Source organism: Hordeum vulgare, chromosome 2H (assembly GCF_904849725.1).
Source record: "Hordeum vulgare subsp. vulgare chromosome 2H, MorexV3_pseudomolecules_assembly, whole genome shotgun sequence".
Classification (NCBI taxonomy): Eukaryota; Viridiplantae; Streptophyta; class Magnoliopsida; order Poales; family Poaceae; genus Hordeum; species Hordeum vulgare.
This window is the reverse complement of record NC_058519.1, coordinates 325103517-325175605: the sequence shown is the minus strand read 5'-3', so window position 1 is coordinate 325175605 and position 72089 is coordinate 325103517. Positions and strand designations below refer to the sequence as shown.

Sequence of the window (72089 nt, the reverse complement as noted above, 5' to 3'; positions counted from 1 at the left end):
GCCCAAATGACCATGTGCAGCACCGAAAAGAAAACAAAGACAAAAATAAAATGAGGCTGGAATGGGATTCAATCCCAGGCCCTCTTGGTTGCAAGCTGACAATGCTAGCCAACTCGGCTATGCTTGCTCGTGTGGTAAGCCTAACATAGGAGCCCATAAATACTAACTATCACGAGTCTTCTACTCCAAAACGAATGCAAGCAGCGACAGATGGCAACAGAAATGGCGGTTGTTGACCTGCTACGCGAGGAAATCGGTCGGGGATGCGGGGAAGGATTGGGAAGGCTGGATCCGAGCGGGGACGGTTAGGGACGGATGGATCCGGCCCTCGGAGCACTGGATCCAACTGTTGCTATCCATGGCCGCTACTGCTACACCTGCAGGTGTTCCATGGCTCTGCGTACCTGCAGGGAAGAGAGGGGCACAGAGAGGAAGATTAGAGAGATGGGGAGGAAACAAAGAGAGGAGGAAAAAGGCAGGCTTGAGGGGTGACCTAGGTTAGCGGCGGTGCCTGTCCGTCGGTGAAGCTCGCCAGCACGGCTGCCAGTGGCTCACGACGCGGTCTCGGGCTCGCGGGAGCTCGCGAGCAGCGGCTCCTGGGGAGCACGGGGCATGGGAACCCATGCACGCTCGTGCGCTCCGGTCAGGTTGGCTAGCCGGGGAAGGCCTACTCGCACAGCATGCGGGCGCGCGGCGGACGCGGGGAGCTGCGGGCGACGGATGCGTCCGGCGGCTCGGCTCGCGTGGAGGACCAGGTCGAGGCGCGGGGAGTTCTGGATCGAACGTCTTGCGGGGTTGGCTACAGATTGAATCTAGGGATCCCGAGGTGGGAGATGCTGTGGTGCCCGATGGGAAAAAATTAGGTCGGGTGGCGGCGGCTCGATGGGACAAAGTGCCTAAATTTTAGGGTTTGACTGATTGCACTAGGGATAGTCTATTTATAGCTTGTGGGTTAGGTTTGAGGGGTATCTGGACCCTCTGATTTAGATTGGACGGTCGGGAAAATAGGTTAGGAGAGTCCAATGGACAAACAGACGATGATTTGGGGTGTAACGGGTTTGATCCAGACCCAACGGTTACGACCGTGTGTTTCGGGTACCGGAAGGTTTACGGACTAGGCTGCGCGTACGGTCGGTGCACTGTGCAGAGGGGCTAGGCGGAGATGAGAGGGAAACGGCAACCCGACGACAAAGTTTCACGATGTCGCGGGCGCGTGCATGTGTGGTTGGTCTCAAAACGATCAATGTCAAAATGGAGAGAACCGACAACTAATAACGGATGCAGTTTTAAAAACTGGCGGCAACGGAATGCCGATGCAATGCACATGATGCGATGATGAGTGTGGCAAAAAAATATTACCCCGGTGACAACGGAATAAAAGGGAATCTTCTGGAGCGTCGGTCTCGGGCTGTCACAGTAGGAGAGATTGATTTTGTGGAAAGAAACTTGGGAAGGCTAGAGAATAAGTTTGAAATGGTTGGATTGGAATCTCCTGATCTCAACACATGAGTAGGTGGCTCTCTCTCGGAAAAATGGATCTGGCAAGTGGGTGTGTGTTCTTAGTACTTCCTCTATGAATGAGAAGAGGTGGAGGGGTAGAGTTGTACTAAATGTGGCAACTTCTGAATTCTCGGCGAGACCGATATATGAATATCGGTGGTACCGATACGATGACCTAGAGCAGGTTCCAAATCTCGGTGAGACTCATTCCAATATCAGAAATTCCTATTCTTGGAATTTTCTCAACAAAAATTTGGTCACAAGCTTTCGGTGGCACCGATGTGAAGCTTGGTCGTACCGAGAGATTAGGGTTTGGCAAAGGGTCTCTCACTCGGAAAATTGGTAGGCCCGAGTGGAAAAGTTGGTGGCACAGATTTTGCTGGTTTAGCTTGGTACAGAGATATTGGTGGGAGAATGAGTTAATATTTTTGGTGGCTATCTCTAAGCACTTGAGCAACCAATTCATCATAATACCTCACCCACTTTTAATAGTATTGGCTTTCCTGTGGACTCAAAAAGTGATTTCTCACAAATGTAAAATGTAGAGTCCTCTTGATTGAAGCTTGAGCCAATCCTATTCCTTTCCCTGCATCAAGGGGTTTCTCCTCACAATCCTGTGGCCAATGCATCTTTGAACTTTCCTGAAATATACTTGGATAAGATCATTAGTTCAATGATACATGTGTTGTGATTAGTTACCAAAACCACCTTATGGAGCAATTGTGCTTTCAATCTCCCCCTTTTTGGTAATTGATGACAACATATAGATTAAAGCTTTGGCAAAATATATAATCAATGATTGGCATCAATGCTTTGAGAAGTATGTGAAAAGCAAGAGCTCCCCATAAATTTGTGCATTATTTAAATTTCCGTTTAAATGCAAATGTATAATCGATTAGGATCATGGGTCACTCTTCCATGTCACATGCCACTTGGTGGTGCGCATAAAAGATATGAATGAATAGTAATGCACATAACACCAAAAAAATAAGCGAATGATCATCATGTGGATAGCTCAAAGGTATAACGTAGTAGCATCAACAATCAAAGTGTATGATCAAACACGAAAGATTAAGTCATCGAAAAGACCCAAAAAATGAAAAAGCAAAAGAGATCAAATAAAATGCAAAACTCTCTCTCTCTCTCTCTCTCTATCTCTCAGCCCTAATTGATCTATACACTTCTTCTCCTTTGGCAACAAGTTACCAAAAAGTTCGAAGCTCTAGAACTAAACGTCTCTCTGGGCTCGATCTCCTCCGATGGCAGATGATGTAGTGGACAAAAGAGCGTCGGTGAAGGCTTCTGTGGATGTCCTTGGAGCTCGAGGTGTAGTCACTGGAGGTGCAGGAGCTGAAGCTCAAGGTGCTGAAGCTTGAGCTGATGAAGTTGGTCTTGCTTCCGGAACTGGCAAAGCTGTTGGCCTAGTGTGGGTCGTGAACTAAATAGTCGTGCGAAAAGGCGACTCTTCATCATCACTGCTGGAATGGGGAAACTGCACAGAATCAACTTCATGCTGGAGCTGCTGAACAGTGGTAGTCAACTCCGTCACCTTAAAATCCAGGTCAAGGAATTTTGTTTCCACAATCCTCTCAAGGCTCTTCTGGTTCAGCAAGATCTCTGAAATTTTATTCTCCATCCCTTGGATGGTGCTGACAAGAAAAGACATCAGCTCCTCTGTGGTACTGACCTATGGAGCTGGTGCTGGAGCATCTCTAGTGGCCTCTGCCTCTGCTGCCTCTACTGCTTCCATCCCTTGGATGGTGCTGAAGCTGAGCTGGGATGGCTGGGGTCCATCAGAACTTCGTTATCCTTAAAATCTGGCTGAAGTGGCAGGTGCGAACAGGCAAGTTGTTATGCATGATTGCCAATCTTGGCATTGATGAGCATCTGAATATAAGGTGCATATCCACAAGATCTCTTCTGATCAGCAGTAGTTCTCCTGATAGTCTCTACTATCAAGTCCATCACTCAGAACTGGGTGTGGGTGTCTAGATGGTGCAGCATGTTAATGGAATAACCTCTGATCATCTTATCATCTCCTGACTTAGGCATCAGGGTGCACCTCATAATGGTGTACGTAGTAGGTATTCCTGCTTGCAGAAAATAGACAGAGCCAAACTTATGTGTCTTCACATATTTATGGGGCACTGGATTGTACATGTTTGACATGGAGTTATGATTCATCTTGGGCAAATGATAGTGACCCACTCATCCAGGGTAGACTCATACCAGTGACTTTCTGTCATTCAAACTATACTTCCATCAGGATAAAAATGAGCAGTTGAATAGAATTGCATGATCATCTCATCACTCCGGGCATCATCTCTCTGCAAACAAAATCTTCAATATCAACTAGCCTGAAAATTTCCATCACATGAGGAAAATAGTTCTCATTTGCCTTGATATATTCCCAATCAACATATCGCATGTCACTGACTGCAGGACTCTTGTCAAGAAACACTGTCTCATAGAAATCTTGTTCTTCCTTAGTGTAAAAACGAGGATCAACAACAGTTCTTCTCCTGAGAGCATATGGATCTTGAGACCTCCACAGCCTCAAACCTTGATCCCTTCTCTTCTTTATATCCTTCTTAATAGGATGAGCAGCATTGTGCAATGGCATATGAGATCTCAGTTTCATTAGCAATGGTGGTTCTCCTTCTTCCTCTGCAGCAAACTCTCTGGATGCAGAGCCTTTGTTCTTCTCTGTTGCAGGAATGTCCTTGGTAGTCCTCTTGGGAGCTACTGACTTCTTAGGAGGTGAAGTCTTGGGTGCATACTTCTTTGGCATATCATCAACCATAAGCTTCTTCTTCTTAGCAAGAGGGGCACAGCTGGAATCTCTTCCTCCTCATCAGCAGCAGCTTCTATTGGGTCCTCATACATAGAAGTTGGCCTTCCAACAACATGCACTACTCTTTTGCTCGCTCTTTTCCGACCTGGCTTCTTAGCAAGCCTGGAAGAAGGGGCTCCAAGAGATACTCTCTGAGTGGCCTCTGGAGCTGTGACATCAGCAGGTCATGCACGCTCCTTCCTCACAGTCTTCTTGACTGCGTACTTCTCTTTCTGCTTCTGAGGAGAAATCTCCTCTATGATACAAATCAGCATCTTCTTCATCCGAATTTAGCTTCTTCCTAGACCTGGTAGCTGCCTTGGGCAAGCCATCAGAGCTAGGTGTTCCTGGGTTAGAAGTTGTCCTCTATGGACTAGTGCATGTATCCATGTCAGCACTGGGCTCACTGAAGTTGTTCTGACTATCCTCAGATCCTGACATACTAACAAACATCCAAGCACACAAGCACACCTTGTGAAAAGATTTAGAAGAGCTGGAAAAGATGAGCATCACAAAATTTAGAAGTTTTGCAAAGATTTGAACTCTGAAAAAAATAGGTTTAACATTCAGCAAAAAGGGATTTTGGTTCCACCGAGACTGACATTCTCCTACATAGAAACTTGGCAACCCTTTTCTGTTTCACCAAGAATGTTCTCAGTAGCCCTAAAAAAAAGCGGTAAGACCAACTTTTCTGAATCGGTGACACCGAGATTCGGTTTTCCGGACAGCTAACCCTAAGTTCTCCATAGTTCTCTAATCTATCGATATCTTCTTGATAGAGTTTTGCAATCATGGACAGAATTCATCAAATCCTATTTGCGCATGAATCGGAGATGGGAGCGCAAAGAGGGGTCGGATCCATACCCTAGCTTGGTGATGGGTCTGGTACGATGATGACAACGGTGAAGATTTCCGTCGACGGCGAAGATTCCGGTGGCGAGGGCGCACGGGAGAGTCAAGGCAACGTCCTGAGGACTAGGGCTCGACAGCGAGGAGGTGTGGGAGGCAAGGTTTTAAGATATATTTCAAACGTCGGGTTCCACAGATTATATACCCGCTGGCTGTCGTGACACCGATTTGGAATTTTCGGTGCCACCTAGTTCCATAACTATCAGACAGTGAAACTCGGTGAGGCTGAAGAGAACAAATCGATGGTACCGAGATAAGCAAACCTGATCAACCCTAGGCTTCGGTGGGGCTAAGTTTTTGAGGTTGGTCACGCCGAGTTGCTTTTGGGAGGTTTTGGAAGTCAGTCCTTGTCGAGACGGATCTCCAAGTGCTCCTCACACAGAGTGTCCCTAAATTGCTTGCTCAAATTTTGTGATGTAGCATGAATAGAATTTGAGAAGAGAAAGCATAAATAGCTAGAGAGTACTTAGGCATTCTTGTATATCCAATTGGCCAAATAAAATAGAAAGCCAAATAACAACAATTGGATATCCTTGAATGAGCAAAAGATGCATACCAACATGCTTACACAAAAATATGTCAAATAAAACTTGGTGAATATGCACAAACACTCTAGTATCTACCAAGCACTTTGGCAATGATGAAGTCATATATATATGAGTATATTGACCTAGGAGCCAATAAAGAATACTTGATCATAGGTCATAATCATCATTTATGCACAAGTGGGGTTACCACTTTTACATAAAGCTTTCAATGTGTTCACATCTTTAAGAGATGCTTATACTCAAGTCTTAGAGTAAATCTCCCCCTTGATGTGACATCCCCCCTAAGAGGGATAAACTAACCTCGAGTTTTGTCGTAGAAGACTTCAAGTAAGTGTAGTAGTGGTGGATGCTCATTGTTGATGAAGATCATCTTGAGTTGGGAGCAATCCTCGTTGTTTCTTCCTCTTCTCACCTACATGGGTTAGTCCCAAAGCACTAGGAACATATGCAAGGATATATATGGACATAGAATGAAATTCATGTGATATGATGTCCAAAGATAGATTAATTACCTTGTCCCTTGCTTACCTATGAGGTAATGTGTGACTCCAATAACTAACGCATATGGTTGGAGTTGATTGCCTCTAGTTCTTGCCAAAATGAATAAGAGTGAATTTCATTGGCGGAGTCACCTCTTAAGAACTCTTCTAGTTCTTCATCTTGGGGACCCACATCAACTTGATGGGGATCCTTGGAGTTGTGGTAGAACTAGATGAAGTGTTGCTATAAGTGTCCTTGAGAATCCACTTGACCTCGGCTTGGGGTTCTTCCTCAAATGAGTAAATCTCCTCCCAAAGCTTAATCTTTCCCTTGTGGTCCTATGGTAAAAGGTCATCTTGAGAGATTGTTCCCTTGGGGAGAGTAGGATCATAATTCTCCTTTTGAGGAACAAACTTCGGGATGGGATATTGACCTTCTTACCATTCAACTCCATTGGCATTGAAGTAGCCAACACCTTGCTTCTTCTGATGTCCTCCTTGCTTGCGCATAATTTCCTCAAATTGCTTAATTCCATCAAGACTCTTGAAGGAACGTCTCTCTATAATTCCTTTCAATAAGTCATTTTCTTGCTCAAATGTAACTTGGATAAGAGAATCATTAGTGGAATCAAGAGAGATACTATTAACAACATAATTTGATTTAACTTTAGCATTGTTGTTACTAGATGAATAAACTTTCTTGCCTTTGTTACTAGTGTTCTCATGTTTAACTTGTGGAACAAAAGTGGATAAGAGTAATTGTTTGGCTAGATAAGAGGAACTATTCTTTTGAAGATCATCATTGATTTCTTTTAGAAACTCATGCTCTTGCTCTAAATTTAGCTTCTCGAAGCGTAGCTTCTCATGACTTCTTGCAAGCTCTCCATGATCTTCTAGAGTAGTTTTATGAGCTAACTTAAGAGTGTTTAATTCTTTAGTTAGTCGTTCAATCTCTATCTTATCATAATCATTCGACTTCTCTTGACTAGCATGATTATTATCAAGTTAATTCTCAATGTTATCACTAGTCTTATCAAGGAACAATTAATCCTCTCCTAAAAAGTCATCCTCATCACTATCAAATTCAAAAAAAACTCAAGGTGTGATACCTTGGGGCCTTTTGCCATGAAGCGGTTTCCCATTCCTTCATTTGGTGAATCAAATAAGTCATAGGAGTTGGAGTAAACTAGTGCAAGACCAGCAACACCTTCATCTTGACTATAGTCGGAATTGGAGTGGTAGCTTCTCTCAGATTGGTAGTCGGACTCGGAGCCGAAAACCCATTCACCAACGTGAGCTTCATGTCTTCTTCTTGAGCTGCTCTTTGTGTAGTTGTCCTTCTTCTCCAATTCCTTGCCTCGCCGGGAGTGTCTTTGTTCATAACGATCTTCTTTACTCCTTCTCTCTCTACGAGTTGACTCATCTCTTGAGATTCTTCTTCTAGGTGACTCTTCTCTTTGTTTGTGGGGAGCCGAGCCCTCATTGGAATAATGTCGCAGTTTTCCACAATTGTAGCAGTTTATGTCACGACTAGATGAACGCTTCTCATCATATATTGAGCTTGAGCTTTTCTCTTTGCCTCTACTTTTGTTTAACTTGTTGAATTTTCTAACCATGAGGTTGATCTCTTCATTGGTAACAAGGTTGTCATCTGAAGTAGCGGGAGCATCACTTGAAGTTTTGTAAGTACAGCTTGACTTGTTGTGCAACTCATCATTGTCCTTGAGTGACATTTCTTGAGCAACAATCCTTCCAATGACTTCAGTTGGCTTGATATCCTTGTAGTTTGGCATCATTTGGATCAATGTGCACACGGTGTCGTATCTTCCATCCAAGGGTCTAAGTATCTTCTTGATGATGAATTTGTCGGTCATCTCTTTGCTTCCTAAGTAGGGAATCTCATTTGTACATCTCAGTGACTCCTTCACCATCCTTCATCTTGAACTTGTCAAGTTGACTTTGAAGCACATCCAACTTAGATTCCCTTATACAATCAGTACCTTCGTGCATATAAATCAACGTATCCCAAATTTCCTTTGCATTCTCAAGGTGGTTGATTTTTTTGAATTCTTCGGGGCACAAGCATTTGAACAGGATGTCACAGACTTGAGCATCGTATTGCAACATCTTCAATTCTTCTGTTGTCGCATCACGATCCGGTTCTCTTCCTTCTCCGAAGAAATCACCTTGCACACCAACACGAACAACAGCCCAAATGGCAGGATTATGACCAAAAATATGCATTTTCATCTTATGCTTCCAACTAGCAAAGTTTGCACCATAAAAATATGGACCTCTATGATGATAATTTCCCTCACTAGACACCATACTACCCTAGGTTGTGAAACCCATGCAATGGAGACCAAGGCTCTAATACCACTTGTAGGATCTAAAGTATGTCTAGAGGGGGGTACTTGACAAAATAAAAACTTAGCTTTCTCCCAATTTTAGTTGTGGGCCAACTTTAGCAATTATGCTAGTCAAGTTCACCCTACACATGCATATCGAAGAGTATAGCAGTGGAAAGTAAAGACATGCAAATGTAATGTAGAGGGTACGGAAAGTAGATCAAACGCGAAGGTTGACACAGCGATTTTTTGTGTGGTTCCGATAGGTGGTGCTATCGTACGTCCACGTTAGTGGAGACTTCAACCCATGGAGGGTAACGGATGTGAGAGTCCACGGAGGGCTCCACCCACAAGGGCTCCACGAAGAAGTGGCCATGTCTATTCCACCATGGCTTACGTCCACACAGGACTAGCCTCACTCACGGTAGATCTTCATGGAGTAGGCGATCTCCTTGCCCTTACAAACTTCTTGGTTCAACCCCACAACACGAAGTAGGAGGATCCCAAGCGACACCTAACCAATCTAGTAGGCACCACCCTCCAAAAGGTAATAGATGTGGTAGAACGATTAACTACATGCTCTTGTGCTTCAAAAGATAGTCTCCTCAACACTCAGTCACTCTCTCACATATTTGGCATGGGTAGGAGAGATTAATTTTGTGGAAAGCAACTTGGAGATGCTAGAGATCAAGTTTCAAATGGTTGTATTGGAATCTCTTGATCTCAACACATGAGTAGGTGGATCTCTCTCAGAAAAATAAATTTGGCAAGTGGGTGGGTGTTCTGAGTGCTTCCTCTACGAATGAGAGGAGGTGGAGGGGTATATATAGGCATCCCCCAAAATCCAATCATTACAACATTATTGCCCAACTCGGTGACATCAAAATGAATCTCGATGGAACCGAGTTGCACTAAATGTGCCAACTTATGAATTCTCGGCGAGACCGATATATGAATCTCGGTGGTACCAATACAATGACCTAGAGCGTTTTCCAAATCTCGATGAGACCAATTCCAATCTCGGAAACTCCGATTCTTGGAATTTTCTCAACAGAAAGATGTTCACAAGCTTTTGGTGGCACCGGTGTGAAACTTGGTGGTAGTGAGAGATTAGGTTTTGGCAAAGAACTTGTCACTCGGAAAATCCATAGGGACGAGTGGAAAAGTTGGTGGCACCAATTTTGCTGGTTTGGCTTGGGACAGATATATTTGTGGGAGAATGAGTGAACATTTTTGGTGGCTATATCTAAGCACTTGAGCAACCAATTCATCATAATACTTCACCCCCTTTTAATAGTATTGGCTTTCCTATGGACTCAAAAAGTGATTTGTCATAAATGTAAAATGTAGAGTCCTCTTGCTTGAAGCTTGAGTCAATCCTATTCCTTTCCTTGCATCAAGGGGTTTCTCCTCGCAATCCTTTGGCCAATGCATCTTTGAACTATTCTGAAATATACTTGGATAAGATAATTTGTTCAATGATACATATGTTGTGATTAATTACCAAAACCACCTTAGGGAGCAATTGTGCATTCACAAAGGATCCTTTCCATGGAGGCGCCATCTTGTGAGGCTTTTGTTGGTCCAGTTGGAGGACTAGGTCACCTTCCTGGAAGGATCGCCCTCTGACTTGCTTATCATGGCAGTGCCTCAGATCGTGCTGATACATCATAGATCGGATGAAGGGTAGCTCTCTCTCATCTTCCACGAGATCCAAGATGTCCTGGCGTGTTGCCTCCGCTTCAGCTTCATTGTATTGTTCCACTCAGGGTGAATTGTGATGTAAGTCACTCGGCAAAACGGCTTCAGATCCGTACACCATGAAGAAAGGGGTACGTTTGGTGGAGCGGTTCGGGTTCATTCGCATGCCCCACAGAATGGACGACAACTCTTCGACCCTGGCTCGTGTGGCGTACTTTAGATCTCTCATCAGTCGGGGCTTTAATCCTTGTAACATCAGACCATTTGCCCGCTTTACCAGTCCATTCGACTGTGGGTGAGCCACGAAGGCATATTTAACTCGAGTGCCCTTGGAGTAGCAGAACTCGCGGAATTCCTCCGACTAGAAGTTGTACCCATTGTAGGCGATGATATCGTGTGGAACACCGAATCTGAAGGTAATTTGTCGAATGAAGCTGATGGCAGTCGCTGAGTCCATGCTTTTGATGGGCTTCGTTTCGACCCACTTCATGAACTTGTCCACTGCCACTAACAGGTGGGTAAATCCACTCGATCTGGTCCGCACAGGGCCGACCATGTCGTGGGGCAAACGGCCAGGTGAGTGGAATGGTCTTCAATGCGGATGCAGGCTTGTGCAATTGATTCTTATAGAACTGGCATCTAACACATAGCTCCACCAAGTCTCTTGCCGACTCATTGGCTCGGGGTCAATAAAAACCCGCTCGGAAGGATTTGGCAACCAACGTTCGAGAGGACACGTGGTGGCCACAAGTTCCCAAGTGAATATCATGTAAGATAGTCTCTTGCCAACTCATTGGCTCGGGGCAAATAAAAACCCGCTCAGAAAGATTTGACAACCAACGCTCAAGAGGACGCGTGGTGGCCACAAGTTTCCAAATAAATATCGTGTAAGATTTATAGTCTTTCTTGTGGAGAAATGCATTTCCGGCTCACTCATGTAGCACTTTTCTTGTACAACTTGTCTCTCATCACTTCAAAAGCTTTAGACCGTCGGACAATACAGCAGGCGGACGATACAGCGGGCTTCCTCCTCATCTTCCATGCCTAATCCCTCCTCCTGCTAGCTCCCAATCCCCTACCTGAACGATTACCAAACAGGTTGTCGGAAGTAGACGACTCGTGGAAGGATTAGATGCCCTACCTGGTCCCAGTCCACAAGGATAACTCCCCTGAAACTTAGCCTGGGCGTTCGGGTATTTTGGTTATTTCATTTCGGCTAGTTCGGCTTATGGGTAATTCAGGTACTAAAAAATGAGAACCGATTTTTTTCTCCAAATGAAGTACCCGAACCCAAATTACCCAAAATTTCGGTTCGGGTAATTCGAGTACCCAAAAAACCCAAAATATTCGGAGCACACATCAAATTTTGGTATGAATAATTTGGGTGGTGTGGGTATTTTGGATAGCCTAGCTATTTTAGTTTTTATAGGTAACATGTGAGTATAATAATAGTATGAATAATGTTAGGAAGTATTAGTATTAGTCTAGGAGTCCTTATTAGTCTATTAGTATTAGTCAAGGAGTCCTTATTAGTCTATGTTTACTTTCCTTGCACCTCAAGTCATGTGTAATATATATATGCCCCTTGGGCCTTCAATAATGATAAGTTGCTTTCCTAACATGGTATTAGAGCCTTAGGGGTTTTTTTCGCACGCGCAACTCGTGTTCCGATCTTCTCCACGCACCCGCTGTTCGTCTAGCTGCTGCTCCCGATCTCCTTCTGCTCTAGTAGTTGTTCCCATCGCAGGATCTCGTCTCTGCTCTCCCTCTAGGCCCATCTCCCGCAACTCCCATGACCCACCCACCTCTGGCCGGATCTCCTCTGCTCCCGGTCCCAGATTCTGGTCACGCACCCGCACCTGCTCCCAGCCGTCGCCGAGCAGCAGCTCGAGCAGCTCCAGACCGTCCAAGCTTCCGCAGAAAAGAAGGACGTGCAGGCACCGCCCATTGTCGGCGACATCGTGTTGTACAGGGCCTCGGGCGGCAGCAGCTCACTTCCAGTTCATTGGCTTTATGCGCATTCACATGCATGGCATCCGTCTCTGGGATGTTCTTTCTGGCGAGGTCTGCTGTCCGTCACGTCTGGTTCCTCCTGTGGCTCCCACTCCGCCGATCCCTCTCGGTCTTCCTGCGGATGCTCCTCAGACTACGAAGGATGCAGCTAAGGTTGCTGATGAGGCTGCTATCCGTGCTTATGATGCGAAGGTCTTGGCTTATGAGGAGGCTCTTCAGGTGTATCATGGTGCTCTGTCCGCTTACACCCAGTGGCTTGATGATGATGCTTGTGTTGCAGCTGTTCTCACTACTAGTGTTCTGCCTCAGTTTGCCTCTGAGTTTTTGGGCCTTCCTACTTTCTTTGAGATGTGGACTCGCCTTCGTCAGCGCTATGCACCCTCTGGCGATGCCTTATACCTCTCTGTGGTTCGTCAGGAGCATGCTCTTCAGCAGGGTGACTCTACTATTGATGACTTCTATGCACAGAGTTCTGCTATCTAGCGCCAGCTCGATTCTCTCCGCACTGCTGGTTGTCGTACTTGCCCCTGTTGCCAGGTTGTCCAGACCAACTTGGAGTTTCATCGCGTCTACGAGTTCCTGTCTCGGCTCCGTAAGGAGTTTGAGCCTCGGCGTGCTCAGTTGTTTTCTTGTGGCCGTATTTCTCTCATGGAGGCGCTTTCTCATATTCGTGCTAAGGAGACTCGCTTACGTGGTGCTGGTTTGCTGGAGGTTCCCTCGGTGCTCGCTGCTCGGGCTACTTCTACGCCCCCTGTTGCACCGACCCCTTCTCACTCGAGTGCTCCGCCGCTCTTGCGCACTCCTTCTGGAGGCTCGGGTCGCCCCCGTCCACATTGTGGCTACTGCAACAATGATGGTCATATTGAGTCCCACTGCTACACGAAGAAGAAACACTTGCGCGAGGCGCAATCATCATCTACAGAGACTTCGTCATCTACCTCGACAGCTTGAGCCATCGCTTTGAGTGAGCAGGATATTCTGCGACTTAAGCGTCTGCTCGCTGCTTCTGGTTCTTCCTCGACGGGTACTGCTGGTATTGTGACTCAGGCTTCCCGCACTGAGCAACCACCTTCTACATAGTCAGGACCGTCTCACGCACACTCTGGTTGGAATTGGCCTTCACCGCCATGATATTATTTTTTCTCTTCCGCTGCCATCATCCCTAATCTAGTGTGTGTTTTCTAGTTTTCTTTGTTTTCCGCTGCGTCCACCAAATCCGTTGATATTTTGTGTTTTCTCATGCCATGTGAGTCCACCATACCTTAGTCCGTCAGCCTTTCTTTGGTCCTGATCCTTTCTATGCAACTTTTGTGGCCTATTTGCCCTTGTTGTTTTCTATAGGATTTTCTGAACTTCTTTTGCATTGTCGATCTACGTCCATCGTGCCTTATCCGCCGAGCTTCTTTCGTCGAGGGTTGTCGTGGACTATGATTTTCTGCACAATGCTTTATTCTCTTGATGTGCCATCTTCTTTTGACAAACCATCTTCTCTTGATACTTATGTTGTATCTTCAAGTGATGCGGTGTCTTCCTCTGATGTGCCATCTCTTCGGTGTCTTCCTCTGATGTGTCATCTTCTTTTGACAACCCATCTTCTCTTGATACTTATCTTGTATCTTCAAATGATGCGGTGTGATGCGGTGTCTACCTCTGATGTGCCATCTCTTCGTTCTCTCCTTCGACGACTCGACAAGTTTTGAAGACTCTTCATGCTATGACGACACTCTCAAGACACGGATTTGGATTATCATTGTTTTTTAGTATTACACTTCTTCAAATGCAATGCTATTGCATACGCTTTGCATTTGAGAGGGGGGTTAGGAAGTATTAGTATTAGTATTAGTCTAGGAGTCCTTATTAGTCTATTAGTATTAGTCTAGGAGTCCTTATTAGTCTATATTTACTTTCCTTGCACCTCAAGTCATGTGTAATATATATATGCCCCTTGAACCTTCAATAATGATAAGTTGCTTTCCTAACAAATAATTTGGCTAGTAAGAATAATTCGGATAGTATGGGTATTTCAGATTTTGCAGACTGGAACCCGAACCCGAATAGCCAGAGAATGGGAATGAGAACCGAACCCGAACCTAATGCCCGAATTACCCGACAATTTGGATAATTCGGTTCGGGTTGTGGTACCCCAGGCTTACCTGAAACGCTATAAAATTCAACCTTCCCCAAGCATAAGGTCCGCTAACACAGTATTTCTGCTATTGATCAAGCGAAAGGCTTAATTCTAGGGAACTATCTAAGGTTGGTGTCTCACTTCACGGCGTGTTCCAGAGGGAGAGTATCACTTTACATGTACCACTTCATACAAGCAAACCAAACAAATACAGAGTAATAAAAAATCATAGATTGAGCGATTTCCATACTAATCCTAGATAATACATGAGTTTTACATCAGGCTAGGAACTGCAGCACATTATTATTGTTGCGGTTGAGTTCTCAGGTCCGTCTAAACACAAGGAGAGCACACGAATAAATTGCAAACACTACAGCAGTGTCTCGTTTTGGTCAAAACAGCACCGCTAGGGATTCATGCCTCTCATGGTACGTTCATCACCTGGATGGACTGCAGCATGTCAGAGAGAGCGATCACCAGGTCACCGGACTTGATCATGCCTCTCGCCTTGAGCAGGGAGAAGGTGCGGTTCAGGTTGCTCTCCATGTCATCTGAGAAAGTGAGGCGGAAGGGGATGAGGCCCCATTGGAGGTTCAGTCGTCTCCTCACGGACGTCGAGTTTGTGAAGGCGAAGATTGGGCAGTCAGGGCGGCACCGTGAAAGCAAGGAAGCCATGTGGACACCCTTCGTATAGACGAAAACGGCATCTACTTCCAACTTGTTAGCTGCAAGTCAAATTGGTTAGATATAACCCAAGCAAGTGAAAGGGCCAATTGAGAAATATTTCCAGGACATAAAGTGAGAGCAATATTTACCCATTTTAGCAGCAGAAATGCAGATCTCTTCTGATATTTTGTCAGAGAAAGAAGACGAAACGTCCTCAAGTTCTAGTGGCTCATGGTGCTTCTCCTCCCTCCACCATCTTTCAATCCTTAAGCTAACATTACTGAGGACACTGAGCGCCTTATCTGGATATCTGCCCATTGCCGATTCGCCAGAAAGCATTAAAGCATCCGCACGTTGGTGGACTGCTTCAGAAACATCAGCAACTTCAGCCCTGGTGGGTATAGGATACTCAATCATCGATTCAAGAAGCTGGGAAGCAACAATGACTGGCTTGTTTAGCTGCCTGCACAGTTTAACTATCTTTTGTTGTATTGAAGGGACCTGCTCCAAGGGAATTTGTGCTCCCAAGTCCCCTCTGGCTACCATGGCACCATCCGATGCACGGATGATCTCCTCCAAGTTTGTCAAAGAGTCGATGCTCTCGATCTTTGCAATAACCGCTATATCACTGATCATAGACAACGAAATAATAATGATCAGGATGGAACAATTTGAGTCAAACAAAACTAATGTTTCAGAAACACAGCATTGGCTCATTTCTATTCATAAATCATAATGCAGATTTAATCTATGTTCACCTTTTCAGAAAGTAAGGCATATAGATCAATTTCAGAAAGACTACAAAATACCAACAGAGTGACGGCTATTTTCTTCTGCCATTCAGCTTCATGCAATTCTTTACCATGCCCATTCATTTAGCCACAAACAAAATACACACGAAGTGTGTAGAAGTTATGAGTTAAGGGTTTCAAATTTAAACAAAGATTCATGCAGCACCAACAGTATGGAACATAAGAAACCTAGCTAATCTTCAAGAAAAGAAAATCTGTCACTTGCTAATCTTCACATGTGAAAGCTCAAATATTCCTGTAGGCATGGTTCACTTAATTGTCCTCCAGAATCAATAATGAAAAAGTGGACAAAGCTGGCTATACACAGCTGGTTCCCGGATTTGGTGAAAGGGGCTGAGCTGCAGCAAGTTGTAGCTGTCTGCACCATTCAGATGATCCATCTGGATGTACCATAAGTCTGCAACTGCAACATAACATTTTTTGTAATTCCTTCTCTGTTGTGAAAAGGTCACCAAAGGTTGCTTATTTGCCCTATTATCTCTACTAACTACCAAGAATCAGTGCATTAGGGTGACTCAACCCAACCCTTCTGCTGAACTATCACTCTATCAGAATCATAACAGAACTTAAACTAGGGCTTGGGGGGGCTAGCTCTAAAAAACAGACCAGCATGCAGTAACCGAACCATTGAGGCCGTTGGTTTAGGTTTCCATCAGTCAGACAACCGGTTCACTGGTTCATTCTGGTTATTTAGGCTTTACAAGGTAAGTTTTTGTATTAGTATACTAAAAGAGGTCAAATAAAATAATTTTCTTTCATTTAACAACAACGTAGGCTAGCTGGGTTGATTGCTGAGCTTAGGCTACAGCCTGTTTGTCGAGCTACCTGGGTTCAATTCCTCCCGGCACAAATTTTTTTCTGCTTCATGCAAAGGCATTCTCTCATGATCCGGTTCAACCGCTCGGTTTTACTCCTGGTTTACCCCGAAAACTGGCCGGTTCGCCCGTTTCGCTCCGGTCCGATGGCGGAGCGGTCCACACAGTGCTTAAGAAACCATGAGCGACACCGGTTCCAGTTTTTCCCGGTGCGACCGCCGGTCCGGTCTGATTTTTCTAACTATACCTGGGGCTATAAGAGTTGCTAAAGCTCTAGAAATAGTAGTCAAGCATATTGTATTGTGAAGTATACAGATCGTTGAGAAAATAAAATTTAATTCAATCGAACTAACTAAATGTCTGCGTTACCATGGACTGAAAAACATAAAGATGCATATTATGTGCTAAATCTCTTGAAACAAAAGATAGTGAATTATTTACATATGAATGAGATGCCTGTATGTTGCGGCCGAATACGGGTTTGCTACATCTACAGCATATCGCATGCAACTGCCGGCGTAGTGGCAATGGGCATGCTTAGTCAGTAGCATCACTTACAGACACACTTATCTTTTCAAGTGAGACACGCAAGCAATCTTAGCATTACCCAAGGAGGCTCTGACTAGAGAAAAGATATGATCAACCTTACTCATTAGGTCTTGGGCCTGCTTCTGGTTCCATCAAGCCCTGTGTACAACGTGTCTGATCTACTAACCAGCCTTCAGACACTGGAGTCTAAGCATAGCTGCTTCCATTACCCTCTTCACAACATGGGGCAGACCAAAGAGCCGATTGGAGAGTCGAAAATGTCAATGTACAAATCAAGTTATCCGGTAGCACGGTGAGGATATAGTGTGGTTCGGTGATGAGGGCAGCACACAATGACGGAGCCATTGCTGCTGAGATTGGAGCAGAAGCACCAGGGCAGAAGGGCGCCTCTGACCGGTAAGAACAGATGATGATGTGGGAAGGAAAACTGGATCTCGAACACTCATTTAAGTTAAGGGGATATAATAGACACTGTTTTTTGCGAAATTAATAAACACTGTTACGCTTGAGGATTAGAAGCTAAGAGGTTAAGAGATGCGTGCACATCGGTAGTCGAGGAACCAACTTTAGCTTACTCCCTCCATTTTATATTTTAAGAAGTATTTGTAACCAGCGTGAAGAACTGAAGATTAAGGTGAGCCAAAGCAAGAGTGTATTGAGTAGAAAAACTTATGTAGCCTTGCACCGAGGGTATTGCATCAGTGAATTAATTTCCAATATGCAGCGACGAATGGATGTATTTCAGCTTTCCTAGGAGACTTGGATGACTGGAAGCTCTCCATCTCTCTTGCGGTGGATGGAAGGAGAAAAGTAACATAGGGGTAGAGCAGGAAGATGAGACGTGATTGCAGCTTTGGTACCTGCATACGCCTTATAAAGTAAGGTAAGAAACTATACGCCCTAGGGTGGCAATCTTTTCCGGTAACCCGCGCACATGTTCCTAGTTTTCTCCCTGCAGGCATCATCGTGGGTGCAAAGTCACGCCCAAAAAGTAAGCGGGCAAGAGCATAGGTAACCTCTACCAGTGCCGGGTCCACCCGTTTACAAAACAAAACCCTGTCTAATTCGATGGAATCAATTGTTGTGTGTGGACCTTCTTTGGAACTGAGGTACCATCAACATCTGAACTTGGCAGCTCCATGTGCTACTGACCTATGGGAGTCAGGCACACAAGCATACCCATGGGTGTCAGGCAATACCTGGCGGCGGGTATGGGCAAGGTTGTGTGCCTGTCGTGAGTGGTCTCATGGGCGCGAAAATGTGTGGCGGGAACAGCATGGGTGACTCTTAAACGGAGTCATCATGCCCGATTGCCATCCATAGAGGAAATACAGAAGTCGATATGTGAACAGCAGTGTAGGAGAACTAGAAAGGGTTAGTGCTGCTATTTTTTCTCAAACACGCAAGAGAGCTGTGTAACATTTCATTAGGAAGAAATATGTACAACCAAGGGAGAAAACCCCCTCAAGCCCAACATGCTTGACTCACCCTCAGAACACCCCCGTTGAAAGATAAAAAAACAGTTGCCTGGCCTCACATAAAAAGGCTTAGGGGGGTGAGTGTATGTGTGTGTGTTAATGATATTGTACATGGGATGTTGGGAGCCGTGGGACCAAAAAAATATGGTACTTGTCTGCGTGACTGACATGTGAACCTTGTACTGCTAAGGCATTAGTTTGCATGTGTGTATGTTAGCTGAGCTCAGATATCCATGTCAATATTATTTCAACCAATGGATGTGTAAGGCAGTACCATGGCTCCATGGACAGAAGGATGGCAAAGAACGCATCAAACGGCATTAAACAAGTCTTTTCAACTAGTCAAGAACTCAAGAGAAATATTACCTGCCACGACTCCTTGCTGCTATGTAGCTCTTTAGATGGTTAATAACCTCAGCTGACTTAACAAATGAAACTGCAATAAAATCTACACCTTCAGCAATTCCAAAGTCTATGTCAAGCCAATCCTGCAAAAGACATCACACAAAAAAGAGGGGTTATTATAAATAACTACCAAATCCCCTTTTCAGCAAAAACAACCCACCCAGGTAGCAATCTAAGAAACAGATGACAGATTATTCCAAGAAATCCTTCAGTGTTACAATGCAATCTAAGAAACAGATGACAGATTATTCCAGGAAATCCTCCAGTATTACAATGCAGTGATATGGAGTAAATAGGACATTTCCAATTCAAAAGATTTCATGATTCGGACAACAAAAGGAAATGCTGACGATCCAAGGTGTTCACACAGAATACTAAATTCATAGCAACAGCTTATCAAGATAGTAAAGTCACCTTAGATGTAATTGTCGGAAGCATGGCATTCTTCGCGCGGACAACACTGCCATCCCGCCAGAATGTAAGATTGGCACGTGGCAACAGCAAACCAGGATCTGTGCAACGGCACTTCACATCTGGTCCTAGTTTCTCAACGACCTCAAAACGAGCCATTCCACCATCCACAAGAAGATCATCACCAACTCTCACATCTGCATAGGAATTAGAAATACATTAAAGCAGCGAAAAAAACTATACAGAGGGTAATGATGAGGTATACTAACCTTCAGCGAAGCCTTCGTAGTTCACATGAACAGTTAGTTCTGGGAGAGGTACCTCAAAAGATCTAACGCTGAATATCCAGATTTCTCCATCCTGTGAAATCCACCAAAATAGAGTGTGACCAAACTTATAATGGTACCAAGGCAACTCTCTCAAAAAGATAGCAAATAAAATTCCTAGTAATGACCCAAGGCTCAAATAGAAATTGCACAGTAAATGATATAGCTGAACATATCAGGGACTCTCATTAAACATGAGGACAGATGAGTTGGGTAGTTGGCTACCCATCAATCTGCACGTCTAGCTCTTGGTATATGGTATTTTCACAAAGAGGATGTCAGAATCTCATTTTTCAGAGTAGTGTCAATTACTTACGGCTATTGATTAAACTTTAGTCTGAATTTTTTACAGATTATATTCATAACATGTACTATGAAATAGACCATATCATGCCACCACTAGTTACCATCAAAATTTCAACTGTTTTATATGGAAAACTAGTAGATAATGCGCACGTTGCCTAGGGATGGCAGGCTGAAAACATGGATAATTAGGTTGATGACGTGAATAATTGTGAGAATTAATTTTGATGTGATGGCAAATGATTTGGCAGTCATGCATGATCTGTTGACGTGAAAGGGTTGCATGCATGGGAAAAATAGTTTGGGATGGTAGATTAATGACATGGAGGACATGCATGGTTTGTTGATGTGGAAGCTCTGCATGCTTAGAGAAAATAGTTAGTGGGTTGCAACTATTTAAGAATAGAAGATAAGATTAAATTTGTAAAGTAAGTAACCCAGCTTTCATAAAAGGCTGCATTAGCATGAAAATGCATATCCTTAATTTTTATTATGGTTACACTAGTCTTTTCTTCATTGTAGAACCTGGCGACTGCATGCCAGAATTCCTTTCTACTGTGAATTACTTCGTTTTATTGAATTTTTCTTACCATTATATTTCCATTGACAATGGTGATCCACGAAGTTCAGACTAACACTAATCACGCAGATTTTGCTAAGCCTGCCTACAAAGAGGGGAGAAGGTTCAAGAAATTTGTGGGTTTCAAGTATACAAGTTTTTCCTGGGTTTTGCCAGGTTTTCCCTAATGAACTGGGCAACTCTTTTCTTCTACCATCGATTGCCCTGCCCTTTCATGGATTCTCCGAAAATATATATACAAGTTTTCAAAACCCGGTCTCAAGCATTATTAACTTCCAAGTATTTAAAGAAACAATAACAAAATCTTATAAGAAAAGAAAACTCATGCCCAAATCCTATGATAAGCCCAACTGTGTCACATAGTCATGTTGGAGTCATTGGGAGTTCAACCCAAACGGCCAAAAAGTGACTACAGATTAGATTAAAAAAATCATACTAAACTCCTAGCAACTACATCTGCTTTATTTGTTTCAAGAACTGCTAAAAGCAAGACCTGAAGGATGCTTCATACAATTATTCAAGTGTTGAACCTGTTAGGAAAGCAACTTATCTGTATTGAAGGCCCAAGGGGCATATATATATTACACATGACTTGAGGTGCAAGGAAGGTAAACATAGACTAATAAGGACTCCTAGACTAATACTAATAGACTAATAAGGACTCCTAGACTAATACTAATACTTCCTAACACCCCCCCCCCCCCCCCCCCCCCCCTCAAATGCAAAGCGTATGCAATAGCATTGCATTTGAAGAAGTGTAATACTAAAAAACAATGATAATCCAAATCCGCGTCTTGAGAGTGTCGTCGTAGCATGAAGAGTCTTCAACACTTGTCGAGTCGCCGAAGGAGAGAACGAAGAGATGACACATCAGAGGTAGACACCGCATCACTTGAAGATACAAGATAAGTATCAAGAGAAGATGGGTTGTCAAAAGAAGAGGGCACATCAAGAGAATAAAGCATTGCGCGGAAAATCATAGTCCACGATAACCGTCGGCGGAAGAAGCTCGGCGGTTAAGGCACGACGAACGTAGATCGACAATGCAAAAGAAGTCCAGAAAATCCTATAGAAAACAACAAGGGCAAGTAGGCCATAAAAGTTGCATAGAAAGGATCAGGACCGGAGAAAGGCTAACGGACTAAGGTATGGTGGACTCGCATGGCATGAGAAAACACAAAATATCAACGGATTTGGTGGACGCAACGAAAAAATATAGAAAGCTAGAAGCATAGACTAAACTCAAGACTAGATGCAATAGCAGTGTAAAAAAATATTCAGAGACCAAAACAGAGTAGCGGCAGAGCAAAGCAGGCTAGCAGGAGCTGTTTGGGCCAGCAGCAGGGTACGAGAGCAGCGCCCTGGGGATCGATCCGCAGCTTGGCCAGGGCCTTGGCCTTCCTGCGCACCTTGTTGGCCTCCGCACCGGCCTTGGCGACCTTGCGCACGTAAGAGCCGTGGACGAGCCGAAACAGCAGCTCGGGGAAGTCCTTGAGGTAGCCGAACTCGGCGAGCGTGGCGACGTTGCACGCGAGCGTCTTGGGGTCCAGGCGGCCGCGAGCAGGGAGGGCACGCGCTCGGCCGGCGTGTCGGGCACCACCTGGAAGAAGAAGTCGAGGCAAGGGTTGCCCGAGTTGGCGTATGTGGCGGAGCAGTTCTCCGTAAGCGACCTCCACGGCGTGAGCGCCGCCTTCATCTCCGCGGCCGACGGCGCGTTGAAGGCCGCGCCGAGGAGGTCGAGGAACGGGTGAGACGCGTCGGTGTCGTCACCGGCGGCCGCGCCCGCCGCGGGGGACGGCGCGCGGCGCGGATGAGGAGAGGGCCGAGGAGGAGGCATGGCGCCGCAGCGGGGGTTTCTGTCTCCGTCGCCATGGCTGCTGCTGCGCGGGGGACGGGCGCGCGGCGCGGATGAGGGGAGGGCCGAGGCTGGAGGCAACGACGGCTGGAGGCGGAGAAGAGCCCAAGACGAGCCGCCCCTGCTCAGATCGAGCAGCAGAATGAGCCGCCCCTGCTCAGATTGAGAGGAGATCAAGCAGGACGAGGCGGCGGCGGAAGATTGAGACGAGACAGGCGCTGGCACGAGGAGGAGCCACTGCCTGACAGGAACAGGAAAAAAATTGGATCGTGAGGACGAGTAGCAGCGTTCGGAGACCTAAACCTAGGCTCTAATACCATGTTAGGAAAGCAACTTATCTGTATTGAAGGCCCAAGGGGCATATATATATATATATTACACATGACTTGAGGTGCAAGGAAGGTAAACATAGACTAATAAGGACTCCTAGACTAATACTAATAGACTAATAAGGACTCCTAGACTAATACTAATACTTCCTAACAGAACCCAGTACCAAACATATGACAAAGATACGCAAAAACAAATATCTGAAACGAGATAATCTCTACTCCTATAAAAAGCTCACTTGGTGATGATGGTGTGCCTGCCATCTAGAAATTTTGACCATAGGATCGGCATCTAACGTACCCGAAGCGATCTCGGACGCTCTCGAAAAGGCACCCGCCACTCTCTTTCTTCCAGACCGATCCATCCCATCCACATCCACCATCCTCCAACCAGCCATTGAACTTCGATCTGACACGACGGCCGCTGCCGGCGCCGTCCGCCCCCAATGCCTCGGATGCCTCCCCTCTACCGTGGGATCCCACCACCACAACCACGATCTCCCCTCTTCAACCTCCTTTCCCGTCTCTGACGCCGCCAACAAGTAGGCTGCCAACGTCGTCGATTCCTCGATGCCTCCCATGCCTCCTCTACCGCAGCAGTCTGCCACCCACCATCACCGCACCTCCCCCTCCTCCTCACCGTCTCCTCTAGACCCCCTTCCCCAGCTCCTCCGATGCCACCCGCTTCAAGTGCATCGACGGTTGTGCGCTGCTAATCCTCAGCGACGGTGCCCCCACATACTACCGATTCCCCTCGTCATCGACTATACCCGCCACCCCGATGATCTCCCGCCCCCGCCATCCCCACATCCGCCGTCGGCTGCGAGTGTAGAGGCACCGACTTTGCACTGCCGTGTCCTTGCTCCTTCGTCCTAGCTTGGTCAACATCGACAACCTAGACAGGGTCACGCCGAGCTGCGAACTAGCAGCGAGGAGGCTCCTCTGGCGCTCGCGGCAACGGCAGCATACATGGTGAGTCGGCTCCTCTGGCGCTCGCGGCAACAGCCTCATACACAGCGTTTGACGGTGCTCACTATCACTGCCGACCTGCAGCGTCTGCTCAGAAGCTAGCACCATCGCGCTCGCTCGCAGGCACCATTGGTGGCGTCGACGCGTGCATCCAGGAGACCGAAAGTCCTGGCCGCGTGCGCTGCAGGTGGAGAGACATAGGCCGGTGTTCGGCGGCGTCGAGATGGGCAGTAGTACACGACGCCGCAGACGGTGCCCAGTGTGCTCGCTCGTGTTGTGCGCGCACTCGCCCATAAAGTTAGACATTAGATTTTCTCAAGTTCAGATAGGCATCAGCTGCTACGCGTGCACTCGCCCATAGTTCAAAATCAGATAGACATTCAGATGTATCTTGAGCCCGAAAGATTGGCATTCAGACGTTGATTTGTTCAGATAGACATTAGCGTGGCAAGTTCGGTTTATCTTGAGCGTGAAAGATTGACATTCAAAAGTCCGATTTGTTCATTTTATCTGAACTATGGCAAGTTGTTTTGGTCACCGTTGATTGTATCAGTTCGCACCACCAAGGCCAACAGTCACTGAAGTTCGTTGGTTTCTGGTTGTATGCAGTTCGGCTACCCGACATATCAGGACATGGCGCCCACCCTAGACATGGTCATCGGCGTCAAGGACTCCGAGCGTGCGGTCAGACGAGAGTGGTCGGCGACAGAAGTTCTGAGACACGCTTGGGGAAACAACTATGGTGGGCGGAGAACTAACTTTTTTGGTGCCCTATTATAGGGCAGCTGTTGGTGCCACACAAAATCAGTTTTGGTGCCCATTTTTTTCTCTAACACCCTCTTTTTGTGTTGTAAAATAGGACACCCATTGGAGATGCTCTTAGCATGATCGATCAAAATGCAGTATTAGCCCTTTCTATGAGCTAACATCATTACCTTCTCTGGCCAAACTGCAGGATGCACGAAGAGATGGGGTAGAGATCAGGCAGGGGAATAGGGTCTATGAAAAGGAAGAAAACTTTCAGGCAGGATATGTTCTCCCTGATGTTTGGATCATTTTCTTTTCTTCTTCTTTTTTTGAAAAGGAGGGTGTACCTCCGTCCTCTGCATCTGGGCGATGCATGCAGCCATTAAATGTTTGGATCATGGTTTGGATTGTCCTACAGATTTGATTCGTTTTTATCATACCAATAAGTTTGTTACTTTGTTCATCATGTTGTGCATACATGAAGGATGTCGGGCCGCTCAGATGCCTTCTTGAGCATGCCGTCATCCTCTCTTCATCTAGCCAACATCGATGACGTCTTGGTGTTGAGGAAAAAGTATTTCATCGCACATGTGGATGCTACTTGATTCCCTGGATTCTGGATCACCTTGGGGAGAAGTAGGTGAGGGCTTTGCAAAGATGCAGATTAATTGGGCATGATAACCCTTTGCTTATTCCCCTCTTTATTTGATCCTAGGCATTAGAAGAATTTCCTTTTGTCTGGCATTAGAAGCATTTCATTTTAGGTCGGTACGCCTGCTCTACACCATTTAAAATCCTAATAGGAGTACGCCTCTAGCTAGCTTCGACATGTTTCTCTTTTAGTAAATGTAGCAACAATACATAATGTCACTTATGTCCTGGCATGTAAACACGAGAAGAAACTCAGGCACACCCTACTGGATTAAGACTAGTGACCCATGTTCATCTAATCAATTTACACTCTTTTGTATCGACATTTTTTAACATCATATTGGATTTATTGTTCACCACAAAAGTAATAATATAGGATCTATGATTGTGTGGTAAAATAGAGTACGCCAATCCATAGGCTAAGGTAAAGTAATGTTGTTTTATTCACAGGGACGCATGTGTTTCATCACTCATCATCAATTATATGGGGTTTTCATACTTACATGCTACTGTATTCGTTTGAAATTACATTGGGAGAACAAGTCTTCTCCAAGGTGAAGATGGAGGAGAAAATGTTAAGCTTGGACGAAAAGATTTATCATTTGGAAACATTATGTTTGATTGTTCTCGTTGTATACATATCAACAATATAACATCACTTGATCAATGTCACATGATTTTTTACTGTTTTGTAGTAACATAGACTCCTCACTATAAACAATGTTTCATCTGCGCTCCGATCTTTGTGATTTTGTAGCGTAGCACAGGCATCTTACTAGTTGCTATAAAGTCCCTTGTTTCAGCTATTTTACTGGCCCTGCATTCAAGAAATTAAATTAAAAATTCTACCAGCATTTTTACAATGGGATATCTCTATTATTGAAGGGAAGTTGGTGTTTGTAGGTCATTAGTTTTCGTTCCAACCTCCCTCATTCAGCTGGGCCTTGCCCACGCTCCAAAAGCCCAACAAAGCCACTGAAATACCCCGTCCACTTGGGACTTCGCTCGTATATTTCAGCAAAAAAATTGGTGGCCGCTTACATTTCGGCTTTGAAAAAAGGGATGGACTATCCAGCGGCGCCGCACCTTGGCCCTCCCGTGCGGCGGCTGCTGTACACATGCATTGCAAATCTATGATCCATTAGTATTACTAAGTTAAGTATTGTCATCACTTAAAAAAAAAAGCTAAGTATTGCCATAATGCGGCTAGTCCCCTCTCTCTTCTATGCATGCATGGGATGAAGAGGGTGTTTGGATCACTAGAGACTAGAGACTAGAGACTAGTAGTCACCTTTAGTCAGTAAACCTCCAAACACCCCTGACTAATGGGTGACTAAAACTAGTTTAGTCCCTAGTCACCCCACCCCCAACTTTTACTGACTAAAGTCTCTTCTCTAATTAATTGGCGGGCCCATCCTGTTGCGGGCTCATCCTCCCATGCGGGCACGCCAATGGAAGGGAGATAAATGAGGAGATAAATGGAAGGAAGAGAGAATAATTTAATACTGAGACATTTAATGCTGACTAGTAGTAGTCACCTTCCAAACAGGGCCTGACTACAAACTTCTAGTCTGACTACTACTAGTCACATGACTAGAGAGTATCCAAACACCCTCGAAGTCAACAAAGATTCTCATTAATGTTTGGAATTCAAAAAGTTTTATCTACAAAACCATTAATTCAATCGATGATCCGCTTTCACCATTGACTTTCTCGCGATGAGTTCTTCGAAACTAGATCCCATGTCGACATGTTTCGTCACTATTTTTTTCCATTCATACTTGCCACATTTTTTGACCCACTTGCCATATTATTAGGCCCTGTTTGGTTTTAAATAAGTCACCAACTTATAAGTTGAAAAGTGCAAAAAGTGACTTATTTTGCCAAACAAATCCAACTTATAAGTCACCCCAACTTATAAGTCATAAGTTGCTCCACCCCAACTTAAAACTTATAAGTCACCCACTTTTGCATGAAAAGGTGACTTATAAGTCAGATGACAACCAAACAGGCGTGACTTATAAGTCACTGGTTTTAAGTCACCTGACTTATAAGTCAGGTGACTTATTGAAACCAAACAGGACCTTAATCACTTACTTGCCTGAGAAAAATAACTTGATTGACACTTTTTAATATTGTTTCGTACAAAGCCTTGTAGCAGTTTTAATTATACATGATATAAAAGAATATCATGGGTTGTGTTTGCCAATTTAAATATGCCAACTAGTCATGTTTACATACAACTTCGTCAGAAAACTATTTTGTGTGCTTGTTAGTTTAACTATGCCGAGTTGTCATATTTAGAAACGATGATCAAAAAGATTTCTTGTGGTCGCCGGTTTTAAATATGTTGAGTTGTCATATTTTTGCCCGTAATCGCCTAAAAAAAGTTGTTGGTGCTTGTCATTTTGATTATGTCGAGATATAATATTTATACGCAATTTTAAAAATTTGGCGATTAAGTTATTTTTTATCAGACAAGTAAGTACTTACTAATATGACAAGTAAGTGCAACAAATGTGGTAAGTACAAGCAAAAAAGAAAGTTGTCAAAACATGTCAAGATGGGATCTAGTTTTAAAGATCTCGTCGAAACAAAGTCAACGACGAAAACGGATCATTGATCGAATTAATCGTTTAAGAGATAAAAGTTTTTGAATTTCGATCATTTAGAATAAATGTGATGACATCATGTATGCATGCATGCATGACCCGCCGCACGGGATGTTGAGAATGCGGCGCTTTTGGATAGATTTTCCCTTGAAAAAACAGCCCGCATTGTAGGTCATTTGGACTTCGCTCGTGCATTGCGAGGATTCTTGTTGAACAAAGTACTCTTCCTCAGTTCTCTTGTCCTAGTGCTCATGTACAAAATGGTGTGGTTGAACACAAGCACCACCACCTTCTTGAGACGGCGCATGCAATGATGATTGTTGCCTCTCTTCCAACTCACTTTTGGGCTGAAGCTATTTTCACTTCCACCTATCTCATCAACATCCAGCCATCTGCTGCTCTACAGAGTGGTATTCCTTTCGAGCTTCTTTTTGATTGTTCCCCTGATTATCCGACGCTTCGTTTGTTTGGTTGTGTTTGCTATGTTCTTCCTCCACGTGAACGCACCAAATTGACCGCTCAGTCACTTGAGTGTGTATTTCTAGGATACAGTGAGCATAAGGGTTATCGGTGTTGGGATTATGTCGGTCGACGGGTTCGTATTTCCCGAGATGTGACCTTTGGTAGTCTCGTCCTTTCTGTTAAGCTTTATGCACTAGCCAACGCAACCAAAAGTCCAAACTGATGGAAAGGGCTAGTGCAATCCACACATACTGTAACACCTCCTCTCACGTGTGACGGGGAAGACAAGTCAACACGTGCAACCGGAAGAGAGTGACGGCGCACGAAACTCATGCATGACTCAAGAGGCCTCTACGTGGACACAAAGGGGGTACCAGCTATTTTAAAATTAAATTGCGAAAGCCAGGACTTGAACTCAAGACCTTAGCTCTGATATCATGTTAAGCTTCATGCACTAGCCAACGCAACGAAAAGTCCAAACTGATGGAAAGGGCTAGTGCAATCCACATATAATGTAACACTTTCTACCCACCTTCATCCTCCTCGACCTTTTCTGTGAAGGACATAACTTTTCTCACATTTCCTGATACACCTCCCTCTGTGTACCATATTCCTACCCCTCCTTCCCCCGTGGTTGAAGACATGGCGTCGTCCTCTCCCACAGTTTCTTCTTCTTCCTTGTCGGATGACTCTACACCTTCATCCCTGATGCATTCCCCGTCTCCACCTTTATCAACGATGACTTCTCCATCAACACCGATGTCTTCCCCATCTCCACCTCCAGTGATTCCTACTCGCCCCTCTTTTCTTTTCCATTACACTCGTCGTCCACGTGTAGTGGATGCGTCCACTGATGCACCATCTACTTCTGGTGTGTCGTCTTCCTCTTCTCAACCGGCTTATGGTCTTCGGGCTCAGCCTTGCCCTCAACTTGCTCACTATTCTCCTTCCCGATGTGGTCTTTCGGCTGTACTTGAGCCTAACTCTTATCATGATGTTGTTCATCCTGAATGGCAGTTTGCGATGGCAGAGGAGATTGCCAAACTTGAGAGCAACGACATGTGGGATCTAGTTTCTCTTCCTCCTCGTATGCGCCCCATCACTTGTATGTGGGTCTATAAGACTGAGACTCATTCTAATGGTTCTCTTGAGCGTTATAAAGCTCGCCCTGTGGCTCCAGCAGGAGCATGGTCATGATTATGATGAGACTTTTGCTCCTTTGGCCCATATGACCACTATCCGCACACTTCTCGTCGTGGCCTCTGTTCGCCACCGATTCGTGTCTCGTCTTAATGTTAAGAATGCCTTTCTTAATGGTGAGTTGCGGGAGGAGGTTTATATGCAGCCACCACCTGGGTATTCAGTTCCTGATGGCATGGTGTATCGTCTCCGTCGCTCTCTCAATGGCCTTAAGCAAGCTCCCCACGCTTGGTTTGAGTGTTCTGCCTCTGTAGTGACTGCAGCTGGTTTTTCACCCAGTGCTCATGATCTCGCGTTGTTTGTCCACATTTTTGCTCGTGGTCGCACCCTTCTTTTATATGTTGATGACATGATCATCACTGGCGACGATTTTGAGTACATTGCCTTTGTCAAGGCACGTCTCCATGAGCAGTTCCTTATGTCTGATCTTGGTCCTCTTCGTTATTACCTTGATTGAGGTTTCCTCCGCCTCTAATGGCTTTTTTATTTCCAAAGAAAAGTATATACATGATCTTTTTGCTCGTACGGCTCTTAGTGATGAATGCACTTTTGAGACTCCTATGGAGCTCAATGTTCACCTTCGTGCTTCTGATGATGAGCCCTTGTCTGATCTGACACGTTATTGTCATCTTGTTGGGAGTCTTGTCTATCTTGTTGTCACTCGTCCAGATATCACCTATCATGTCCATATTTTGAGTCAGTTTGTTTCTGCTCCCACTTCAGTTCACTATAGTCACCTTCGTGTTCTACGATATCTTCGTGGCACGATCTCCCATCGTTACTTTTTTTTCCCGTTAGAGCTCGTTACAGCTCCAAGCCTATCCAAATGCTACGTGGGCTAGTGATCCTTCAGATCGTCATTCACTTTTTGCTTATTATGTTCTCCTTGGTGGTTCTCTCATTGCTTGGAAGATGAAGAAACAGATTGTAGTTTTCCGTTCGAGTGTAGAGGCCGAGTTGCGAGCTATGGCTCTTCTGACGGCATAGGTGAGTTGGTTACGGTGGTTACTAGAGGATTTTGGTGTTTCTCTTACTGCTACCACCCTCTTGTCCGATAGTACAAGTGTTATTAGTATTGCATGGGACCCCGTGAAGCATGAGCTTACCAAGCATATTGGTGTTGATGCTTATTTTGTACGCGCCGATGTGCAGGATCATGTTGTTGCTCTTCGGTATGTGCTCTCCGAGTTACAGCTAGCGGACTTTTTCACGAAGGCACGGACTAGAGCGCAACATGGATCTCACCTCTCCAATTTTAGTGTTGTGGATCCATCATGAATTTGAGGGGGGGGGGGGTTAGAGTTATATTGATGATGGCCTTTGGCCTTTTGTATTCTAGCCTTTTGGCATTCTCTTGTGCTTGTATATATGATGGCTTTAGCCTCCAGATAATACTAAGTTGCTTTCATAACAGAATTAACAGATGTGACAAGTGTATGAGGCAACCAAATCGATGTACCGTGTCATGTGCGTTGCGTGTGTGTTTTCGCTTTCGGCAAACCAATCCAGCAGCTACTTTAGGATAGCCACAGCCTTGCTGCATACATAAGCCAGCCTCCAATACTTCAAGTAGGAATCGATCAAGGTAGTTGTACGTGTGCACAACTCGCCGGAGGCAGCCAACTTCTGTACCGACATACCTCGGCAAAGTCCCTAACGTGTTCGATAAGAATTCCTCGAATTTTTCTATTATATTAGTTGGAGGATGGAGAATTTTTGTTCAACAGCTTCGATCACAAGGCGCGAACAATGCTCCGCTACCCAATTCCTCGGCCAAACCAACCCTGACTCATGACAGCTAGTGTTTGCTCCATAGTGAAGCACATGTTGTCTTATGTTCATGAGAATTTGTAAGGAACATGTCAAGACATGGTTGGTACTGTTAGGAATACGCAACTTTTATTCCCATGAGGCCATAGGCCGGTATATATACATGTACAGGTGGTGGACTATATGCAGGAAACCCCTTATATATTGGGATAAATACAGAAGGGTACATGACTTATATTATAACTCTAACACCCCCCCCCCCCTCAAACTCATGGTGGATGAACAACACTGAGTTTGTAGAGATAAAAGCCATGTTGTGCTCTAGTCTGGGCCTTCGTCAGGAAATCCGCCAACTGTAACTCGGAAGGCACATACTGAAGAGCAATAACCTGATCCTGCACAGCAGCGCGCACATAGAAAGCATCAACGCCAATATGCTTGGTGAGCTCATGCTTCACAGGGTCGCGCGTAATGCTAATAGCACTTGTACTGTCAGATAAGAGCAGAGTCGGTGTAGTGACAGAAACACCAAAATCCTGAAGTAACCACCGTAACCAAAGTCACCTCTGCCGTCAAAAGAGCCATCGCTCGCAACTCAGCCTCTGCACTCGAACGGGAAACTGCAATCTGTTTCTTCGTCTTCCAGGCAATGAGAGAACCACCAAGAAAAACACAGTAAGCAGAAAGTGAACGACGATCTGAAAGATTACTAGCCCACGTAGCATCTGAATAGGCCTGAAGTTGTAAAGAACTGAAGCGAGGAAAGAATAGACAGTGAGAGATCGTGCCCCGAATATATCAGAGAACACAGAGGAGATGACTATAGTGAACCGATGTGGAAGCAGAGACGAACTGACTCAGAATATGAACCGGATAAGAAATATCCGGACGAGTGACAGCTAGGTAAACAAGACTACCAACAAAATGACGATAACGCGTCGGGTCAGGCAGGGGATCACCATCAGTAGCACAGAGGTGAACATTGAGCTCCATAGGAGTCTCAACAATGCGCTCATCAGTAAGAGCAGCACGAGCAAGAAGATCCTGGATATACTTTTCCTGGGATATAAAGAAGCCATCAGAGGTAGAAGAAACTTCAATCCCAAGAAAGTAGCAAAGAGGTCCAAGATCAGACATAAGGAACTGCTCACTAAGACGGGCCTTAACAAAGGCAATATACTCGGGGTCATCCCTAGTGATGACCATGTCATCAACATAGAGAAGAAGAAGAGTCCGACCACGAGGAGAAAGGTGAATAAACAATGCTAGATCATGAACACTGGGTGAAAAACCAGCGCAGTCACCACAGAGGCAAAACGCTCAAACCAGACACAGGGGGCTTGCTTAAGGCCATAGAGAGAGCGACGAAGACAACATACCATGCCATCAGGAACAGAATACCCAGGTGGTGGCTGCATGTACACCTCCTCACGCAGCTCACCATTAAGAAAAGCATTCTTAACATCAAGCTAAGAGATAGACCAGTGGCGTGTAGAGGCCACGGCAAGAAGTGTACGAACAGTGGTCATATGAGCCACAAGAGCAAAAGTCTCGTCATAATCACGACCATGCTCCTGCTGAAAACCACGAGCCACAAGACGAGCTTTGTGACGCTCAAGAGAACCATCGGAGCGAGTCTTAACCTTGTAGACCCACTTACAAGTGATAGGACGGACTCCGGGAGGAAGGCAAACAAGATCCCACGTACCAGTGCGTTCAAGAGCAGCCATCTCCTCTGCCATTCAGGATAAACAACAACTTGATGATAAGTAGTCGGCTCAAGAACAGCAGCACCAGCGGTGGAAAATCCAAAGCAATCAACAGGCGGACAAGGACGAGAACGCAAACCATAAGTAGGCTGAGACGAGGATGACAACACATCCACAGAGGCATCCACAGAACGTGAACGACGAGTGTAACACTGAGGAAAAGATGGAACAATGGAAGGAGGAATCGACAAGGTAGAATCGGGGAGTGGCGACGAAGAAGTCACCGGAGAGGAAGGTGTAGAATCTGGTGACATGCTAGACGAGGAGACCGTGGAAGATGGTGGCGACAAATCGACTGGAGGTGGAGAAGCAGAGGGAGCGGAACGAATAGGCAAAGGCTCGACGGGTGTGATAGGTGTGTCAGGAAAAGTGAGAAAAGAGATATCCTCCACTGAAAAGGTCGAGGAAGATGGGCATGGGTAGAAGGGACGAGACTCATCAAAAGTCACATCCCGAGAGATACGCATCCGACGACCGATAGGATCCCAACAACGTTAGCCCTTATGCTCATCACTATTGCCTAAGAAGACACACTCAACAGACTGAGCGGTCAGTTTAGTGCGTTCACAGGGGGCAAGAAGAACATAGCAAACACAACCAAACAAGCGAAGCATCAAATAATCGGGAGAACGATCAAAAAGACGCTCGAAAGGAACACCACCCTATAGAGCAGCGGAAGGCTGGAGATTGATGAGATAGGTGGAGGTGGAGACTGCCTCAGCCCAAAAATAAGGCGGGAGAGAGGCAGCAATCATCAATGCACGAGCCGTCTCAAGAAGATGACGATGCTTGCGCTCAGCCACGCCATTCTGAGCGTGAGCACCAGGACAAGAGAATTGAGAGAGAGTCCCTTGCTCAGCAAGAACACCACGCAACATCTTAGAGATATACTCGCCAGCGGAGTCAGCACGGAACACACGAATGGGAGAAGAGAAGTGAGTATGAACCATGGCGGCAAAACGCTTATAAATGGACAACACCTCACTACGAGAAGTCATGAAATAAAGCCATGTGTAACGAGAGAAATCATCTATGAAAATAATATAGTATTTATGACCCCCTTTCGAAGCGAAGGGAGCCGGACCCCATACATCGGAATGAACTAAATCAAAAGGACGCTTAGACACTGACTCACTATGTGGATATGGTAACTGAATCTGCTTGCCAAGAAGACAACCCTGACACTCTAAAGAGGCATCTCCTGAGACAGACCCCAGAAGACCTCGACGAACTAACGACAACAAACGAGAACCACACAGATGACCAAGTCGATGATGCCACTGCTGGAAGGAACCAGTAGCCAAGGCGACCAAAGCGGAAGAACTGGCGATAGAGTGGGCAGCGGAAGGAACATGAAGCCAGTCCAACTTCCAAAGACCCTCAGAATCACGGCGGCGAGGACCAGCCCCAACCAGAGTGTGCGTGCGACGGTACTGGACAGAACAAGAGTCAAGGTCAAGGATGACACGACAACCAGAATCAGCAAGTTGACCAGCGGAAAACAGATTCATGGTAAGTCGAGGAACATGAGCAACATCAGGAACAGAATAAGGAATGGTAAGAGTGCCTCTACTAACGACAGCAAGGGGAGTACCATCAGCGGTGAGGACATGAACAGGAGAATCAAGAAATCGAAGAGAGGACAGAGTGGAAGAATTAGAAGTCATATGAAAGGAAGCTCCAGAGTCCAGAACCCATGGGGATGTACCTGACTGTGTAGAAGGTGGTTGCTCAGTGCGGGGAGCCTCAGTCACAGAACCAGCAGTACCCGTCGAGGAAGAACCTGAAGCACCGAGCAGACGCTTAAGTCTCAGAATATCCTGCTCAGTCAAAGCGATGGCTGAAGCTGTCGAGGTAGATGACGAAGTCACTGTAGATGATGATCGCGCCTTGCGCAAGTGTTTCTTCTTCGTGTAGCAGTGGGACTCAATATGACCATCATTGTTACAGTAGCCACAATGTGAACGGGGGCGACCTGAACCTCCAAAAGGAATGGGCAAGAGCGGCGGAGCACTCGAGCGAGAAGGAGTCGGTGCCGCAGGTGGCGTAGAAAGAGTCCGAGCAGCGAGCACCGAGGGAACCTCCAGCAAACCAGCAGCACGTAAGTGAGTCTCCTCAGCACGAATCTCAAAAAGCGCCTCCATGAGAGAAATACGGCCACGAGCAAACAACTGAGCACGCCGGGGCTCAAACTCCTTACGGAGCCGAGACAGGAACTTGTAGACGCGATGAAACTCCAAGTCGGCCTGGACAGCCTGGCAACAGGGGCAAGTACGACAACCAGCACTGCGGAGAGAATCAAGCTGGCGCCAGATAGCAGAACTCTGTGCATAGAAGTCATCAACAGTAGAGTCACCCTGCTGAATAGCATGCTCCTGACGGACCACAGAGAGGTATAAGGCATCACCAGAGGGCTCATAGCGCTGGCGAAGGCGGGTCCACATCTCAAATATAGTAGGAAGGCCCAGAAACTCAGAAGCAAACTAAGGCAGAACACTAGCAGTGAGAACAGCGGCAGCACGAGCACCATCATCAAGCCACTAGGTGTAAACGGACATAGCACCATGATACACCTGAAGAGCCTCCTCATAAGCCAAGACCTTCTCATCATAAGCACTCACAGCGGCCTCATCAGCAACCTTAGCCGCATCCTTTGCGGCCTGAGGAGCATCCGCAGGAAGAGCCGGTGGGGTCGGCGGAGTGGGAGCCACGGGAGGAACCGGACATGGCGGACAGCAGACCTCGCCAGAAAGAAAACCCCATAGGCGGATGCCACGCATGTGAATGCGCATGAAGCCAATGAACTCGGTGTAGTTAGTGCCATCAAAGATCACCGGACAACTAGGAACAGCAACGTAGCCGGATGCAGCAGACTTTTTTTTTTGAGATCACGTCGAGACAGGAGAATCCGACAAAATCAGCAGCGGGGGGGCGACGAGATCGGGAGCTGGTGGCGACGGGAGCTAGCAGGCAGTAGTTTTATAGAACCGGCGGAGATCCAGGTGCTGTGAGCCGAGCCGGATCGGGATTTGATCCAGCGGCGCTTGGACAGCCTGGTTCGATTCCGGATCGGGATTTGATCCAGCGGCGCCTGGACAGCCTGGTGCGATTCCGGATCGGGAACGAATCCAGCAGGACAGTTGACCGAATTGGATCAGGATCGGGACGGTTGACGTCGCGGGACAGGGAGCGGTGGCATCCATATGAGGTCGAGGCAGGTGGAGTCGGCATGCGGCGACCGAAACCGAGCGGGAGCTGGACGCCAAGATCGAGGCAGGCGGCGACTGCAGGGAGACGAGATTGGATCGAAGCACGAGTTGCGCGTGCGAAAAAGACCTAATGCTCTAATACCATGTTAGGAATAAGCAACTTGTATTCCCATGAGGCCATAGGCCGGTATATATACATGTACAGGTGGTGGACTATATGCAGGAAACCCATTATATATTGGGATAAATACAAAAGGGTACATGACTTATATTATAACTCTAACAGGTACTAGAAGGGTTGGGTGCATTTCGCTGCGCCGTTGGTGTTATTGGGTTACCTAAAAAAATTACTCACTCTATTTCAAAATACAAGGTGTATTACTTTTTTGAAAAGTCAAACATTTTAAGTTTGATTAAACTTGTAGAGAAATATATCAAAATCCATAACTTCATATCGGTATAAATAAATTCATCATGAAATGAATTTCCACACTTTCTTTGTTTATTTTTTGTTTAATATTGTGGATGTCGATATTCTTTGCTTTGAACTTGGTCAAAGTTAAAGAAATTTGACTTTCCAAAACTTAATGCCCCTTATATTTTGGAACTGGTGGAATACTTAGTTTGGCAGGTGGGCGAGATGGAGTGTATTTTATTTTTATTCATAATGCAGTAATTTGATGTGCCTTTCGCGATGTGGTTTTGTGTTATCAGCTAACCAACATATATTTATGTGGGGGAAATTTCTGTGTCAGTGGCTGGGTGTACTACATTTGTGCTACAGTACCATATGATGGCGTTTCTTTTTTCTAGGTGGTGAGAGGGGTGTGCGGGAAAGATATGTTTTTATAGGCCAAGTGTTGCTGATTGATTTGAAAAATCGTTGGCCAGGTCCAAATCGTGAACCAAATTCAAAATTGAATACCTCAATTGTATGAAAGAGTTGTAAAATTCGGGAACATAGAGAATTGAAAGAATTGAATGGTAGAGCTCCTTGAGAAATTGGTGACCCGGTCAAAATCGAATGACCCGATCTAAATTGAAGATCTCAATTAATTATGAGGCCTTAAAAATTAGGAAGCATAGTGTATAGTATAAAAGAACTGAATGAGAAAGCTTTCAAAAATTATTAACCCGGACAAAATCCGATGACCCAATTCTAATGGGAGACCTCAATTGAATATGGACTCTTATAAACTAGGGAGTATAGTGTTATAGAGGATTGCACCACTAGAATATATACATGCCTCTTAGCCTGGTTCTTGGGCTCTATGGGTTGTGTTCTTTTATTAGTTGGAGGGTCAAGGATATCTTTTCTCCTAACTACAACCTACGGGCATATTTGTTAGTTACATACCAAACTGGTGTCTTGAGCTCAAACCTAGATCTACCCTTTCACTGTGTTCAAAACAATCTTACAAATTCCATGGCCTAATCTTTACGTACTAATAAAGCAAATATTGCTTCTGCCATACGTCATTCAAATTGCCCCTAAAGTTGGCTAAAATTACCCGCCAATGCCACATATAAGTAACAAAAAACGTTTAAAACAGAAAAATCACCGGACTGGGCCGGCCCATGTAGGCGTCTCCTATATTACGCTCTGGGCCTTTGAAAAATGCAGCACACCTGTTTGGGCCCGGCCCATGCGTGGGCGTCTGTTTTTTTAGTTTAGTTTTGAATTTTTCTTTTCCGTTTCATTTCGTTTTTCTACTTAAAATAATTTAAACTTCAAATAACTTTTTTCAATTTTAAGAAACTGAGAATTTCGAAATAAAATATTTAGAAAAACATAATAGTTTTGAGAATTCAAAAACTACTCAGGAGTTTTGAAAAATGTTTGCATATGCAAAAAATGTTTAAATTTTGAGAAAATGTCCATAAAATAAAAAAGTCAATTAATCAAAAGTCCGTGTAAAAATCTTAAAACAGTTCGTGCCTCTGTTTTTAGTCTCGTTTTTTATTTTCATTTTTCTGTTCCATTTTTTAATTTAAATAATTTAGAACTATGAAAAATTTATGTAATTTATAAAACTTAGAATTTTGAAATAAAATTTTGAAGAAAACATAAAATGTTTGTGAATTCAAAAAATGCTCGAGATTTTTGTAAAAATATTCGCATATTCAGAAAAATGTTCATAATTTTGAGAACAATGTTGGTGAAAATAATAAAATTCCATGATTTTGAAGAAAAAAAATTAGGTATAATTTTTTGAGTGAAATTGAAAAAGATGTTTGCTAATTCAAAAAATGTTCATGCATTTCAAGAAATGTGCTAAAATTTTAAAGATATAATATGTCCAGCACCATTGGAGATTATAATTGTTTATCCCGTTGCAACGCACGGGCCCTTTTGCTAGTCTTTCTCTAATCTAATAATAAAGCATGGACCGTTTCTGGTCGTCCGTCACGTCATTTTGCAAATAAATCCCTCAGTTTTCAGTAAATTAACTGGTAGTACACAAAGTCACACACGAACCATTTTTTTGCATTTTCTCAGAAAATCCCCCAACGTTTTAGGTAATCAACATGCCGTCCATATTTAAGTCATTCGAACCGTTTTTTCCGTTTTAACAAAAAAACTTGACGTTTTGGTTATTTAGTCCGCAGTTTATGTAAAACAAAATTATCCATGTCTTTTAAACCGTAACTCCGATTTCAACATTTTGTATATGAAATTTGATTAGAAAAATGTGTCAAATCTAAAGATGATGTTATTTTTAGCTGTTAAATATTTCTAAAATATTTTTTTGGTGCAAATTTAATCTACAGTGCACAATTCATTTTTCTTTCGTACCGGCGGCATTCGAATTGCGAATAAACACCCATTAAAACCAGATTGAGAGAAAAAAACATTGAGAACCACGCATGCACACCTATGAAAAACCTCGCTTAAAAAAAACATATTTCTGATTTTATTCCAAGCGAGTGTGCGCACAAGAGAGACCTTAGGACTGACCACATTCAAACGCGTTTTCGTTTGTGAGCATTTGTGAGGAGGGTACTACAAACTATCTACCATGCTCACGAATTGCATCTCAGATCGAAATCTAAATCGAATTTGAGGGGATACAGGAATTCCACCCAACCTCCCGCACCAGTATCTCCTCCCCTGTCCGAGTATCGGCATAGTCGTTCAAATCCTAGCCAAAACAACACAGAGAGCTAACAACGTTGTATATAACGATACACCCCTTAGCAGGCCTAGTTTGGGCTTGCAAGCCACTAGGGGAGATTCTTGGGCCTAGTGGACCTTGGCCTTCTCTGCACTTCCTCTCCCGCCTTGCTCCTGTCTTCAACATTAGTGTCTTCAGTGGTTTCATCATCGTCTCGCCGGCTCTTGTCTTGTGCAACATCATCAGGTCGTCACGCCGGCTCTTGTCTTGTGCAACATCATCAGGAGTGTTGACATACCCCCTCCGATGAGAAACGACTTGCCCCCAAGCTGTGGAACGAGGAAATTGCTGACGAAGTGACTCCAGGTCTTCCCAAGTAGCTTCTGCTGGAGATGACCCACTCCATTGGATCAAACCTTGAGCTATAGTGTGTTTGCCATGCTGTCGAACACGTTGTTGTAGAACGCGGACAGGTACCTGAAGATGGTTATCGAAGGCAGGTAATTCAGTCTGCACGGTACAGCTGGGTAGGATCACCTTTTTGAGCTGAGATACATGGAAAATGGATGTATCCTGCTATGAAGAGAGAGCTCCAGTTTGTATGCTACTTCTCCTATCTTACCAATGATCTTATAGGGACCAAAAAACTTGAATGCCAATTTATGCTTAGCTCTGTGAACAATCGAAGATTGAACGTAAGGTTGCAGCTTGAGAAACACTTGTTCACCCACTCAAAGGACCGTTCAAATCTGTTCTTATCAGCCAAATGTTTCATTCTTTGTTGAGCACGTAGCAAATGCTGCCTGACAGAAGCTGTCACAACTTCTCCGTCAGATAACCAGTGTTGGATGTCAGTAGGCACAACAGTATCACTAGCAGCAATGCCAAAGTATGTGGGAGTATGTCCATAAAGTACTTCAAAAGGTGAATTCCACACAGCTGAATGCCAATTGGTATTGTACCAAAATTCACACATGGACAGCCATTTGCTCCATTTGGAAGGATGAGAAATGATAAAACTCCTGAGGTAGTACTCAATTTGCTGATTCACTCTTTCTGTTTGTCCATCAGTAGCAAGATGATATGCAGAACTCATATTCAACTGTGTACCAGTTCTGTGAGTGAGAGTTTGCCAAAAAGTGCTAGTGAACATAGAATCACTGTCAGAAACTATGTATTCAGGCATACCATGCAGTTTATAAACATTATCCAAAAACACTTCAGCCACTTTATGAGCAGTGAAGGGGTGTTGTAAAGGCATAAAGTGACCATACTTAGTGAACTTATCAATGACCACAAAAATGCAATCAAACTGGCAAGAGGGAGGTAATCCAGTGATAAAATCCATGGTGACAGTTTCCCATGCTTTATGTGGTACTGATAGTCGAGATAAGAGACTAGGATACTTAACTCTCTCAGGTTTAGCTTGCTGACAGACCAAGCAAGATTGCACTTTATCTTTGAGGAACTTCTTCATCCATGTCCATCTGAAGAGAGAATGGATTCTGTGGTATGTCACAGGAAACCCAAAATGGCCCCCAAGAGGACTGTCATGAAAGGCAGAGAAAATCTTGTTCTGAAGGTTGACATCATTTCCAATCCAAATACAACCTTTGTATCTAGGCAACCCTTGGATCAACTGAAAATGGGGCCTAGCATATGGTGAAACAGCAAGTGCCTGCAGAATTTCAATAGCTTTATCATCAGAAGCATAGCTATCTAAGATACCATCCATCCACACAGGTTGGGCTTTGGAAATATGAAAACATTGATCGTTATGTGACCTTCTAGAAAGAGCATCAGCAGCAGAATTCTCCACTCCCTTCTTATGCACAATAGAGTAGTGTAGCCCCATCAGCTTGGTTAGAGCTTTCTGTTGCCACACAGTATGTAATTTTTGATCTTGCAGATGAACCAAGCTCTTCTGATCAGTTCTAATAGTAAATTGTTGGAACAACAGATAAGGTCTCCATTGATCAACAGCCAACAAAATAGCCAAATACTCCCTTTCATAAACTGACAATGTCCTGTTCTTGGGACCCAATGCTTTACTAACATAAGCCAAAGGATGACCTTCCTGCATGAGAACAGCTCCAATTCCCAATTCACAAACATCAGTTTCTATAACAAAAGGCTTGTCAAACTGTGGCAGGGCTAGCACTAGTGCTTCTACAAGAGCTTTCTTCAAAATGCAGAAAGTCGTATCAGTAATCTCAGACCATACAAATGGAACCCCCTTTTTGAGCAACTCAGTCAAGGGCTTGCTAATCATACCATAATGTCTGATGAATTTCCTATAGTAGCCACTCAAACCCAAGAAACCCCTGACTTCCTTCACATTAGTAGGAGTTGGCCGCCACTGCCTAAATTTTACTTGAGTCAATAGCAACTCCAGCAGCACTGATGGTATGTCCCTAGTAACCAAATTGTTCTTGAGCAAAGGCATACTTGGACAATTTCACTTTCCATTGATCAGCTCTGAGAATAGCCAAAACCTCTCTTATGTGAGCCAAGTGTTCCTGATAAGTTTTATTGAAGATCAATATATCATCAAAGAAGACCAAAGTGTTTTCTCTGTTAACAGGAGCAAGTGAAGTATTCATAGCTCCTTGAAATGTTCCAGGGCCACAACTAAGACCAAAAGCTAGGACTGAGAACTCATAATGTCCCAAATGAGTTTGAAATGTTGTTTTATATTCTTCACCTTCAGCCAATCTTATCTGGTGATAGCCAGCTCTCAAATCTAATTTAGTGAACCAAGCAGTTCCAGAAAATTCATCTAACAGTTCATCAATAACAAGCACTGGAAATTTCCCTTTAATAGTAATGGCATTTAACATTATGTAATTTACTACCAATCTCCACTCACCTCCCTTTTTCTTGACTAGCAACACTGGGGAGGAAAAAGGACTCTTAGTGGGCCTTATCATACCAGATTTAAGCAGTTCCTTGATCTGTTTTTCCAACTCATCTTTAAACAAAGGAGCTATCCTATAAGGTCTCACAGCCACAGGTCTGGCTCCTGTGATAAGAGGAATTGTATGCTCACAGCTTCTCCTTGGTGGCAGTTCTGTTGGTGCTTCAAATACATCAGCAAATTCTTCTAGCATCACGTGGATGTCAGGTGGAACTGGTGCTTGCTCATCAATTTCATCAAGGGATATAGCAGCACACACAAAAGGAGATTCTTCAGGAGGAACACCATGTAATGTAATGGTTTGTCCTTCCTCACAAAAGGATAACCACTTGTCCACCCAATCAATATACATAGGACTATGGAGTACTAGCCAATCCAGACCCAGGACGCCATCATAAGTGTGAAGGGGTAACAGCTTGAAGTTGGAAGAGAACTGATAATTATTGCACTGCCAGTGGCAATCTACAATCTGATGTTGACACTATATGGTGGAACCTCCAGCAACTGTAACCTTGATGGGCTTCATAGAGCTGATACCTGACAGAGTTTCATACTTCATGTCCAAAAATGAATGAGTGCTACCAGAGTCCACTAAGAACGGAAGTGTATGTCCTTGCAGCTCAATTTCTAACTGTAACACAGGAGCTTTTGGTTCCTTCCCCACAGCAGCAGCAGACAACTTAATTGAATGCACTGAAGATTGGGTTTGCTGATCACTCTCAATGTCAGATTCTTCAACATCAGAAAGTTGCAGTTGTTCAATCAACTCCTGCACAAAATGCAACTGGACAGTGGATTTGCAAACATGATCTCTGGACCACCTCTCACCACAAACAAAGCATAAGCCCTTAGACTTCCTGTAATTCCTCGATGCTGACCATTTATCCTCTTGAGAAGTGTTGTTAACTGAATCCACAGGCCTTTTCTCCTCTGGTTTATGTGGTTCGGAATTTGCAAAAGAGCATGCCACAGGAGTTTTCCTACGTAAAGAAGAACTAGCTGTTGTGTAAGTTTCACCCAATTCTTCATGCAATAGAGCTAACTCATAAGCTGCATCTAAATCCTTTGGTTTCTGCAGGGCCACTGCCATTCTAACACCAGGTTTCAGACCATCTAAAAACCTTGTGATATAATGCAATGAATTAGGAGTATCTTCATATGTTGTTAACTGATCATACAATTCAGCATAACATTCCACATAATCTTCCACTGTATCAGTCTGGACAATTCGAAACAATCTTCTGAGGAGTGTTTGATGCTGATTGCGATCGAAACGACCTTGCAGAGCTGCACAGAAGTCAGACCAACCAGCATTCAGCATCCTTCTCTGCATTGCCTCTAACCACCGAGCTGCTGCTCCTTCAAATTGTGCAGTAGCCAGAGATAGCCAACGATTAACTGGTGTATTCCATAGCTTGAACTGATCCTCACAGCGATTTTGCCACAACCTTGGGTTCGGTCCATCAAATTTGGGCAGCTCCAGGTGCAGAGAAAATGAAGAATGTTCAGCAGTATCGAAAACTTGAGAATCACGGGGTGCAAAATTTCTGGGGGAAAAGCCGAAACCACGCGCACCTCTGACCCGAGGAGGGACATAGATATTATGTGCCTTCCCCCGGTTGTCGTTGTCGATGCCAAGGGCGCTGGTCGAAGCGGCACCGCGACTGAGCACAACATGGCGTCAAGAACTGTTATCGTAAACCTTAGCAGTCGGATCTGGGGTTATCGTAAACCTTGACAGTCGGATCTGGGGTTATCGTAAACCTTGGCAGTCGGATCTGGAGCTTCAAGCTTGCTGAGATCCGCCCGAATTTGGTCGAGGTCGAGGGCCAACTCGCCCCAAATTTCGTCAGCCCGAGCCGTCATGAGAGTATCGAGGGTGGTGTTGTTGGCCGCCAACATTTTGCTCATCGACTGGAGAAGGGAGTCATGAGATCGAAGCTTGTCCTCCATGTTGTTGTTGAACTCGTGACGCAGGATGTCGTACACTGTGCGCCCCTCGACGCTGAGCTCCTCCATGGCTCGCTGCCGTCGCGGTCACCGAACCGCATCGCGTAGCGGTGTCGCGGAAGCTCCAGATTGGTGTCTCTGATACCAGATGTGAGGAGGGTACTACAAACTATCTACCATGCTCACGAATTGCATCTCAGATCGAAATCGAAATCAAATTTGAGGGGGATAGAGGAATTCCACCCAACCTCCCGCACCTCTATCTCCTCCCCTGTCCGAGTATCGACATAGCCGTTCAAATCCTAGCCAAAACAACAGAGAGCTAACAGCGCTAGTTATAACGATACACCACCTTAGCTGGCCTAAATTGGGCTTGCAAGCCACTGGGAGAGATTCTTGGGCCTAGTGGACCTTGGCCTTCTCTGCCCTTCCTCTCCCGCCTCGCTCCTGTCTTCAGCATTAGTGTCTTCAGTGGTTTCAGCATTGCCGCGCCGGCTCTTGTCTTGTGCAGCATCATCAGGAGTGCTGACAGCATTGAGGCCACAGTCGGCAACACGAATGTGATGCTATGTGAAACTAAAGGACATGGACCTATTAAAGTCTTGAGTCATGGTTATTCAGTTAAGAGCGTGTGTTATTTTCTCTCCCGTTGCAACGTGCTCTTTTGCTAGTAATAGATAAAGCATGCTTAAGAATACAGGCATGAAAGCACTATACCATCATCCCTCGTCCAGGAGCGCATTTCATCGAGCACAATACATGAAAAGGAAAGTGCAGCACCGAACCAAAACCAAAAGCCAACCTCACCTCCGCCTTGGCCGCTGGCGCGCCGCCGAGGTCCCCCATGTGGATCTCGCTCCCCTCGGTGTCCATCATGACGGCGACGGCATACCCCTTCTCCTCGTTGAGCCTCCGCACGGAGCTGATGACCTTCTGGTGCCAGTCGCGGTCCCCATGGCACATGTTGAGACGCGCGACGTTCATCCCGCCCACGGCCAGCGCCTCCAGCTCCGAGGGGCCGCAAGTGGCTGGCCCCACGGTGCAGACGAGCTTGGTGCGGCGCGTGCTCCGGGACCCGTTTTCCCGCAGCTCGGCCTCCGTGGCCACGTCAATGTCGGTGGGCGTCACCGCAGCGGGCTCGGCCACCAGGAGTCCGTTGGGGTTGGGGAAGGCGGCGAGGTCAGGGTGGGCTGAGCTACAGGACGCAACCATGCGCTGAGGCCGGAGGGAGGGCAGCAGGCGGTGAGCGGCGCCGAGAGGAGAGAGGGTGAACGTGGGGGCGAGGGACTTGGGCACCGCGAGGTGGAGGAGGGAGTGCGCGGCGGCCATGGCGGCGTCGGCGGCCGAGATGCGCGCTTGCAGAGGGTAGTGAGTAATTTTTGCGGGGGTTTTGGCTCGGCCCGGCGGAGATTGCGAGGATGATGCTTTGGGGAGATGCCGCAGGTTTGCTTGGGGAGGGTCGCCTTTAGATGAGCTGGAGAGTGACGTGACGACATGGTTTTTCTTTATCTATCTTACCTATTAATAAAGCAAATATTGCTTGCCCCTAAACTTAGCTAAAATTATCCACCAATGCCACTATAAGTCATAGAAAACGTTTCAAACAGAAAAATCTTTAAACTGGGCCGGCCCATGTAGGCGCCTCCTATATTACGCTCTGGCCATTAGAAAAAGATGCAGCACACCTGTTTGGGCCGGCCCATGCGTGGGCGCCTGTTTTTTAGTTTAGTTTTCAAATTTTCTTTTCAGTTCCATTTTGTTTTTCTATTTTAAATAATTTAAAACTTCGAATAACCTTTCTCAATTTTAAAAAACTGAGAATTTCGAAATAAAATATTCAGAATTTTGAAATAAAAGTTTGAAGAAAGCACAAAATGTTTGTGAATTCAAAAAATGCTCGGGCTTTTTGTAAAAATATTCACATATTCAGAAAAATGTTCATAATTTTGAGAACAATGTTGGTGAAAATAATAAAATTCCCTGATTTTGAAAAAAGTTTGTGTATTATTTTTGAGTGCAATTGAAAACAATGTTTGCTAATTCCAAAAATGTTTGTGCATTTCAAGAAATATCCTAAAATTTTAAAGACATAATATGATCAGCACCATTAGATATAAGAATTGTTTTTCTTCCATTGCAACGCACAGGCCCTTTTGCTAGTATCTATTAAATAAAGTACTCCCTCCGTAAAACTAATAGTTTTTATATTTAAAATACTATTTTAGTAATCTAAATGTTTTTATATTAGTTTACACAAGGAGTAGAGACTAAGAGATTGATGAATGAATTAAAAATTGTCATGATTACATTAATTGATATTTATGTGTGTGTGTATATATATGACAAATTTTATCTACCATCGATGGTAGTTATCACCACTTGCGTTTTGTATGTTATATGTAGTACGTATCAAATTGGAGAGTATTTATGCGTAGTATGTAGTATATAATCATGTTTAGGTAGTATATATACTGTTTTTTATAGTATGTATCATATTTTGTGTATGCTCTTTTTTACATACAAATATATACGTATTTCACAAATATAATAAAAAATATGGGCCAACTTGTAATTTTTTTCATGTAACTCGCTTTAAAAAATCTTGTATATATACTCTCGCATGGTAGTATATTGAACATGTGGGGGTAACTGTCCCTGAATGGTAGGATGTATTTTTATATATGGTGAAGGAACGCTCTATGAGGCGTGTGTTACACGAAAAGAAAGAAAGAAAGGAAAGCTTGCGCCCGTACAGGAAAGACGATTGTTCGGTGATGGACAGAATTAAGGACAGTAAGACTACACATAATCCCTGCCCTCTCGGCGATTAGACATTTTTGGCCATTGGATTTCGTTAACTTGGAGTTTCTCGCCGTTGGATTTCGTTATTAGTCTAGCTGATCCGCGCAGTTCGTTGATTTTGGCCCGTCTATCATGTGGGCTGCTACTCTGGGGGCCAAAACCAAGGCATCTAGTGCATTGGGCCTTTGCCCACCCCATTCGTAGGAGGCCTTCGCAAACCCGACAACAGCCTCGTCCATTCGCTACAGCAGCCTCCTATCCAATCATTCCCGTTCAAGGCTGATGCAAGCGCGTTGACCACCTCAGCTGAGGGATGGGATGAGTCCATCCGGTCGATTTAAGCGACCGGAGGAATGGATCCAGGTTGAGCGATCCAATCCAGGGCGTGAAGAGGCGCAGGTCAGGGCGAGGGGGGCGAATCCATCTGGAGGAATGGATCCGGGGTTGCGCGCGGAGCAGGCGAGGAAGGCGAGCCGACACGGAGGATGCGGAGAGGCCTACGAGCATTGATGGGAGATTAAGTGTCCGGAGATTGTTGGCGGTACTTTACTATCCTATCAATACATAAGACATGAAGATAGGGGATGCAGAATGATTGAATCGAATTCTTCTCTAAGACTGGAGCATGGACCAAGGAGGGATCTTGCCCAGGACGCTAACTGCAACCGTGATGGAGACGTGGCTGCGCCTCCGGAAGCTCCACCACGTCGAGCCGGGGTAACGGCCATGGCTACACAAGGAGGACCGAGCCGAGGTCGTAGTCGCTGTTCATCTCCACATTGTCGCGCTAGTCGGCCAGAGGAAGGAGCGCCGCGTCGTTTGTCTTTTGCCTCTGCCTTCGGAATGGAGAGCACGGACCCGTTGGCTTCTTATGACAGAACCAGAGCTCTGTCACCTTGGATCTCCGTCCTGATCAACAACGACAAAGAAAAGTACGTAGTTGTGAGTTCATCCGTTCAAACAATTGCATGCTTATATACAATCAATCAGTGCATTAATTAAATGAGTGCATATGCAAATCGGATGATGATCGATTTAAGCGACCGGAGGAGTGGATCCAGGTTGAGCGATCCAATCCAGGGCGTGAAGAGGCGCAGGTCATGGCGAGGGGGGCGAATCCATCCGGAGGAATGGATCCGGGGTTGTGCGCGGAGCAGGCGAGGCACGCGAGGCGACACGGAGGCTGCGGAGAGGCCTACAAACATTGATGGGAGATGAAGTGTCCGGAGATTGTTGGCGGTACTTTACTATCCTATCAATACATAAGACATGAAGATAGAGGATGCCGAATGATTGAATCGAATTCTTCTCTCAGACTGGAGCACAGACCAAGGAGGGATCTTGCACAGACCAAGGAGGGATCTTGCCAGGACGCTAACTGCAACCGTGATGGAGGCGTGGCTGCGCCTCCGGAAGCTCCACCACGTCGAGCCGGGCTAACGGCCATGGCTACATAAGGAGGACCGAGCCTAGGTCGTAGTCGCCGTTCATCTCCACATTGTCGCGCTAGTCGGCCGGAGGAAGGAGCGTCGCGTTGTTTGTCTTTTGCCTCTGCCTTCGGAATGGAGAGCACGGACCGGTTGGCATCGTATGACAGAACCAGAGCTCCGTCGCCTTGGATCTCCGTCCTGATCAACAACAACAAAGAAAGGTGCGCAGTTGTCAGTTCATCCGTTCAAACAATTACATGCTTATATACAATCAATCAGTGCATTAATTAAATGAGTGCATATGCAAATCGGATGATGATCGATCCGTGTTGATGAATTTTCATTCCGTGTGTTTGTAGGTTGTGACGGTGTTGATGTTTTCCGTCGAAGGCGTATGCTATCGGTTGCTGGGGAGATCGGTCGTGTTGTTGATGATCTTCAAAGCGACGTTGATGTCATGGGTCGTCGTGTCATCGGAGCCGGATGTTTTATTATCCTAAATAAACATTGAGATAAGTTCGGCCTAGACATCAGTAATGTTCTTAGAGGCTACGTTATGTCTTCTCTTCCCTGTTCGTCCTTGGTTAGAGCGTCTTGATAACGTGTGAAAGATAAAATGATTGAATCAAACTCTTCTTTTTATTGATGATGAAGAATACATATATATACAATGTGAGGAGTTACATCATGTGGAGGGGCTGTCAAGTGGAGGCTACAAAGGGGGTAGGCGGTGTCTAAATTAAGTTGGTTGTTAATTAAGCAGAGATTATTACGATTGTAGTTAATCATTAGCCCTCAACTCGGCTTTTAGGTGCCGCCTACTGTGAACGCCACAAATGATCTACAATTCTACAACATGGACGCCCTTTTCTTTTTTGATCGAGGTATGGCGCACTAAGCCCATGGATTGGTTTTTGAGGATTGTGCTCCTTCATTCCTTTCATAGAGATTTCTCAACATGTTGTGTCGCTATTCAACTGCTTTTAATCATAAGTTTGTGCCTAAATCCATTGAGGATTTTTGTTTCATTTTGGTATAGTTGTTTAGATGCAGGATTTCTTCAAGATTAGTAGAAGGGGCCCCTGTTGCTATTACGAAATATACTGCGATTTACAGATAAACCTTAGCACATGTTGGGGCTCTATTTCTTGTGAAAAGCTACCCCTATAACAAAATTTACATGTTACTGATAAATATTACTAATACTGGCACCTGCACAGTTGGTGATTTCTCCTTGAACACAACTGGTTCAGAATCTGAGTGGAAGTACCATGCGTCGATAGTGTGAAGCTAGGTGAACACCACTAAACAATAATTGCATTAGTTGGAATGGAATCAACGAAAAAATTGCATACGCAAGTAGTAATTTCTTAAAATCCTTGTTCTTTTCAGTGTACCTATTTGCTGACATGCTTTGTCATCTTTCATCATTCATCCATGAAGAACTGATATGTGTTTTTTATATTCATTTATTTACAAAGAATCACTGCAGGTAGCAACTGGTTTTTCTTCACAACATCGACCAACAACATAGCTCCAATTTAGTCTCTTTTACCCACTTCAGTATTGTGCCATAATCAAGCAGATTCTTGCATCCCAGTTAAGTAAAGTCTCTTCCTTTTGCACTATATATCTACAACTTTCTCCTTTGAGAGTATTGAAAATAATTTTGGTACGATTTAATTGGTTGTTTCAAATGCACATTTTATGTTGGTGATAGGTTTATAATTGATTCTTCCTCTTTTACAATACTAAGCAAAAAAAGAACAAAGTTTTTTAGTTTAGCTTTTCCTCTAGATCAAACCCGTGTAGAACACCACCTAAGAGGAATCGAAGAAGTGTAAGTGTAAGACATGGTGTTAACATCATTTGTATGAGTTTTTGTTTCTCCGACTATTGTTCCTAAACACTTATCTCTTAATACTTCCAAAAAAACTCAAATTTAAATATTTGAACACCAGCACTATGTCTTAATTTTAATCTATGTATTTCTAACTGTCCTACCCTTTATTTTACTACGTACCCCTCTCACTTATTTTTATCGGGTTTCCTTCTCATTTTCAGTGGAACTTAAAGTATTATCAGTATTCATTTCCTCCCTAATAACTAGAACTATCATATGGAAGTTGCTCGGCTTGTGAGTACATTTTTGCAGAAAGGACTGCATATACTAGATGCTCGAGAGGTGTTTTGATTTAACCTATATTGTCCTAATTGACCATCATTTAATCAAACGTCATGCTTTGTGAGTTTACAACAAGCTATACAAAAGGACAATACTAAGCATTGCTTCATACCCCCTAACAACTAAGATCCAAAATAGACGGGCACAACAACGCGCGCCAGCGACGATCTAGTTATTCACTAATGTTGGTTGTTAATCTAATGATGGGTCACTAATTAGTCAGTGGTAATTAACAAACTTAGATGTGCTAAACTAATCCTAACACACCCCTTGTACATCACTGTTTCTTCAATAATCCATCATTGAAGTTTTCTTGTATATTTGTCATTCATCTTGAGAAATCCTTATATTTTTCCTACTTATAAAGGTTGGAGTTGGTGATGAGTTCACATGTGAGACCAACAACCTTCACCAATAAACAAATGCACCCCTACCCACATTGAGAATAGAAACCTTCCATTAACATAGATAAATAAATGTATTTGTGCTCACATGTGGGACCAAACACAAATAAACAATAAACTATTATTCATGTCAGGCTAACACTTGGGCACAAATAACAAATGCAGAAATGCGACTCCAACTCAAAATAATGCTCTTGTTTTTCTTTTTCTTTTTTACCCAGCCAAGTTATTTCAGTTTTATATCACAGAACAAGAGAGTGAACACATTCGAAAACGATGATAGACCTTATCCACCTACCTGATCCGCGACCTTGTGCAGTACCATTGTCTATTCTCATACGTTTCAACATTCGAAATGTTGTGTTTGGAAAGAACCATGGTCACTTAAGATTCTCCATTGCCTCACGCATGATCTTTTTGGTATTTTTTATCTTTCTAGTAGTGAACTGCGAGCAAATTCCGCATGGCGCCACCATATTTTGATAATTTCCTAAGCCAGTGAACTAACTCATCGTATTTTATAGTTTCGTAGCAACGCACGGGCATTGTGCTAGTGGTGCGTAAAGTCTTCTCCAAAAACCGTGCGAAAAATATGAGAAGAATAGTGTAATGTTGTTAAAACTCCTTTAAACTGAGTGAGAAAAAATAAGGAGGAGAAAATGATGCAACATATAGTGATTCTTGTCTCTTGATAACTCATATGAGAAAAAAACTTTGAAGGAGAAAATTCATTGGTGAATTTACAGAACAATTAATCTGTCTTGAGTACTTCCTTTAAAAACCCGAATAGGAAAAATAGAAAGTATGACATATGATCTTTGAAAAGATACCGCCTCATTAAAAAACATTATGCAAAACTTTGAGAGAAAATTCATAACGGAAAAGAGTGCGATCTAATATGTCATTGAAGACTCCTTTTAAACCTAGTGGGAAAAATATAAGGAGAAAATGACATGTACACATACTTATTGTTAGGGCATATTTCACCGTAAGTGGTTTTGGTGATTGATGACAATACTTGTGCGGACTAATCGTGTGCATTGATCATTTCAGATAATCCATGTCTAGGCATAAGACGATCTGGTGCCCCTCGAAGTCTATCGAAGACGGTTGCTTTCTACGTTTCTTTTCGGTGGATTTGAGTCGTAGGAAAGCCGTACTATTAAGAGGGGGTCCGCTTCGGAAAGATCTGGGTGGAATCAGCACATACACATCTGTTCTTTTGCACCACCTTTCATTCGCTTCAGTGGAGCTCTAGTCCGTTTCCCCTTGTCTGTGCAAAGTGAAAGGAGCAAGGTGTTTGTTTTCACTGGCCAGCGGTAGTAGTGTAAGTGCATCTAGCGCGCCTTAGTGATTTTGGTGGTTTGAAGACTTTGGTGGTTAAGAGACTAATATATTTGTAAGTGTACACAAGCTCTATCAACCCCTAAAAATGTATGTCTTCGGGTGAAGACTTTGGTCATTCCTTGAAGACTTTGATCGCGAAGAAATTGTGAAGAAAATGATATTCCTCATGAAGACATTGAAGATGAGGAATTGTATCCCGAAGAAAATACTCTGAAGACTTTGAAGCTTGAACATTTACTCTTTCTGTTTCATTTTCGTTACTCTTGAGTCATAGGAACACCGTACTGTTAAAGGGGGTCGAGGTAAAACTATTGAAAGAATTTCCTCATGATGCTCAACCCAAACCTACACCTACCAAATCCTCAAAGTGAGGAACATGAGAGACATGAGGACTTTCATAGTTGAAAGTTCCGACCATTGCAGCGCCATGCGCCACCTGTCCTAAATCTTATCCACCCAACGGTCATATCATTAAGGGCATTTATGTCAAGTCATGTAGGGATGCTCCCAGGCTATAGATAGCCGCCCCCGCAACCACTAGTTGGTTGGTTGCTTCAAGAGAAACTGGAACTTGTCATTTATAGCAACCCAAATTCCTCAAAGCCTTTGAGCAAAAATCATCAAGTGAGGAAATACCCCAAACACCCAAACCCAAACCAAAACCCAAGTGATTGAGCATCACTGAATAAGTTATTCCTCTGTGGAACCGACGCTTGTTACATTTGAGGACTGTGCATGCGCCAGATGGCTAGGCGTCATGGTCTAGAGCATCGAGCAGTCAATTGTGGATCGCCGGGTGACCGAGTTTGTGAGGGTTTGGAAGTCTACCCTGAAGACTTACAACGAGTGTTGTGCGAGGAATGTGTGTCCTTAGCTCAAGGAGAATATGATAGGGGCTGTGTGTCCCGCGACTGTGTGTCCTTTGGTTTCAATACCAAGCCGCTCCAAACCACACGTACAACTCTCACAGCTGTTGGAACTGGGTCATCAACAACTGTCTTCATAGAGGTACTCGTTCTATTTCCTCAACTCGTTTCATTTCCTCAATTGCATGTTGAAGACTTCAATCTGTACTGTTTGAAGAATTTGACTGAAGACTTTCTTTGAATTTCTCACCTCAAATTCTTCACCTGCTTATCCTGTACTCTTGGCCTGTGTAAACCGATTCTCTTAATTCATGTTGAGTACTTTGTTGTAGACGTTTTTGCACTTCTGACTGAATATTATTTCCGCTGCACTCAGTTCATGACCGAGGATTTTCCTCACTCGGATTTTCCTTAGTGATGAAATTTTAAGAATCGCCTATTCACCCCCTCTAGTCGATATAACGCACTTTCAATTGGTATTAGAGCAAGGTACTCCCTTGTTGCAAGTGCGTCCAGTGCCCTTAGTGATTTTGGTGGTTTGAAGACTTATAGGTGGACTAATATGTTTGTAAGTGTACAAAGGCTCTCTAAGTCGTTGAGGAGTTTGAGTTATACGATGAATATCGACCCCTAAAAATGAATAGCTTCGGCTAAAGAAATTGGTCTAAACTTGAAGACTTTGATCGCGAAGAAATTGCGATGAAATTTATATTCCTCATGAAGATATTGAAAATGAGGAATTCGTTGTGTCCTGAAGAAAATCAGTCCGAAGACTGTGAAGCATGAAGATTTACTCTTTCTGTTTCATTTTCTTTACTCTTGAGTCATAGGAACACTGTACTGTTAAAGGGGGTCGAGGTAATACTATGGAGTGAATTTCCTCATGATGCTCAACCCAAGCCAAAACATACCAAAGCCTCAAAGTGAGGAATATGAGAGACATGAGGAATTTCACGATTGAAAGTTCCGATCGTTGTCGCAACACACGCCACCTCACTGATCTTATCCACCCAACGGTCACATTATTTAAGGACATTTATGTCAAATCATGTCGGGATGCTCCGAGGCTATAAATAGACGCCCCCACAACCACTAGCTGGTTGGTTGCTCCGAGAGAAACTGATACTTGTCATTTAGAGCAACCCAAATTCCTGAGAGTCTTCAAGAGTAAATCATCAAGTGAGGAAATACCCCAAACCAAAAACCAAGTGATTGAGCATCACTGAAGAATTTGTTCCTATGTGGAACGGAAGCCTTTTACCTTTGAGGACTGTGCATCCTCCACACGGTTAGGAATCATGGTCTAGAGCATCGAGCAGTCAATTGCGCATCGCCGGGTGATCGAGTTTGTGAGGGTTTGGAAGTCTGCCCTGAAGACTTACCACGAGTGTTGGGCGAGGACTGTGTGTCCTTAGCTCAAGGAGAATACGGTAGGGACTGTGTGTCCTTTGGTTTTAATACCAAGCCGCTCAAAACTAGACGTACGACTGTGACAACAGTTGGAACTGGGTCATCAACAACTGTCTTCATCGTGATACGAGTTCTATTTCTTTAACTCTTTCATTTCCTCATAATTGTATGTTGAAGACTTTCATTTGTACTGTTTGAAGAATATGTCTGAAGACTTTCTCTGAATTACCTCAACCTCAAATTCTTCACTCGAGTTAATCTTCACCTGCGTTCTGTGTACCTGCGTACTGTGCAAACCGATTCTCATAATCTTCACCAAGTAATCTGTTGTTGTAGTCTTTGCACCTCTGATCCTGCACTATTTCCGCTGCACTTAATTCATCAGTGAGGAATTTCCTCAAAAGGAATTTTCTGAGCTATGAAAATCTAAAAATCACCTATTCACCCCCTCTAGTCGATATAACGCATTTCAATTGGTATAAGAGAAAGGTACTCCCTTGTTATGTGTGATTTTTGGTTTAACCACCTGGAGTTTTAGTTATGTCGACTACATGTATGATCAAGGTTACTGCAGGATGTCCTACCTTCGAAGGAAAGGACTTTCCCTACTGGAAGACCAAGATGCAGATGCATCTTGAGGCTATTGACAATGATCTGTGGTACATTGTGGAACATGGTATTCCCTCCATCGCTGCTACTGTATCTGCCGTTGATGTGAATAAATTCAAGCAACTTGATTCTCAAGCGAAGAATAGCATCTGTGGCCATGTGAGCAAAGGTCAATACGGTAGAGTGAGTGCTTTGGGAACAACTAAGCTTATCTGGGATAGGTTGTCCAAAGTCAATGAAGGAATTTCAACTCAGCGTGACTGTCGTGTTGATATTATTCGCAATCTCTTCAATCGCTTCAAGAGGCTTGACAATGAAAGTTGTCAAGATTCCTTTGATCACCTCACTGACATCTCAAATGAACTGCAAGCACTGGGAGCTCGAGACATCACTAACCATGAAGTTGTGCAGAAACTGCTAAGATCTCTCGATCCATCATTTGATACACTGGTTCTGATGATTCAAGAAAGAGGAGACTATAAGATGCCTGATACTGCTGATATACTCGAAAGACTCAATACTCATGAATTCCAACTAGAAGAAAAGAGAGATCTGTATGGACTAAGCTACTCAAGACCTCATGCGCTGAAGGCCAAAGCAATTTCCTCATCTAAAAAATAAGACTCAGATTGCAACATTGGTGATTCTGAAGAACGTGGACAAGAGCTTGCAATGCTCGTGAGGAAATTCCATAAGTTTACAAGGCGTGGCCAGTTTGGTAAATCTTCAAGAAGAGATATGAGGAAATCAGAATCCTCATCTGAGGATTACAAGAAAAGAACCTGCCACAAATGTAAGAAACTTGGTCACTATATTGCTGATTGTCCTTGCTCGGTGAAGGAATCAAAGAAGAAGAAATACAAGGATGAGAGTTCTGATGACTCGAAGAAAAAGAAGAAATCTTCAAAGTCCTCATCCTCAAAGTCCTCCTCGCACAAAAAGACTAGTTTGAGAAAGGCTCGGGCACTCATTGGCAAGGAAATTGACTCTGAGGAAGAATCTGAGGAATGTGATGAAGAGGAAGGTTCTGAAGAAGACTCAGAGTCTGGTGTGGCAAGTCTTGCACTGGCTACCACATTCGTCAGCAAGTCAATCTTAAACCTTGAAGAAAATGACAAGACTATCTACACTAATGACTATGCTGATGACTTCGCTCCAACCTATTGCTTCATGGCAAAAGGTTCAAAGGTAACGAATGACACTTCCTCCTCTGACTCAAGTGACTGTGAACCTGATGATTATAAAAAACCCAGTTACAGTAAACTTGCCAACATTGCAACTAAACAACAAAGTGCCATTGAAAAGCTTCAAAAACTGCTAGACAGAAGCGATGACCTGTTGAATGATGAAATGAATCGTACTCAAATCCTCACTGAAGATGTGAAAAGTATTCAGTCTAGATTTGATAGTCTTCAAGATCGTTATGGCACACTCTTGGCTGATCATGAGAAACTTTTCTATGAATTTCTTCAAAGGAAACTTGATCTTGAGAAGTTGAAGATGTCTCATGATGATCTCTGAATGGAAAACGATTCATTGCTTGCTCAACAGATCAATGTCGCTCAGGTTGAATTCACTCCACCATGTCTCAAATGCATCGAGCGTGAAACTGTCAATTACTCACCAGAATCATCAAATGCTTCTATTGCTACAAATTCTTCAACTACTCCTGTGGTATCAAATTCCTCACTTGAGGAAACCACAAATGTTACTGGCGAAAATGCAGGGCTGAAGGAATTGTATGTGACACGCATGTACAAAAGTCTCAAAGGGCATCAAACCCTTTGCGATGTGCTCAAAAAGCAGATTTTGAACAGGAACCGAGGAAAGAGAGAATTGTCTTTGAGAGGAAACTGAATGCTGATGGATCATACTAGAAACCTGAGCAGTATCCCAAAACCTCATGGGTTGCTGCTTAAGGACCTCCTGTTGATCCATTGCCGCGGCAACAAAATTCCTTCCTTGACGCTAGGAATTCTTCTTGTTACTTCTCTCGTTTGCGTCGGTTTTTCCCTTGAAGAGGAAAGGGTGATGCAGCACAGGAGCAGTAAGTATTTCCCTCAGTTTGAGAAACAAGGTATCGATCTAGAAGGACGGCTTCGTCAAGTCCAGAGTACCTGCGCAAACACAAACAAGCTTGCACCCAACGCTTCAAAGGGGTTGTCAATCCCTTCAAGATTGTTTTCAAAGTGAGATTTGAAGGCGGAAAGTGCAACGAAGTAAAAAGTGTAAGGCTGAAAATATGGTGTGGAGTAGACCCGGGGGCCATAGTGTTCACTAGAGGCTTCTCTCAAAATAGCAAATATCATGGTGGGTGAACAAATTATTGTCGAGCAATTGATAGAACCACGCAAAGTCATGACGATATCTAAGGCAATGATCATACATATATGCATCACGTCCGAGACAAGTAGACCGATACTTTCTGCATCTACTACTATTACTCCACACATCGACCGCTATCCAGCATGCATCTAGTGTATTGAGTTCATGACGAACAGAGTAACGCCTTAAGCAAGATGACATGATGTAGAGCGATAATCTCAAACCAATGATGAAAACCCCATCTTTTTACCCTTGATGGCAACAACACGATGCGTGCCTCGCTACCCCTTCTGTCACTAGGTGAGGTAACCGCACGGTATGAACCCAAAACCAAGCACTTCTCCCATTGCGAAAATCATAGATCTAGTTGGCCAAACAAAACCCACAACTCGAAGAGAATTACAAGGATATGAAATCATGCATAAGAGAGATGAGAAGAAACTCAAATAAGATTCATAGATAATCTGATCATAAATCCACAATTCATCGGATCTCGACAAACACACCGCAAAAGAAGATTACATCAGATAGATCTCCATGAAGATCATGGAGAACTTTGTATTGAAGATCCAAGAGAGAGAAGAAGCCATCTAGTTACTAACTATGGACCCGTAGGTCTATGGTGAACTACTCACGCATCATCGGAGAGGTCATGGTGTTGATGAAGAAGCCCTCCGTGTTCGAATCCCCCCTCCGGCAGGGCACCAGAACGTGCCCCAGATGGGATCTTGCGGAGACAGAAGCTTGCGGCGGCGGAAAAGTGATCTCGATGATCTCGTAATATTTTTGGGATTTTTAGGGAATATATAGGCGCAACCCCTAGGTCAGGGGGCCCACAAGCCTGGGTGGCGCGGCCTACCCCCCTGGCTGTGGGGTGGGGGCTTGTGGGGCCCCCGAGGCTCCCCTGCCTTGGCTACCAAGCTTCCCGATCTTCTTCCGTTCCAGAAAAAATCTTTTCGGGGATTTTCTTCCGTATGGACTCCGTTTCAAAATCTCCTCTGGAAGGGGTCAAAAACATGGAAAAAACAGGAACTGGCACTTGGCACTGAGTTAATAAGTTAGTCCCAAAATATATATAAAAGGCATGCAAAACATCCAAAGTTTGACAAGATAATAGCATGAAACCATCAAAAATTATAGATACGTTGGAGACGTAGCAAGCATCCCCAATCTTAACTCTTGCTCGTCCTCTAGTAGGGAAGTGATAAAGAATGAATTTTTGATGTGGAATACTACCTAGCATAGTTGTACTTTGCAACTTCTTTCACGTGACATGAATGTTCAGATCCGTAAGATTCAAAACAATAGTTTGCTATTGACATGAAAACAATAATACTTCAAGCAAACTAGCAAGGTAATCATGAACTTTCAAAATAACAAGGCCAAAGAAAGTTATCCCTACAAAATCATATAGTCTGGCTATGCTCCATCATCCTCACACAACTAATGTAAATCATGCACAACCCCGGTATTGGCCAAGTAATTGTTTTCGCACTCTTACTTTCTCAAACTTTTTATAACTATCACGCAATACATGAGCGCGAGCCATGGATATAGCACTATAGGTGGAATAGAGTGTGGTGGTGGTTGTGAGACAAAAAAGAGGAGATGGTCACATTGACTCGGCGTATCAATAGGCTATGGAGATGCCCACTAATAGATATCAATGTGAATGAGTAGGGATTGCCATACAAAAGGATGCACTAGAGCTATAAGTATGTGAAAGCTCAAAAGGAGAACTGGTGGGTGTGCATCCAACTTGCTTGCTCACGAAGACCAAGGGCAATTTTGAGGAAGCCCATCATTGGAATATACAAGCCAAGTTATATAATGAAGATTCCCACTAGCATATGGTGGTGACAAAGCAAGAAGCTCTCAATCATGAAGAACATGGTGCTATCATGAAGCACAAGTGTGGAAAAAGATAGTAGCATTGTCCCTTCTCTCTTTTTCTCTTTTTTTCATTTGGGCTCTTAGGCCTCTTTTTTCCCTTTCCTTTTCTCTCTTTTTTGGGCTCTTTGGGCTCTTTTTTTTATTCCTCACATGGGACAATGCTCTAATAATGATGATCATCACACTTTTATTTACTCACAACTCAAAGATCACAATGATGATGACTCCATAGGAAATGCCTCCGGCAGTGTACCGGGATGTGCAACGATCTAGCATGGCGTATGACATTGAAAACATCTTGCTAGCTATCTTACGATCATGCAATGGCAATATGAGAGTGACTACACAAGTCATGAGACGGAACGGTGGGAGTTGCATGGCAATATATCTCGGAATGGCTATGAAAATGCCATAGTAGGTAGATATGGTGGCTGTTTTGAGGAAGGACTTTGGTGGGTTTGTGCACCGGCGAGAATTGCGCGGCACTAGAGAGGCTAGCAATGGTGGAAGGTGAAAGTGCATCTATACCATGGGCTCACATTAGTCATGAAGAACTCACATACTTGTTGCGGAAGTTTTTATTAGTAATCGAAACAAAGTGCTAAACGCATACTCTGAGGGGAAGGGTTGGTAGGTGTTAACCATCGCGCGATCCCGACCTCAACACAAAGGATGACAATCAATAGATCAATTATGCTCCGACTTCCTAACATAGTGGTTCACCATACGTGCATGCTACGGGAATCACTAACTTCAACACAAGTATCTCTAGATTCACAACACCCTACTAACATAGGTCTTAATATTACTGAATCCACGTCTCAAAACTAATTGAGAGGAATCAAAACTTCTCTTTCTACTCAATGCACATGAAGATGGAGGTTTTTGCATCCTCTTTGGGTACCTATCACATTTGGGACTACTTTCATAGCATAAGCCAACTACCAAATCATGCACTGCCGTGCTCTAAAAGATATAAGTGAAGCACTAGAGCAAAAGTATCTAGCTCAAAAGATATAAGTGAAGCACTATGAGCATTCTAGCAAAATCACGATGAGTGCATGTCTATATCTCTCAAAAAGGTGTGCAGCAAGGATGATTGTGACTCAACAAAAAGAAAAGACTCCTACGATACAAGACGCTCCAAGAAAAACACATATCATGTGGTGAATAAAAATATAGCTCCAAGTAATGTTACCGATGGATTGAAGACGAAAGAGGGGATGCCTTCCCGGGGCATCCCCAAGCTTAGGCTTTTTGGTGTCCTTGAATTTGGCTTGAGATGCCTTTGGCATCCCCAAGCTTGAGCTCTTTCCACTCCTTATCTCTTTGTCCATAAGAACATCACCCAAAACTTGAAAACTTCACAACACAAAACTTAAACAGAAACTCGTGATAACGTTAGTACAAGAAAACAAACTACCACTTCTTTTGGTACTGTAGCAAACTTGAATTCCATCTATATTGGTGATGGGCTAATGTATTCTCACTTTTCCATGGCTAGTACCCCCGATACTAACCATAGTTTCATCAAAACAAGCAACCAACTCAACAAAAACAGAATCTGTCAAAAACAGACCAGTCTGTAGCAATTTGTATACTTCGTATACTTCTGGTACCTGAAAAATTCTGATAAATTACGACCGCCTGGGCAAAAGGCATATCAACCAGAAGCAAAACGAATCAACTCAAAATCTCTTTCTGAATAAAAAATGAAAAATCATCTCGTGAGCGAAAAGTTTCTGTCTTTTTCCAGCAGGATCAAAAATCATTACCAAGACTAGTCATAAAGGTTTTGCTTGGCTCAAACACAAAAAGAAACACAAAAAACACAATCACAACAGAATTATGATGGTGTGGACGCAACAAAACAGAAAGAAAAAGATAAATTCATTGGGTTGCCTCCCAACAAGCGCTATTGTTTAACGCCCTTAGCTAGGCATTGATAATTCAATGATGCTCACACAAAAGACAAGAATTGAAGCACAACGAGAGCATCATAAAGCATGTGAAAATCACATCTAAGTCTAACATACTTCCTATGCATAGGCATTTTATAGGAAAACAGATTGTCAAGACAACCAATAGTTGCCATATGCAAGGAAGAAGAAAGAGACAATAGCAATCTCCACATAACGAGAGGTAATTTGGTAACATGAAAGTTTCTACCACAATATTTTCCTCTCTCATAGCAATTACATGTGGGGTCATAATCAAATTCAACAATATAGCTATCACAAAGGATATTCTTTTCATGATCCACATGCATGCAAAGTTGACGCTCTTCAAAAATAGTGGGATTATCATCAACTAAAGTCATGACTTCTCCAAACCCACTTTCAATAGTGGACAAAGCAAAACTAGCATCCCCAAGCTTAGGGTTTTGCATATAATTAGCATGATTGACACTAATAGGATTTATAGTGAAACCGTTGCAATCATGCTTTTCATTCAAGGAGCCCTCGTGAATCATTTCATAAATTTATTCATCACGATTTTTAGATTCACGCATCTCAAGCAAAACTCCATAGAGAAAGTCAAGTGCACTCAACTCACTAGCAATTGGATCAACATAACTGGATCTCTTAAAGAGATTAACAAGTGGGTGAGGATCCATATCACTAGATTTTCAGCAAGCGAAGATGCAAGCATATTGAAGGCACATATCACACAAGCAACAGAAAGCAGGCGAGAGAAAAGGGCGAACGAAAAAGGCAAACGAAAAAGGCAAATTGTGAAGTGGGGGAGAGGAAAACGAGAGGCAAGTGGCAAACAAAGTAAATGCAAGAGATGAGTTTGCGACACCTACTTGGATGAGTTCTCGACTTGATCCTCCCCAGCAACGGCACCAGAAATTCTTCTGCTGTGCCAACAAAAGTCCTTCCTTGGCGCTAGGAATTCTGCTTGTTACTTCTCTGGTTTGCGTCGGTTTTTCCCTTGAAGAGGAAAGGGTGATGCAGCACAGGAGCAGTAAGTATTTCCCTTAGTTTGAGAACCAAGGTATCGATCCAGAAGGAGGGCCTCGTCAAGTCCAGAGTACCTGCGCAAACACAAACAAGCTTGCACCCAACGCTTCAAAGGGGTTGTCAATTCCTTCAAGATTGTTTGCAAAGTGAGATCTTGTAACGACAAAGATGCGGTCCTTTCCGATCTGGGGGTCGAGGCCCGCGAATAGGAAAGAAGCGCATCTAAGTGTTTCGCAAGCAAGTAACATAGCACAAATAATAATACAAGTAGACAATTCGGGATTCAACTGTCTTCTTATTAATAACTCAGAGTACAACACAGATACAAACAAGGTAGTTCCGCTACGGACTACAAAACATGGAAAGTGCTATGCTACCCTGCCTGTAGGCCCACGATCACGACCACGCCTCAGTCCTCTGGATAGTTCACGTAGAGGCGGTCTGTCTCCTTGTCGTACTGCCTCGCCCGCTGGGTGCCGTCGGGATCATCTGTCTCTGGGGTACCTGTACCTGTTGGGAGTTTCGGAGGAATCCGTGAGCCGCGGGGACTCAGCAATCTAAGACCTTGGTGCCAGAATTAGTCATGTTATTGGGTAAGGTAAGGGTGAAGTGTATCAGGCTGCAGCATCCTAAGCTTGATTAAGTGGCGAACTTACGCTAAGTAGAAGTGAAGGTGGTCCACACTAGCGGTCGGAATTACTCGATCACTAAGTGATCCTGAACACCTACCTACGGCATTCATAACCCCACCGTGTTCCTGATCGAAGAGAGATCTTCGAAGGGACAGTCACGGTTACACACACAGTTGGCACTTTTATTAACTTATGATTAAGTTCTCTAATACCGGATGTTAACGAAATATTCCAAGTTGCCACATAACCGCGGGCACGGCTTTCCGAAAGATTAAACCCTGCAGGGGTGCTCCAACTAGTCCATCACAAACGAACATAGGCCACAAAGCATCCTCTATCACGAATCTCGTGATCTCGTTGGATTCCTTAGAGAAAAACCTCAACTCTGGGGGAACCCAAAGCTTCACTGGGATTCCTATACGCAAGATATACCGCTAAGGTAAGACAAGGCTAGCAGGACCTCCCGACGTGTCGACGACCCCGATAAGAGCCACGTATCTCAGTCTCAGGACACGCCGGATGGGACTAGCTACAGGTACCAAACCTCAAGTTTCCTTGTGGTGGCCCCGCATGCAGACCAGTTTGGACCAACACTCATGAGGAGCACTGTCCCGGGTTTGTTGATTAAAGATCCTCGGGGTAGCTACTCCCTACGCAGATTATTTTTAAGTTATTAGCAAATCAACACCAATGTTGGGTCCTGCCGGACAAGCCTTAGCACTACGCGATTTATCAAGGGGGTCCCCATAACAACCCCGAACGTGTTAGGAGCGATCATTATGGAATCAAACACCGGTAACCGGTAACTAAGGCGGCAATAACGGGACAAAGCACCCGGCAAAAGGCTAGGCCTCCCGTCATTTACCAAGTATATAGGTGCATTAATTAAATAACAGATTTAGAATAATGATATCAAGGCTCATGTTATTACATGAGTCAAAGCACCTGCATCTAGCAACGCTAACATTAGTAGCTGAGCAAGCCTACTTAGCCATACAAGTTTGCTAGGAAGGAGAACGATGTTTGGGCTCATGGCATATGAAGAGGCAATTTAATTTCAGTGGTAGGCAGCGAGCAATAAGACATGGAAACTAAAACTAGCATAACAAGTCTAGAGATGGAATCAAGGTCATATCATCTTGCCTGTGATATCCTCAGATTGGAATGGTTCTGGTTCGTCCTGCACGTACTCTCCTGACTCCATGTATTCGTTTCTGATCCCGGTGCTACCCAACATAAGAATAACAGCCAATGAACAGGAGCACCACAAGATGCAACAATCACATGATGCATGAGATGAAAATTGAGCACGCACCACTATTTCTATCACCAGCACAAGCAAAATAAACTTCTGCAAGTTTCTGGACATAACTGTACACTAAGATATTTTGACATGCATGAGAATGACAAGAAAAGATGCAGCTCTTGAAAACGGTGGAAAACCATATAAAGAACATTGCAAACGGAGCTACGGATCAACGGGAATCAACGAAACAAGATATGAAGCTCTATGTGGAAGAATCAACACCACACACTCAAATGGCACAAATCTGGTATTCCCAGGTTGCCAAGACAAATAACAACCCAACATGAATGGATTGGAGCAAGGAAGAACACCACAACATCAACTAAGCACACACATTGACCAAAAGAACAGAACTACATAATCTGCCATAATCTGCATCTTAGCTCTTTGGGAGCTGCATGCAACATAGCTGCAGGTCTTCAAACATGACAAATAATATATGTGGCTGTTGCCAACCAAGAACACTACAAGCACCAGCAAGAATCACAGCAAAAGGAATTAAACTCTAGAAGATACAAGGCCACAAACGTTCCCAAAACCATCAGATCTCAGGGACTTAGTGAAAATTCCTGCACCTGAGTTTCTGTCTCCGTTCTGAAACTTTTTTACAGCAATCAAAACACAACCTAATGGACTCCAAATGATTTGAAATTTTACAGGAGGCTTCACAAACATACCAGGTTCAAAATCCTAGCACTGAACTAAGGCTAGTTCTCAACAGAATGACCAGCACATTCTCATCTATAGGAGAAGAAAATGTTTCCAGAATTCCAGACTTAGTGAAATTACAGATTTCACCAATCTGGAATTTTCAGCCACATGCCCACTTTGTCTAGGCATAGTTTGCACACACATAACACCAAGAGATAATTGACACCACTATGGTCTAAAGCAAAACCCCTACTACTATCACACAAAAACTCATGCCCTTGGGCTCCACCTATTCCATGGAATCAAAGATCAAACTTGCAACAAATCTGAATATGTCAACTCCATAGAGTATCCTACTAAGACAACAACTAAAGGTTGAGTTCATGTGCACAATGACAAAGTGACATGGGGGTTTGAACTCCATGTTTGTGTCATGCACATCAACAACACAAATACTTATCACAAGCCAACCCCACAGACAACATGCTCTCTCTCATATTAAACATGAGGAGGTGCACAACTTGCAAAGGTGGGAAGGTCCACACACACACATGTCAAGCATAACATATAGCTAGTCCTACCCATGCTAGTTAGAACATACACTAACTACACTCACATCATGATTCCAACACCTACACACCCTAGCTTGCTCATGTGCACATCAAGGCACATCATGCCTTGGCATGTGTGAGGCTCACACACACAACAATCACACTAGCCCCACATGGTGCAAGAGCCCAACTCCAAGCACAAGGGAAACACACTCACATGTCAAGACTACTACCACCAGAGCTTAAACTCAAGGGCTTGTGCAATTGCACAAGCATGTGTGTAGGGTCACACACACACTTGCACACACACTCACCCTCAAGCACTCACTCACTCACACATAAATCTACACATCTACCCTAACGCACATGAACACTACATACATGCTCTCAAGCCTACACCATCATCTATTCACATCACTGACGAAAACAATATGAACTACATGTTGTTTGGGGGGGAGGAAAAAGAAATACCACAAGGTGCAAGCCTACCACATGCAAGTAAGGAAATGATTAAAACAAAACAGCACAGGAAAAGACTGAAAAAATAAAAGGTTTGGGGGGAGGATCGAACCCCAGATCCCCTGGACACCACCTGCAGCTCATACCACTCTGCTACTATCATTACCTCGACAGAACAGAGAGGACCAAGCCAGATAGGTTACTACGTGCAACTACTGTGCTACTGGGCAAGAGAAATCAACAAAAAAGGGGGGCTTCCACTGGGATCGAACACTGCACCTCACGTTAGCAAACAGAACTGCCAACCACTGCGCTACGACACGGTTCCTGACAGACTAGAGTAGTATTGGGAAAAATACTACTGCTGCTGCGTGCCTGCACTGCACGGAGGTGCGCCGGCAACAGGGAGGCCGCCGGTGCACCGCACTGCTGCTGCTGCTACGTCGCGGGGAGAACAAGACGCTACACTACTACACCACGAGGAGGAAGAACTTCCTACTGCTACTGCTACTTCACACAACATGTAAAGCTCTAGACTGCACCAACACCTGCTGCTACCGCACGACAGGGACTTCCTGCAACCGACTCGTCGGATCCAACGAGGGCGAAGGGAGGAGAGGGACGCCTCACCTCGGGGGAAGAAGGAGTAGCCGCTCGGTGGAGGAGGCCGGCCGGAGAGGAGGGAGGCGCGCGAGAGAAGGCCCTGCTGTCGGTTGATGATGACGGAGGTAGACGGAGCAGATCACCGGAGCCGGCGCCTTGACGTGCTCCTGGCCGGCGTTGTAGACGATCCTCGACCTCACCAAGGACGAAAATGGGGCGCGGGCACCGTCCCCGTGCCCCTGGACATGGCCGCTGGCGCTGCTCAACGGAGTAGACGGGGTAGACGCGGCGGCCGAACTCTCTTTCTCTCTGTTCCTACCCTACAGAGGACTTACCAGGGAGAGGGAGGAGAAAAGGAGGGAGGTGGCGGCGGCGCTGGGGGAAGGAGACGGAACCCTAGGGGAGGAGGAAGGTTCCCTCCACCTTATATTACCTCGGGGGAGGCGCTGGAGCCACACGATCAAGCCATGGCAAATCGGTGGAGGAGGAGGAGTCGTACAGCATGACGTCGATGGGAGGAGGAAGAAGGATGCGGGTGGCCTGCGTTGCGCGAGGGGGAGAGGAGACACCGGGCCTCTCTGAGTGGGAGGAAGCCCACCAGAGAAGAAAATAGAGAAACAACCCTGGAGATTTATTTCTAATTAGATAAATTACAGAGAAAGAAAAAGGCCCACAGGACTACTACTGATTATAAAATCAAAACAAAAATGCCCCTAGGCCTAAAAATACCTAAGCCTTTTAAATAAAATGCAAAAGGAATTTTATGGGGCATTTAAATAAATACAAAACAGCAATTAATTATACTGTTTTGTGATTTATATTCACCCTCAAGACCAAAATAAAACTCCACATCATCACATCATCATCTCCACAATAACCTATAAACACAAGACATCTTAAAACAGCTTTTGTGAAGATGGAATTTTGAACATGAGATAATAGGAGAGGAAAAGGGTTTGAAATTGCAATGAGCTTTGAAAATCCCAAGCAACCACTCCTACACTCCACACACCATCATCACATGCCATCAACACATGAAATTACAAGGCCCACTCCAAGACATGGCAAGGTATAGAAGCAAGCACACAAGGCATGGTAAGAATGGTATGACATGGATGCATGCATGCAAAAGAAGAAATACAAGGTGACACATGAAATCATACATGCATAAATAGCTCTCATGACAAAGTCAAGGTGGTCCCACATGTAAGGTTACAAAAAGGGAAAGCTTTACACTTGGGGCACTACAAATTCTCCCACACTACAAAGAAGATCTCGCCCTCGAGATCTAAGACTGAAAGAAATCGGGAAATTCGGAACGGAGGTGATCCTCGCGTTCCCACATAGCCTCTTTATCGGAATGGTGTGACCACTGCACTTTGAGAAACTTGACAGTCTTGTTACGGGTCTTGCGCTCAGTCGCCTCGAGGACCACAACTGGATGCTCACGATAAGAAAGGTCAGGCTGAAGATTGATATCTTGAAGATGCACAGTGCGCTCGGGGGTCTTGAAACACCTCCGAAGCTGAGAAACATGGAACACATCATGGACATTTGCAAAGGTTGACGGAAGCTCGAGCTGGTATGCAAGATCGCCCCTCTTGCCAACCACTCTGAACGGACCAACGAAACGAGGCGCAATCTTGCCTTTGATGCCAAAACGCTGCATACCCTTCATAGGCGAGACCTTGAGATAGACAAAATCATCAAGCTCATATGACATGTCACGGTGCTTGCTATCGTAATAGATCTTCTGACGGGACTGAGCTGCTCTGAGGTTGTCGCGAATGATCCAACACATCTTGTCAGCTTCTTCTATCATATCATTGCCAAGGATTTGACGCTCGCCTGTCTGGGACCAGTTGAGCGGAGTACGTCACTTCCTACCATAAAGAATTTCAAACGGAGCCTTGCCAGAACTAGCTTGATAACTGTTGTTATACGAGAACTCCGCGAAAGGCAGATAATCCTCCCACTTCATGCCGAAAGAGATAACACAGGCTCTCAGCATATCCTCAAGAACTTGATTCACTCTCTCCACTTGACCACTAGTCTGAGGATGGAACGCTGTGCTGAAGCGGATCTTCGTGCCCATAGCAGACTGAAAGGAGTCCCAGAACTTGGAAGTGAAGATACTTCCGCGATCTGACGAGATCATCATAGGTACGCCGTGCAACGAGACAATCCTCGAGGTGTACAACTCTGCCAGCTGAGCTGCTGAAATGGAATCCTTGACTGGAAGGAAATGCGCTACTTTACTCATTTTGTCGATGACGACGAAGATAGTGTCATTGCCCTTCTTGGACTTCGGAAACCCGGTGACGAAGTCCATCTCAATGTGATCGAACTTCCACTCGGGAATCGGCAAAGGCGGCAAGAGGCCCGCTGGTCTTTGATGTTCTGCTTTCACCCTTCGACATACATCACACTCGTTTACGAATTGTGCAATTTCACATTTCATCCGAGTCCACCAGAAAGTCTGCTTCGAGTCGTGGTACATTTTGGAACTTCCAGGATGAATAGAGAACAGAGAGTTATGAGCTTCTTCCATGATCACCTTCCTGAGATCACCTTTCGGGACGACGAAGCGATCCTCGAAGAACAATGTGTCCCTGGCATCAACAGTGAAACACTTATACTTGGGAAGACTCTTTCCCACGCCAATCTTGACCTTCTTCACCATAGCGTCAAGTAGCTGAGCTGCTCTGACCTGATCCTCCAAGGTAGGAGAGATTTGAAGGTTCGCAAGAAAACCCTGAGGAACCAGCTGAAGATTGAGCTTCCTGAAAGACTCAGAAAGACCCGGCTGGAGAGGTTGCAGAATCAAACTGTTGCAATATGCCTTCCTGATCAATGCATCTGCCACAACATTTGCCTTGCGTGGCGTGTACTCAACACTCGGATTAAAATCCTGGAGCATTTCCACCCAACGTGTTTGCCGAAGATTCAAGTTAGGCTGAGTGAAGATATACTTGAGGATCTTGTGATCGGTGAAAACATCAACCTTACGTTCCAACAAGAGATGTCTCCAAGTCATCAAGGCGTGCATAACAGCTGCTAGCTCGAGATCGTGCACATGACAGTTCTTCTCCGCAGGCTTCAGCTGCCTGGAGGTATAAGCAACCACCTTCCTATCTTGCATCAAGACTGCACCGAGACCCTGGAGAGAAGCATCGCAAAAGACCTGGTACGGCTTGGAATCATCCGGAGGGGCCAATACCGGAGTGGAGATAAGCTTCTCTTTGAGTGTATCGAAAGCCAGTTGACACTCTGGAGACCAAACATACTTGACACCCTTCTGAAGAAGACTAGAGAGCGGCTTGGCGATTTTGGAGAAGTTCTCAACGAATCTTCTGCAATATCCGGCAAGACCGAGAAAGCTTTGGAGCTGCTTCACATTCTGCGGAGGTTCCCATTCAACAATGGCTTGAACCTTGGACGGGTCAACCTTAATGCCCTCGGCAAAGATAATATGCCCAAGATAAACCACTTCTTTCAGCCAGAACTCGCACTTGGAAAACTTGGCATAGAGCTTGTATTCTCTCAGTTTATCAAGCACCAACCTGAGATGTTTCTCATGTTCTTCCTCATCCTCAGAAAAGACCAGAATGTCGTCGAGATAGAGCAAGACAAATTCATTCTTATATGGTGAGAAAATATAGTTCATCAATCGGTAAAAAGTCGGAGGAGCGTTAGCCAGACCAAAAGACATGACCGTATACTCATACGAGCCAAAACTGGTCCTGAATGCCGTCTTTGGTATGTCTTCCTCGCGAATGTGAATCTGATGATAACCCATTCTGAGATCAAGCTTGGAGAATACTTTAGCACCTTTCAGCGGTTCGAACAACTCATTTATGTTCGGAAGTGGATATTTGTTCTTGATTGTCTTCTTGTTCAATGGGCGGTAATTGACACACAGCCGGTCCGAACCATCCTTCTTCTTGACAAATAGAACACCACATCCCCACGGAGACGATCTTGGTCTGATCAAACCCAAACGCTCCTGCTCATCGAGTTGCTTCTTGAGTTCCTTCAACTCTTCTGGACCCAGCTTGTACGGCCGTTTGCACACTGGCTCTGTGCCTGGCTCAAGCTCAATGACGAACTCAACTTCACGGTGCGGAGGCATGCCTGGCAGCTCTTCAGGAAACACATCTTGATATTCGCAGACTACTGGAACTTGCTCAATGGGATTGATCTCACCCTTTTCATTCAAGGAGAACAAGCGGATTGTGTCATCGCGCGCCGCGAATATAATCACATCCTCCGAAGAGTGGGTAAGCTTCACTTCTTTAGCTTCACAATCAATTGATTCCTTGTTCATGGCCAACCAGTCCATACCAAGGATCAAATCAATGTCGGACTTGCCCAAGACAATAGGAGATGCCAGAAAAGCATAATTGCCCATCTTGAGAGAAACATCTGGGACGAACAACTGAGAGCTCATCCGCATACCCGGAGACACAACTTGCAATGACTTGGGAAGGAACTCGGTCGCAAAATTATTACCAAATGCAAAGGGGTATGACATGAAGGAATGCGAAGCACCAGAATCAAATAACACTTTAGCAGGAATATCATTGACGGGGAGGTTACCCATGATCACATCTGATGAATTTTCTGCCTCAGCTGCATTCACCATGTTGACTCGAGCTGATCTGGGGTTGAACTTGACAAGAGTGTTGCTTGGAGGTTTTCCTGGAGGAGGAGGCGGCAGACGGAGCTGAGAAGTACATTTGTTGGCATAGTGACCCTTCTGCCCACATTTGTGACAAATGACATCTGTTGGCTGCCGGAACTGAATCTGAGGAGGCCCTTGCTTCTGATGCTGGTATCTCTGCTGGAAGCCAGGGTTGGGTGGGTGGGAAGAACCACGTCCACCTGAGTGCTTCGGCTGCTGCGAGTGCCGAGGAGGAGGAGGAGAAACCCAAAACCTCTGTTGCTTCTGAACCACCTGAGTCGAGGAAGAGCTGGAATCTCTGAAGCGCTTCTTGGAGTTCTCCACCCTGAGCAAGGCTGCCTCTGCTCTGAGAGCTAAGTTGTAGAACTTGTCAAACTCCTCAGGATCGTGCAAAGCAAGTGCTAACTGCAAATCCTTCTTCAAGCCACCCCTGAACTGATAGATCTTGCTCTTCTGATCCGGGACATCCTGCAGCGCGTAACGGGCCAGCTCGTGGAACTCAACATTGTACTTGTACACAGAATTGCTGCCCTGCTTCAAACGCCTGAACTTCTCACGCATCTCCTCAACAAAACTGGAAGGAATGTAGTGGGACCTGAAGTCACG

General features: G+C 44.5%; 1 protein-coding gene across 1 annotated transcript; it reads right to left on the bottom strand.

The window, feature by feature from the left end:
* Positions 1-14675: 14675 nt before the first annotated feature.
* Positions 14676-45804, bottom strand: LOC123426186 (pyruvate kinase isozyme A, chloroplastic). The gene is made up of 6 exons (XM_045109967.1): positions 45168-45804; positions 19865-19955; positions 19599-19792; positions 19146-19267; positions 15275-15753; positions 14676-15184 (listed from the first exon to the last, which is right to left on the bottom strand). The coding sequence occupies exons 1-6, from the start codon at positions 45687-45689 to the stop codon at positions 14883-14885; spliced, it is 1710 nt and encodes a 569-aa protein (XP_044965902.1). The 5' UTR covers positions 45690-45804; the 3' UTR covers positions 14676-14882.
* Positions 45805-72089: the final 26285 nt, after the last annotated feature.

Bases quoted from the DNA above. Each gene is read 5' to 3' on its own strand.
- LOC123426186 (XM_045109967.1), bottom strand. From the start codon at position 45,689: ATGGCCGCCGCGCACTCCCTCCTCCACCTCGCGGTGCCCAAGTCCCTC. The intron at 15,754-19,145 runs GTAATATTTCTC...GTCTATGATCAG, and splicing joins GCAGCAAGGAGTCGTGGCAG to TGATATAGCGGTTATTGCAA. The intron at 15,185-15,274 runs GTAAATATTGCT...TTTGACTTGCAG, and splicing joins CATTTCTGCTGCTAAAATGG to CTAACAAGTTGGAAGTAGAT.